Raw genomic sequence first — 72089 nt, forward strand, 5'->3', positions numbered from 1 at the left:
CCAATGATCATGAGTTGGGGGATGGGGAAGCTTCCACTTCAACAGAATAAGCCTCCGAGCTAGTAAAGTGGTAAAGGCTAGGGCCTGTTTGAGGGGGCCAGATAAGTTCAAGTTGGGAGGAATGCCAAAAATTGCGGAGAGTGGGTTAGGAGGGACAGTCTGGCCATATGCTTGATTAAGTGTGTCGAATATATCCCTCCAAAATGCACTCAGTTTCGAACAAGACCAAAACATGTGGACATGGTTGGCAGGTGATAGTCCGCATCTGCTACAGGCATCACTAATGGTTGGATAGATTTTAGATAATTTTGCGTTTGTATAATGTACTTTATAGACCACCTTGCACTGAATCAAAGCATGACGGGCACAAATTGAGGACGAGTGAATCAATTTCAAAGCAGAATCGCACTGCTGTTCTGGCAGGGTTGTCTGTAGCTCTTCCTCCCATCTCAGCTTAGTATGAGAAATAGATTTAGGAACCAAAGTATCTAGTATTTTATACAAGGCTGATATCAGTCTGATTTGATGAGGGTTCGTCTGCAGGATGATATCCAGATTTGTTTCTGGAGGCCGATTGGGAAAGTGAGGGAACTGCGTTTTTACAAAATCTCTAGCCTGAAGATAACGAAAAAAATTGGAATTAGGCAGGTCGTATTTAGACGATAGGTCAGCAAAGGACAGAAAGGTGTCCTGACTGTACAAGTCCTTAACAGTCCTAAGTCCTTTATCTTTCCAACTTCTAAAGACCGCATCAATGTTTGAAGGTGCAAAATTACAATTTTTTAATAAAGGTGTTAGCAAAGACGGTCCAAGTAGCCCGAAGTATTTTCTGAACTGTCGCCAAATAGTTACCATTTCTTTAGCTATTGGATTCTCTCCAACAAGAGTTGGAGAGAAAGGGAGTGGTGAGCTGAGTATTGATGATAATGAGTAACAGCTAGATGCAGTTTCCATTTGTACCCAGGCTGGTACAGGGGGGTCATTGTGAACCCAATGTAAGAGTTTTTGTATGTTAGCTGCCCAGTAGTAGTGTCTAAAATTGGGCAGACCAAGACCACCGTCAGTTTTAAAGGACTGAAGAATAGACTTGCGAATTCTAGCTTGTTTCCCTCCCCATATGAAATGTGACAGAATCTTTCCTAACTTGTCGAAGAATGCCTTAGTAAGAAGAATTGGGACATGTTGGAAAAGAAACAAGAATTTGGGGAGGACACTCATCTTTATCAGGTTAACTCTCCCTGTCACTGACAATGGTAGTAAAGTCCAACAGTCACAATCTTTCCTAACATTGTCTAGTAGGGATAGAAAATTCTCCCTCATCATTTTAGGTATAGAAGAGGAAATAAAAACGCCCAAATACCTAAATCCGGTTTCTGTCCACTTAAAGGGCACTATTGAGTGGGGAAGAGCTCTGGCCGGGGAGTTAAGGGGTTGCAACTCACTTTTTTGATAATTGAGCTTATATCCTGACAGTGTACCATATTGGTCCAGTATGCTAAAAAGCACCGGAAATGAGTTTAGAGGGTCAGAAATGTGCAGGAGCAAATCATCTGCATAAAGGGAGAGTTTATGGGTCACACCGAACCTTGTAATGCCTTTAAATCTATCCTCTGAATGCAGCCATATTGCAAGAGGCTCGATAGCAATGGCGAATAGAAGGGGTGAGAGAGGGCACCCTTGCCTAGTGCCCCTCTCAAGTGGAAAAGGTGAAGACAAGTTGTTGTTAGTACGAATACAGGTGGATGGCGAAGAATATAGTAGCTTGACCCAGAGAATAAAATCAACCCCTAAGCCAAACCTATCCATCACCTCATGGAGGAAGCTCCACTCGACGCGGTCGAAGGCTTTCTCCGCGTCAAGAGATACCACAACCTCTGGAGTTGAGTAGCACGATGTGTGGATAATATTTAAGAGGCGTCTTGAATTGTCATATGAGTGCCTGCCGGCCATGAACCCTGTCTGATCAGAAGCGATAATTTGTGGCAAAACACATTGTAGCCTAAGTGCGAGAATTTTAGAAAGTATTTTAAAATCAATATTTAAGAGAGAAATTGGTCTGTAACTGCTGCACAATAGAGGATCCTTGTCTTTTCTCAAGATTAAACAAATAGTTGCTTCGGACAAAGTCTTGGGTAATTGACATTTTGAAAAGGCTTCATTATACATATCTTTCAACAATGGTTTTTAGTATTTTAGAGATGAAGGGTAGATTAGAAATTGGACGGAGGTTGTTAAAGTTGTTAGGATCTCAGGAAGGTTTTTTCAGTATAGGAGTGACTGAAGCAATCTTGAATAAGGAGGGAACGATACCAGTGGTGAGTGAATGATAGCAGAGACGAGTGGGAGTAAGGAAGAGAGGCAGGATTTCACAAGTCCTGTAGGCATAGGGTCAAGATGACGCAGAACTTGATGTGGCGGAACGAGATGAGACAGGCTGGCTTGGTAGAAGCACAGCAGAGAGTGAGGTTAACTGAAAGGAGGAAATGGTCAGTTATGGGAATTTCAGCAGCAGAAAGATTCGAGGGAGCAAGACCAGAACAGCAGATCAAGTCCAAGGTGTGTCCTTTGGAGTGAGTGGGAAAGTCGATAAACTGTTTGAATTCAAAGCCCTCGAGACAGAAGGAAAAGTCTCTGCTGAGCAGAAGGTTATTATTATCACGAAGCGTCAATGTGCAGATTCAACACACAGGGGCACAAGACGTGACGTGAAAATAATTTATTTACAGTAGTGAAAAAATACAAGTGATGGTGCAAAGTGAGGAGGACTATTTACAAACATGGAAAACCTTGTAACATAACTGATCATGAACATGAACGAGGGCCTGAAATCAGTGGACCACGGGGAAAGGGTAACTCATGGCATGGGCATAATTAGACAGATGTATAGGCTGAAGGTCCAAAACTCTGTAACAGAGGGAAAAGAGAGTCACTGTGGAGCCAAGCGGAAACTCACTGTCAACAATTCCTGAGCGTACAATTCTTTGCTGCTTACTTATTTGCAGGTGGAGGTGGGACCCGGGAGGAGGGAAACGGTGTAGGTCCCAGTGGGTGCTTAGAGTTGGTGATCCGATTCCAAAGATCCCAAGTGTGTTGGCAGAGAGGCAGGCAGATGAAAGCTCACACTGGAGTCCGTGCAGAAGCGAGCGCAGTGAGGGTACTTGAGAGCGGATCCTTTGGCCGGCTGGGCACAGTTGCAGGTGACAAGTGAGTAATAGCCCAGGGAGCCTTGACTGAAAAAAACAGAGAAGACCGGAGTCAGAAAATAGCACAACGTCTAATCCCAGAGCATGAATGGAACAGAGATGCAGGGTTGCAGACGATCTGGCAAAGCGTAGTTGTCAGCGGTGCCCTCAAATACTGCCAGGATAATTCCAGGTGTGCACCCAGAGAGGAAAATGGGTCACCCGGACAGTTTTACTCTTTGGTTCAGATGTGGATACTGTATTGTTCTTTCTTTGTGATTTTTTTTTTATGTTTAAGTTGTTTATTGCTGGTTTTTAGTTTGTTTTTTGTCTGTTTAGGAGCTGACACAGTCTCAATGGAGATGGGTTTTTGGGGGGGTAGCAGGAGGAGAGAAGCTGCAGAGAGGCGTGTAAGACTGCAACTCTGCTTCCTGGTCCCAACTCTGGATAGTCATATTTTAGGGGGTTTAATAAATTTGTCCATATTTCTAGAAATGAGAGCTGCTCCATCCAAAGTGGGCTATTCGGGCCCTGAACCAGGTGTAGGACTGGACTCTCCCACACACATCACTATAAGACTGGACTCTCACACACATCACCACACGCACTCTGGTTTTCTTTATGCACACTTCCTATAATTTATAATCTTTATAATCTCTTTCTGCTATTTGCACATTTTTTTACTGTAAATTTCTAAGTTAATTTGTAAATTTTTGTAGTAACCTGTAAATTGTAAATACTGTAAAACCACTGTCATTTAATGGTCAGGCATTGCACAGCTACAAGCATTTCACCCCGTGTCATACCGTGTATGGTTGTGTGTGTGTGACAAATAAAATTAGAATTAGGATTAGAATTAGAATTTGGGTGGATGCCGTCTCTCCTAACAAGACCAGGTTTCCTCCAGAAGGTTTGCCAATTATCTATGAAGCCCACATCGTTTCTGGGACACCAGTCAGACAGCCAGCAATTTAAGGAGAACATGCGGCTAAACATGTCACTCCTGGTCTGATTGGGGAGGGGACCAGAGAAAACTACAGAGTCCCACATTGTTTTGGCAAAGTTACACACCGATTCAATATTGATTTTAGTGACCTCCGATTGGCGTAACAGGGTGTCATTACTGCCGACGTGAATTATGATTTTACTGTATTTACGTTTACCCTTAGCCAGCAGTTTTAAATTTCCCTCAATGTCGCCTGCTCTGGCCCCTGGAAGACAATTGACTATGGTTGCCGGTGTCTCTAGCTTCACATGTCTGAGAACAGAAGAGCCTGCATTCACTGGAGCTTCATTTGCAGGTGAGAGGAAGATGTGAAGACTGCCCGTGTATTTCTCAATCTCCCTTGAAAAAGCAGAGACAGGAGGAGGAGGGAGGAAGGGAGGGAACCAGCTCATCTTTCTCCACTCGCCCTACTTCTTCTTTCATCACCCTTCCCCCCATCCTTCAGTTATTTTTCTTCCCCTCATGTCTTACGCCTACGCCAACAGTATGTTGTGTCTTAGTGCATTCACTCCTCAATGTTTCTGCATGTACACAAATGCGCACATCCAAATTAGTTTTATTGAATGTAATAAATGTACAAATGAAAGAAACAAAGCCATGCAGAGTGATGCTGGGGGGGACACCGGCTCAGCTTCATCAGAGTGATATCGAGTCCCCTCCCTCAACTTGTTGTCAGTTCCCACTATGCACACAATGGAAGAGATGTCGCGCTCAGCACAACCACCGACCCCTTCCTTCCTTTTCCGGGTGTTATGCTAGTCATATTGCCTTGGTAGAGCCCTGATTCAACCAGCCTCTCCTGAGACTAACCTTTCTGCAGGAAATATGCATCAAGCTTTACTGTTTTTGAAAAGGTTTTTTGCTGTTTGCCTTTCCCCTGTTCTCAACTCTCGTGAAGTACCCACAGGTGATGTGCTTTGTAGTTATTTCTTTTTTAAAAGTCTCTTTGTTACAGGCTTGATTTGGATGCCTACACCAGCTGTGTATCAATGGTCATCCTTCATACTAACCCTGCCATTAGCTTCTCAAGCCTAATAAGTTGACAAACCATGGTGAGAAATTGTGGCATGCAGCAGGGCATGCATGAGTCATCCACAGGTGCACAAAGTATTTATGAAACGATGCCCACACAGGCTTTGATGAAAGCTGCCTACGACTGGTGGCGCCCTGTTGGTTAAGTCATGCTCTTTGAGGACACACCCCAATCAGTATCCACAAAGCTTCAGCTGCAGAACTCTTCAAACACATCCTTGAGTACTTTGAGCTGTAATGCATCATAAGTGAGAGACCCACAGCCTCAACAAACAAACAGAATTTGATACATATTTATGTCACAGAATGAGATAAATTATGATGCAACATTTGTACATTACATTAATGATTGTCAAGATAAATGTAAAATGCTGAGTTACATGAGTCAGAATGTAGTTAGCCTAGCTTAACATAACATAACACAAATTAGCAGCCGACCGTGTACTATGAAGAAAGTTCAACACAGCAGGGATTTCTTTGTGTTAGCTGGTCTGACAAAACCTAAACCTGGGATCATTTGACTCTTCTGCACAAAATAGATACTGCCTCCTTCTGTTAAGAGGAGAAGGGTTTTTTTGGAGAATGAAAAAGAATATAATGAAATTACTTTAGTTCTTGGCCAAATCAAGTAAAACATACTTGATTCATTGAATATTATAAGCAGGGTGGTAAAGCTGGTTCAGGGACAGTGGCATGGGAGGCTGGCTGACAGTTGCCTGCCATCACCTAATGATGCCTTCTTATTTGACAACATGAATATTCTGCAACAGATTGACCACCTATCTTCTTGCCCTATGGCAGCAGAGATAGCCTCCAGCCTCCCTATGACCCTTAACTGGATGAGCATCAGAAACAGTATGACACTGGGACCAAGGCATGTGGAGATATGAGCAGAGGTGTGGTTAATAGCAGGGAAACTGCCGTAAAGTCACAGTCACCGCAACAAGGGACTTTGCTGAAAAGTAAATGCAAGAGCAAGAGTAAATGTCTGAACTGCCATAAGATCATACCAGATACTGCGCGCTGGCATCCTTCATACAATGAAGCCGCCACAGCGGTTCATTCCTCTCAAACCATCTCCACTGGGTTTAGGTCAGGTGACTGTGGAGGCCAGGCCATCTGGTGCAGCACTCCATCACTCTCCTTCTTGGTCAGATAGCCCTGACACAGCCTGGAGGGTTTGGGGTCATTGTGCTGTTGAAAAATCAATGATGGGATGGCATGTTGCTGCAGGATGCTGTGGTAGCCATGATGCTTCAGTGTGGCTTCAGTTTTGAATAAATCCCCAACAGTGTCACCAGCAAAGCCCCCCCACACCATCACACCTCCTCCTCCATGCTTCACAGTGGGAACCATGCATGTAGAGACCATCAGTTTATCTTTTCTGCGTCACCCAAAGACATGGCATGTGGAAATAAAGAGATCAAATTTGAACTTATCAGACCAAAGCACAGATTTCCACTGGTCTAATGTCCACTTCTTGTTTTTCTTGGCCCAAACAAAACTCTTCTGCTTGTTGCTTTTCCTTAATCATGCAAGCTCAGTCATCCAGGTAAGGAAATCCCAAAAAGTTGATTCTGTTCATCTGGACGTAGCATTTTCAGTGGGAGAAACGTTTTGTCTTGGATGAGTGAAAGCGCTACGCCCAGATGAACAGAATCAACTGTTTGACTTTTTCTTAGTCGTGGTTTCTTAGCAGCTACCCACATAGCAAGCAGGTCTGGCCCGGTATCAGGCCAACACTGCTGGTTGACTTCTGGCATGATAAGACGTATGTCATCCAGATATGGGCCAGGCCTGGCAATGATGCCACCGTTTATGCGATGGCACTGGGCTACAGTTACCGAGCTATAGCTACAGTAGGTCACCTAGTGATCGGAAGGTTAGTGGTTCGATTCCTGGGTCCTCCAGTCTGCATGTCAAGAGAGTGAAAGTGTATGAATGTAGTTAGGAAGCACTCAGTTCAGAGAAAGTATGTGATTGGATGAATGTGGCATGTTGTATAGAGCACTTTGGGTAATCTGGGAGACTAGAAAAGTGCATGAACAGAGTTTCATCATGTTAGTTTTGCACTATTATGTTCCGGCACATGTTATTATTACATGGCATTATTAAGGTACACATTAGGCTGACATCTGGGGCCAGAGCTGAAACTGTTCTGGGCCAGCACAGGACCACCAGTGTGTCTACAACTGGCCTTGTGCTGGCCCATGTGTGGGTGGTCTCTGGCAAACCAGATCTGGGCCACCAAAGGGCCGTCATTGCGGTATGTGGCCCATGTGTAAGCACATTGTGTGGGCCAAATCCGGGCCATACCAATTTTGCTATGTGGGTATTTGACCATAAAGGCCTGATTCACACAGTCTCCTCTGAACAGCTGATGTAGAGATGTGTCTGCTACTGGAGCTCTGTGTGGCATCTATCTGGGCTCTAATCTGAGCTGCTGTGAACTTGTGATTTCTGAGGCTGGTGACTCGGATGAATTTATCCTCAGCAGCAGAGGGGACTCTTGGTCTTCCTTTCCTGAGGTGATCCTCCGTGAGCTATTTCAGGTGACTACATCATGAAGGTTATTGAGAGAAGGCCAAGGGTTTGCAGCACTGTCAAAAAAGCAAAGGGTGGCTACTTTGAGGAGATACTGAGCAAAGATATAAGACATATTTAGAGTTATTTATTATTTTTTTCTTTGCTATATAATTCAGTATATCTTACTTTATACATCTGATGTCTTCAGCATGTATCTACAATGTAGAAAGTAGTAAAAATTAAAGAAAAAACAAACTTTTGACTGGTAGTATATTGGGCAGCTTTTTACTTACTACATTTTTAAACAAATATCTCTAATTTCTACTCCTTTCATTTTCAGTTTAACGTTTAACACATTTGAGTTGAGGTATTTTATTTATGTCGCTGAAAACCTCCAATCAATCTGATTTGAGCCTAAACAGTAATACATGAAAGGCAGTCCTGTTTGTGTATTACAGTTTTTCTCGATTGCTTAAACACTATAACCAGGCCTCTAAACTAAAATTTCAAAACCATAAACGCTATTGGTCAAAAAGCTCACCCATTTCCCTGAACTATAAACACTATTCCCTGCTTTGACACATGACTCAAATTTGGTGAACTGGTACTGCAAAACTCTACACACAAATCCCTACATTTTACAGTGCTTACACCATGTAGTCATGTAGAAAGCACTAGCATGCAATAATGTTAACTTAAGTCAGCATAGCTTGAGCCCAATTAGCACACAATTAACCAGGTGGAAACACTAGGAGTCAAAATTTAGCACACACCAATCAGAACCTGCGATGGATAGATAAAAGGGCCAAAGTCAGCTCATTCAGGTTTGAAACAATGGATCCAAAGAGATGCAAAGGAAGAGGACGTGGTGGAGAAAGAGGACGTGGTGAAAGAGGAGGACGTGGTGGAGAAAGAGGACGTGGTGAAGGAGGAGGACGTGGTGGAAGAGGAGGAGGAGGTGGTGAAGGAGGTGGAGGTGGAGGTGGAGAACGACGGCGACAAGGAAGGGGAAGAGCAAGGGCACGAAGACAGTCAGTCTCGGATGAAATTCGAGCCACTTTAGTTGACCATGTCCTTGTCCATGGGATGACTATGAGGGAGGCTGGGCAACGAGTACAACCAAATTTGAGTCGCTTCACTGTTGCCTCCATCATCAGAACCTTCAGGGAGGAAAACAGGTAGGTGTACTTGCAGTAAGACTGCTTTGTACAGTAACGTTTAAGTTACTGAATTTATGTGTCTTGAGTTTCAGTATGTTTCCATTATTTTCCTGTAAAATGAATGTGTGACAGTTACAGTAATGAGTGCTTCTATTTTTGTAGGACACAGAGACGACCACCTGGTGGAGGCAGGTTAAGGCTTTTGTCGGAGGAGCAAGAGAGGGAACTTGTAAACATGGTAATTGCAAATAATGTAATCCGCCTGCAAGAGATTCAAAGGAGAGTGATTGAGGATGATCATCTTTTTCGAGGCATAAATGCCATCAGCCTCTCCACAATTGACCGCATCCTCCGAAAGAATCAATTCCGGATGAAACAGGCATACCGAGTCCCTTTCGAACGAAACTCTGACAGAGTGAAAAACCAACGTGTGGAATATGTTCAGGTATGAGTTTTGATACTGTATAAGGTATTGTGTACCATCACAGCATGGCAGTTTATGCTGCCATTTCAGCACTCTTGAACTTTGGTTCAGGGTACCGATTGACTCTACTGTGTTATGTGTTTTGCAGAGAATCTTTGAGATTGAAGGACGGCCTGTTCCCCATGAAATGATCTTTGTGGATGAGGCAGGTTTTAACCTGACCAAAAGAAGGAAAAGGGGGAGGAACATAATTGGCCATCGGGCTATTGTAAATGTCCCTGGTCAGCGTGGGGGGAATGTCACTATGTGCGCAGCCATCAGCCAACGAGGGGTACTCCACCGCCATGCCGTACTAGGACCCTATAACACTATGCTTCTCCTTGCTTTTCTTGATGGTTTAAGACAACATATGTTCCAGCTGGACTACAGGGAACCAGCACAGCCAGAGCAGCCTCACTACGTTGTTGTGTGGGATAACGTCAGCTTCCATCACGCTGCTCTGGTTCGTGACTGGTTTACCAATAACCCAAGGTTTTCTAATATCTTTCTGCCTGCATACTCCCCCTTTCTAAACCCGATAGAGGAGTTATTTTCGGCATGGCGGTGGAAAGTGTATGACCGAGAACCTTATGTCCGTGTTCACCTCCTTCAGGCCATGGAAGAGGCCTGCCTAGACATATCAGTAGATGCATGCCAGGGGTGGATCAGGCATGCAAGAGGATTTTACCCCCGCTGCCTGGCTGGGGCCAATATAGCCTGTGATGTGGATGAGATTCTCTGGCCTGACCCAGACCAAAGACAAGATGCTGTGGTGGGATAATGTTTCTGGTGTGTGTTGTACTGTATAGTACATGAATGACAATGTGCCACTGTACATACATTGGTTGCGTCTTTTGTGTTTATCATGTGACAAGGGTTTTGAAGGGGAGAACCATAAGCAACCTAATTGTTTTGGAACTATTGTTTTGAATTAATTGTACCAGTGTGCAAAACTCTGTTGTAGTGTGTGTGTTTTTGAGGGCTTGTGTTTGATGTCTGAGGGCAAAGTTCGGTTTTTCAGCAGGAGTGAATAGTTTTGGGTGTAGAGCTTCATTTTGACCTGGAAATAGGATGTTTGGGGAATTGAGTGAGATGTTATGGATTTGTGTTTACTGTTGTGCGGATATGAGGCGTAGTTTCAAGAAATGTGTTTTAGCAATCGAGAAAAACTGTAATCACTTGGGGAAGTCACATTCAAAAAGAGAGGAAAGAGGGAAAACTATGTGCCGTAGTCAGAGGTTAAAGTGTGCCAGTACCTTTTTGTTTTGTTTTTTGGCACCGTAAGGAAGAGGACTCCCTTACTAGATGTAACAGGGCAGCCTTTTGCAACTGGATTTACAGTGAGGAAGACCAACTGACCAATAACCTGCCTCAGCACCACATGGAAGCTCCTGTCAAGCATCATAGCGGCTAAGATGAACGGGCACATGGTTCAATACATGAGCGGGGCACAGAAAGGGATGGGCAAGAATACCAGAGGCGCAAAACACCAGCTGCTGGTAAACTGAGCAGTCAGCCGAGACTGCAAGACCAGACTGACCAACCTGTGCCTGGATTGATTACAAGGAGGCCTGTGACTTGATGCCCCACACCTGGAAGTACCTGTAGAGGGTCAGGCAAGTCCAGAGGAGTCAGCTGAACAGTAAGAACAAGTTCCAGGCTATCAGCACCTACGCCCTGCCCGTGATCAGGTACCCTGCTGGGATAATAAGATGGCCAAAAGAGGAGATAGGAGCCACTGATATCAAGACCAGGAAGCTCCTGACCATGCATGGAGGAGCTTCATGCATCGTCCCAGCACCCTGAGGCTGTATGCTAAGCGGAAGGAAGGAGACCGGGGACTGGTGAGTGTCAGCACCATGGTCCAGGATGAACAAACATCCACAAATACATCACGAATCTGGCCCCAACTGACAGCGTGCTCAGTGAATACCTCAGGCAGCAGAAACCCAAGAAAGAGGAGGAACCATCATAGAAGGACCGGCCCCTGCACGGTATGTACCACTGGCAGATAGAGGAAGTGGCTGATATCCAGAAATCCTACCAGTGGCTGGACAAAGCTGGACTGAAAGACAGCACAGAGGCACTAATCATGGCAGCACAGGAACAAGCTCTGAGCACAAGATCCATAGAGGCTGGGGTCTATCACACCAGGCAAGACCCCAGCTGCAGGCTGTGTAAAGATGCCCCTGAGACAATCCAGCACATAACAGCAGGGTGCAAGATGCTAGCAGGCAAGGCATACATGGAACGCCATAACCAAGTGGCCGGCATAGTGTACAGGAACATCTGTGCCGAGTATAATTGGAAGTCCCGAGGTCAAGAAACAATGTGTATATATACATATATATATATATATATGTATGATGAGGTCATTCGTTTATGTTAAGGGTCATTTAAATGAAAATGTGATTAAGTCTCAACCTAAGAGACAGAAATGAATGAATCAACACCCCCGAGTCATTCTAACTACCAGAAACCTCGAAGCACAGGCTGAGGGGGCGGTGTGGCAGCAATTTTTCACACCAGCCTATTAATCAACCAAAGACCCAGACAGACTTTTAATTCATTTGAAAGCCTGATGCTTAACCTCGTCCACCCCAGCTGTAAAACTCAGAAACCAGTCTTACTTGTTATCATCTATCGTCCACCTGGGCCTTACACAGAGTTTCTCTCTGATTTCTCAGACTTTTTATCTGATTTAGTGCTCAGCTCAGATAAAATAATTATTGTGGGTGATTTTAACATCCATGTAGATGCTAAAAATGACAGCCTCAACATGGCATTTAATCTGTTATTAGACTCAATTGGCTTCTCTCAAAATGTAAAAGAACCCACCCACCACTTTAATCACACTCTAGATCTTGTTTTAACATATGGCATAGAAACTGAACATTTAACAGTGTTTCCTGAAAACCCTCTGCTGTCTGATCATTTCCTGATAACATTTACAATAATTGATTACACAGCAGTGGAGAGTAGACTTTATCACAGTAGATGTCTTTCTGAAAGTGCTGTAAATAAGTTTAAGAATATAATCCACCCACTGTTATCATCTTCAATGCCCTGTACCAACATAGAGCAGAGCAGCTATCTGAACGCTACTCCAACAGAGGTCGATTATCTTGTTAATAATTTTACCTCCTCACTACGTACGACTCTGGATACTGTAGCTCCTGTGAAAACTAAGGCCTCAAATCAGAAGTACCTGACTCCGTGGTATAATTCTCAAACACGTAGCCTAAAGCAGATAACTCGTAAGCTGGAGAGGAAATGGCGTGTCACAAACTTAGAGGATCATCATTTAGCCTGGAGAAATAGTTTGCTGCTTTATAAGAAAGCCCTCCGCAAAGCCAGAACATCTTACTATTCGTCACTGATTGAAGAAAATAAGAACAACCCCAGGTTTCTCTTCAGCACTGTAGCCAGGCTGACAAACAGTCAGAGCTCTACTGAGCCAACCATCCCTTTAACGTTAACTAGTAATGACTTCATGAACTTCTTCACAAATAACATTTTTATCATTAGAGAAAAAATTACCAATAATCATCCCACAGATGTAATATTATCTACAGCTACTTTTAGTACCATCGATGTTAAGTTAGACTCTTTTTCTCCAATTGATCTTTCTGAGTTAACTTCAATAATTACTTCCTCCAAACCATCAACGTGTCTTTTAGACCCCATTCCTACAAAACTGCTCAAAGAAGTCCTGCCATTAATTAATGCTTCAATCTTAAATATGATCAACCTATCTCTAATAATCGGCTATGTACCACAGGCCTTCAAGGTGGCTGTAGTTAAACCTTTACTCAAAAAGCCATCTCTAGACCCAGCAGTCTTAGCTAATTATAGGCCAATCTCCAACCTTCCTTTCATATCAAACATCCTTGAAAGAGTAGTTGTCAAACAGCTAACAGATCATCTGCAGAGGAATGGCTTATTTGAAGAGTTTCAGTCAGGTTTCAGAGCTCATCACAGCACAGAAACAGCTTTAGTGAAGGTTACAAATGATCTTCTTATGGCCTCTGACAGTGGACTCATCTCTGTGCTTGTCCTGCTAGACCTCAGTGCAGCGTTCGATACTGTTGACCATAATATCCTATTAGAGCGATTAGAACATGCTGTAGGTATTACAGGTACTGCACTGCAGTGGTTTGTATCATATCTATCTAATAGACTCCAATTTGTACATGTAAATGGAGAGTCCTCTTCACACGCTAAGGTCAATTATGGTGTTCCACAGGGTTCAGTGCTAGGACCAATTCTGTTTACATTATACATGCTTCCCTTAGGCAGCATCATTAGAAGACATAGCATAAATTTTCACTGCTATGCAGATGACACCCAGCTCTATCTATCCATGAAGCCAGGTAACACACACCAATTAGTTAAACTGCAGGAATGTCTTAAAGACATAAAGACCTGGATGGCCGCTAACTTTCTGCTTCTTAATTCAGATCAAACTGAGGTTATTGTACTCGTCCCTGAAAATCTTAGAAATATGGTATCTAAGCAGATTCTTACTCTGGATGGCATTACCTTGGCCTCCAGTAATGCTGTGAGGAACCTTGGAGTCATTTTTGACCAGGACATGTCCTTCAATGCACATATTAAACAACTATGTAAGACTGCTTTCTTCCATTTGCGCAACATCTCTAAAATTAGAAATATCCTGTCTCAGAGTGATGCTGAAAAACTAGTTCATGCATTCATTACTTCCAGGCTGGACTACTGTGATTCATTATTATCAGGATGTCCTAAAAACTCCCTGAAAAGCCTTCAGTTAATCCAAAATGCTGCAGTAAGAGTCCTGACAGGGACTAGAAAGAGAGAGCAGATTTCTCCTGTTTTGGCTTCCCTTCATTGGCTTCCTGTTCAATCCAGAATTCAAAATCCTGCTCCTCACATACAAGGTCTTAAATAATCAGGCCCCATCTTATCTTAATGACCTTGTAGTACCATATCACCCTATAAGAGCACTTCGCTCTCGCACTGCAGGCCTACTTGTTGTTCCTAGAGTATTTAAAAGTAGAATGGGAGGCAGAGCCTTCAGTTTTCAGGCCCCTCTTCTGTGGAACCAGCTTCCAGTTTGGATTCGGGAGACAGACACTATCTCTACTTTCAAGATTAGGCTTCAAACTTTCCTTTTTGCTAAAGCATATAGTTAGGGCTGGACCAGGTGACCCTGAATCCTCCCTTAGTTATGCTGCAATCGACGTAGGCTGCCGGGGGATTCCCATGATGCACTGGGTGTTTCTTCTTCTCTCACTATGTGTTAACAGACCTCTCTGCACTGAATCATATCTGTTATTAATCTCTGTCTCTCTTCCACAGCATGTCTTTATCCTGTCTTCCTTCTCTCACCCCAACCAATCACAGCAGATGGCCCCGCCCCTCCCTGAGCCTGGTTCTGCCGGAGGTTTCTTCCTGTTAAAAGGGAGTTTTTCCTTCCCACTGTCGCCAAAGTGCTTGCTCATAGGGGGTCATATGATTGTTGGGTTTTTCTAAGTATCTGTTATTATAGAGTATACTGTATAATATGAAGCACCTTGAGGCGACTTTTGTTGTGATTTGGCGCTATATAAATAAAATTGAATTGAATTGAAAATGTATGTTTATTTATTTATCAGTATTCAAATCATATAAATACACATCTCAGTTATTATTATGAAACTGATTTCTCTCTTAAGGCTGGGAAACACAAGATACAGGTGACATAGTGGTGGAATGAAAAAGAACCTCTAAGTTCTTGTCAGTTGTTTTTATAATGACTTAAAATATTATAGGCATCCAGCTAGATATAAATTGGCTGTCAGTAGATCTCTATGTGTATATATTTCCATGTGCACATAGATATATAGATAAATACGACCTGACCAGTTTGCAGTATGTAAAAGCAGTCTTGTGGTGGCACTCAGCGAAACCTTTTTCACTCAAATGTTATAACCCTGTAAGACTTTGAGCAGATGCATGGATTGAACTTTTACACCCTGCTGCATGTATTGTCCAAATGTAACCCATGGCCTCTAGTTGCCTTCAGCGTTTTGAATCAATATTTCAGCGTGCTCAGCCTCCATCCACCTGGAATGCTGCCAACACCCAGTTTCACAACCCACAGTCCGTGGCTTCTGCCCACACACATTCACTGCAGCATAAATCGTCAGAGTGATTGGAGCTCTTTGTATTGTCTTGCCAGGTGGATGAATGCTACCAAGCCATGTGAAATATAGCCTGTCAGTTTTAGAAACTGTTTAAATAATTTACACCATCATAAAATGAAAAATAATATTTTGCCTTGTTCAACAGTAGTTGGTTTTGCTAACCGGCCTGAAAGGCAGGTAAGGTTCAGTAATGAAAGATTCAGTTTATGTGAAGGTTAGTGAGTTGTATTCACATAATTATGTTCTCCAGCTGCGTTTTCAATCTTTGACCTTCTGATTTAAAAATACATCCTCCAAATACATCACTGATTTTTAAATCTCTTTTGTCACTACTAACTTTGTTGTCAAATCCTGTCAGTTCTTATAATGGAAGCAGTGCTATTTACTGCAAATTAAAGAATACAGTCTCACTATGATATCATCTGTTGTTAGGTTTGAGCTAACATATGGAATTATGTTTGTGTCATGAAACATAATCCGAGCAAATCATTTTAGTTTATGGGTTTAGTTTATGCACTAAATTCAACAGTGCGCATCCTTCGAGCTCCGCCTCCAGACAGTCAAAAGTGCCTTTACACATGAAACTGTAGCAGTGCCTGCAAAGCAGACACTTATGCTTGCACAGTGGCTTCTTTATGTGCGCTCTTAAGAAGTGAAACACAGATGTTTGCATTACATATATTTTTATGGTAAAATCATAACAACTATTTATTTGTTACAGTCAAAATAATAAGGTTTCTTCCTATTACATGATCATATGAGATGGTAAGGCTACAAAGTACTCCAGATTCAAATTAATACAAACACCTCACTTCTGAGGGACTAACTAATGTTGCGCTTTCTTTAGCACATTTGCACATGTGTAGTACTAAAGAAAGAAGATCAGGGACCTTCCATCACTCAAATTTGGATTTATGTGCCTTTGGGAAAAGCAATAATTATCCATCACATTTGGCAAAATGACACATTTGTAACTGGAGATGATGAAGTTTTTTTTTTTAATGTGCTTCTTCATATAATTTGATAGAGTTTAAAAACGGGTTATTGCTACAGGAACTCATACTGAAAGCATTACGTGTATACTTAAATCAAGATGGTGACAGCCTTATTAAAAAGTTCCTGCTAAGCTGCAGCACTGTTACAGCACAACTGATAAAGGAAATTAGTCATTTTTTTAGACAGTATGTTGTTTATCTGTATTGTTCATCCTGAAAATGTCATAACTTTTTGACTAAGGTGGAACTGTTGTCTGCATGCTGTTGTTAATTATCGATGCTGATAATGCAGCATCACATTTTCAAGAACTCAAGACTTGATGTTGGCATCATCATTTAAAGATGCACAGTGCTGTAAAATCTCAGGTGGCAAATGGGTGCAGTCCTGTGTGGCTTGATCTACAGTGCCTTGTCCTAAAGACCTGCGATACACATTTGAAAGAGATAACTGGATCGGACAAAACAGCTCTCCACTAAGGTCCAGGTCCTCAGCAACAGACTACATGAGTTAAGTCATGGACCTGGAGCCGGGCTTAAGTTAAACCTTAATCGGGCAGAGTAAAAAACTCTGTGTTTGGAATCTGGACAAAACAGTGAGTAACCTCAGGAAAGGATTTAGGTTAACTGTTATGAGCTGTTTCAAGTTTCACCTGTGAACAGTTATTACCACAAACAGTTTTCTCAAAATTCTGGAACAAAAACAATTTAAAAAAGAATAACACTTCTGAAGATGTCCTTTTACTAACATGCTCTTTTTCTAATTGTTCACCCTGTGGTTCTATAAACAGGTACAGGAGTTGCTGTTTTCTGCTGTTCCCTTGTTAATGCCAACTATCACTATCTTCATGTTTGTTTTGTTGTTGAATGTTCACATTACTGTTAGCTGTTTAATGAGATATCAATAAGAAATCAATAAGATCACTGATGTAAGGATTTGTTGGTGTAACAAACAAGAAGCAGAAGGTGTGACAGAAGAATCTTTTTTCATATTTACAGTTACAGGGTGGCAGCATGACCGCAAACCTTTGCAGTTATTTAAAAAAAAAAAACCAGTTTTACTAGTTTGAAGAGATTCAGTGTGGGACCTGGATTTCAATCGGTAAACATGGTACGTACAGTAACAGTTCTGTTTTTTTTTTTAAATGAACATCCCAGTTAATGTAAAGCACCATGAATAACTGTTTAAACCTGAGATTAATAGAGCTGGGCAAATTAAACTGAGATTACTGGAGTGAATATTTAAACAGAGAAGATACAGCCCACAGTGAACATAACCTCACAACATTAATAATGAACATTTGTGTTTTGCAACTTTATCATGTCAACTTAACTGAACCTGTTGTCAGCAGATTCAACACAATGTTGTTGTTCTGATGGCTGTGTAGAGCCTCATCTTCCTGAGCTCTGAAGTCTGCTGGCGGCCCCACGCACTCCATTTAAAACTGGTGGTGATCGGGGCTTTCAGGCAGCGGCACCATGGCTGTGGAATTCTCTCCCACTGTTTTTACGCTGACTCCACTGATTCTTTTAAAAAGCAGCTGAAGACATTTTTATATAGACAAGCTTTCAACTAATTTGTTGTTTTTATGTTGTATTTTATTCTTTTACATTGTTATATGTTGTATTTTCTTTCTTTGTGATTTTTATCTGTTAAAAGCACTGTATAAATAAATTTTACTTACTTACTTCATTGTCATCATGTAAACGTGACTGTTTAACCTACACTTGCAATACAAACATATTTTGGAGCAGCGTGTGAATTAAAAGGTTTGACAACATTAAACTCACACAGGCCCCAGTTTTTCAACAAAAGACTGATAACACAACAGCAGCAGTGACAATGATGTCATCATAGTTTAATGTGGTGCAGGAGTCTGTATTTATTCAACCAGGAAGATCCCATTGAGATTAAAAACCTCTTTTTTTTAATAAGACACGTAAATACAATTAAAGGGTTTATATTTTTTTCTTAAAGAGGTTGTACACAATTAAATTTCAAAACATTGCACTTGCTAAAATTAAAACCAATGAGTAACTCATTTTGAAAGACTGGGTTTTTTCTCTTTTGAATAGTTTTACTTGATTAAAGTATTACTCATATTAATCAACTTAGATTTACTTAAAACATATATAACTGTATATTACTTTTCCACCTTAGAGAACTGAGTTTTGTGGAGCTGGTTGCTGTAACTTGGCTAAATAGGTAAATGGCTGTTATATTCACACCCTAAACCATGGCCACCCTAAGTATCTGACAGACATAATCTCACATGCTGGAGTCTCGTCTATGTGAGAGATGCCCAAACACCTCAGCAGGCAGCCATCCAGGAGGAATTCTGGTCGGATGCCTGAATCACCACAGTTGGCTCACAATGGGAACAGCTGAGTCCAGACACCCTTCAGAGACGGCTCATTTTTATCCACTCAGATCTTATTCTTTGGCCAGGGACAGCTTGAGGCCACATGCAAGGACAGGAACATAGATCAGCCAATAAAATGACAGGTTCACAGTCACAGTTTATTCCTCTCTGTCACAACACACCAGTGCAATAACACGACAGATGCTGCACTCCTCTGTTGAGAAATATGGCCTCAGATTTAGAGGCCATGGCTCTAATATTTGTTCCCTGGACGGGTTAGGGTCATGTTACTATGAACACACAGAATATTACAGTTTTCACACAAAGACAAGATCTCCTGAAAAAGTTTGGCCTAAAGTTGATGTCACCATGGTTAAATGAAACTAAAGAGGTAAACCAACTTGATCTTTGGATGCAACAAAATAGAAGCACGAATCTGGTTAGTGCAGGGATCGGCAACCTGCGGCTCCGGAGCCGCATGCGGCTCTTTAGTCCTTATACTGCGGCTCCGCATGGTTTGGGCAAATAAATTAGAAGTATTTAGCTGAAGTGTATTTTATTTATGTTAGTTCTTTTTAACTCGTAGTTCTAAATTGGAAGATTATTGTGATATTGAAATATAAATATACAATTATATTCTATTATTTTTTCATCGCTCAAAATAAGAGTCACACTCGCGGAAGCCGGTATACCCGCCTAAACGCCGTGCATTTATCGAGACTTTCAACCCCAGGTAGGCCAATTATGGATCTTCGGATCCACATTATGTCAGCAGCTGTTCTCCACCGTGAACTATGTTAAAGACAAACACCGTGCGTAAACTATGGGGCGCCGTTTGTAAACTGAAACATGCCGAAATTAACGGCAACATTTTTCCACATTTAGCTCTAAATCTTACAAAAACATGTTTTTTCGAGTCATTTTTTACAACATTTAGTAAAATTTTAAATGTTAAATCTAAATGCTAAATGTTAAATCTAAATGTTAAATGTTAAATCTAAATGTTAAATGTTAAATCTAAATATTATATCTAAATGTAAATGTTAAATGTTAAATCTAAATATGATATATAAATCTAAATGTTAAATGTTAAATCTAAATGTTAAATGTTAAATCTAAATATTATATATAAATCTAAATGTTAAATCTAAATGTTAAATGTTAAATCTAAATATTATATATAAATCTAAATGTTAAATCTAAATGTTAAATGTTAAATCTAAATGCTAAATGTTAAATCTAAATATTATATCTAAATGTAAATGTTAAATCTAAATATTATATATAAATCTAAATGTTAAATCTAAATGCTAAATGTTAAATCTAAATGCTAAATGTTAAATCTAAATATTATATATAAATCTAAATGTTAAATCTAAATATTATATATAAATCTAAATGTTAAATGTTAAATCTAAATGTTAAATGTTAAATCTAAATATTATATATAAATCTAAATGTTAAATCTAAATGTTAAATGTTAAATCTAAATGCTAAATGTTAAATCTAAATATTATATCTAAATGTAAATGTTAAATCTAAATATTATATATAAATCTAAATGTTAAATCTAAATGTTAAATGTTAAATCTAAATATTATATATAAATCTAAATGTTAAATGTTAAATCTAAATGTTACGGGAAACTAAATATTTAGCTAATATGCAAATTTATTGTACGGGTCAACGGAAATACCAAAATAAAAGCTTCAAGAAAACCTCCCGCGCTAAAGTGTGCCGGTCGTGTTCAGGTTGTGTTTCTGCGCTCCTCTCACGGTCACTTTTCACTGCCATGAGCTGCTTCACCTGTTCCCTACCAGCATGTCCAGCGATTTAGCTGAAAACATTGGAAGAGCCGTTTTGTCGGCCATCCAAGGATTCAGCGGTAGTGCACCCTCAACCTCACAAACGCCGCAGCACTTGGTAAGTTCATTGTATAGCATTTTGGATGGGTTGATAGCAGTGTTAGCAAAACTAGCAAAGCTAAATTACTTAGCTAGTCCTCAATTATTTCATTTGGTAGGCAGCAGACAGAGATCGAACATCATACAACTCTATTTATTTATTTGGTAGGTAACAGTCGTTCTTGATGTAAATGTTTCCTTAGGAATCCAGCAATGCACCTGGACCAAGTAGACCTGCCATCTCCACTGGGATACCGTACCGCTCGGTAGGCCTTCTTACACATATCATTTAGCTGACTGGTTTTTGTTTTTTCTTTAGTGTAATATGTCACCTTAAATTAAATCCTGTCAAAGTAATGATTCTGATTCTACATACATTTCATCTTCTTAGGGGTCCATCATTAGCAGTGTCACATCACCACCAACAACATTCACAAGTTTTACGTCATATTTTATTACTGTTTTTGCTGTGAAGTGTCTTTTGATTGCTCACTTTAATATTTTAAAAATATTGATAAAATATTACTCTCTAGCTAATCTGTCACAGTATAATTGCCTCAAATTACCCATCTTTTGTTATAGAATTGTGCTAATTGAGATTATCTGTGCCGTGCTCTAGGATGGTTACCAAGGAAGGCTTCAGATTTCCAAAGAGGAATTGGAAAACGTTCTTTCCCTGAAAACATCTTTTACTGAAGCTGAATCCTTTCCATCTCCAGGCCCACTCTGTATAAGTTACTGCAAGACTATAATATCTCAGTGTCAAAATTCAATGTAATCAGTGACCATGAGTTAGATCAGATAGGGTCCCAGATAAAAACTGAACATCCAAATGTTGGAGAAGTGATGCTGATGGGTCATCTGCGTTCCAAAAACATAGTGGTTCAAAGATGGCGCGTAAGAGAGTCACTGCGGAGGGTGGACTCGGCTGGTGTTCTATCCAGGAGAAGAACTGCAGTTGCTCGGCGAGTATATTCTGTGCCTCATCCAAATTTCATATGGCACATAGATGGAAATCACAAGCTGATTCGTTGGAAGTTTGTTGTTCATGGTGCAATAGATGGATACAGCAGGATGTTGATGTTTCTTCAGTGCTCCAGCAATAATCGAGCTGAGACTATGAAAGCTCTCTTTACTGCAGCTGTTGGACAATTTGGCAGACCCCTGCATATCAGGACTGATCATGGAGGAGAGAATGCTCAGATTTGGGAGGAGATGCGAGCAAGCAGGGGTGAAAGCTCTGTCTTAATGGGAAGTTCTGTGCACAACCAGAGGATTGAGCGTTTCAACCGAGACTTAAACAATAACTGTAGCCGCATTTATGCACCTATATTTTATGAATTGGAATCACTTGGTATCCTAGACTTAGAAAATGCAACAGACCTATTTTGCCTTCATTATGTGTTTCTACCACGAATCAACCGCACTTTGAAGGAATTCAAAGCTGGATATAACAATCACTCTATTTCCACTGAAGGTAATAGATCTCCCATCCAGCTTTTTGCCTGCGGAACTCACGTGTTTCATCGTCACAACCCAGAACTTTCTACAGCAGAGGTCTCCATACCCTCCTTGTCAAACTCTCAAAGTAGGTTTGTCCCATTAAATGACAGCGATTTGCAAGAGCTATATACAAGCATTCACCCTTTTGAAGAAGACAACAATAATGGTAAAACATTGTTTCGACGAACACAGCAGTATATTTTTAACAAACTTGTAAATGTGTGACCTCAACCACAGGATACCAGTGATGTTCCAAAGAGTGATGACACTTAGTATTCTTAAATGCTGTACAGCAAATGTGTTTTTTGTACTACTGCAGAAGCCCCCTCCCCTCTAGCAGTGATACCTCCTGCCACATAAGGACTCAAAGTTAATGACTGATAGTGACTCACAGGCTATTCAGAAGGCTACAACTACATTTGGTTTATGGGTAAAAACAGTTATTCAGATTGCAGTAAAGCCATCAAATTCACACTGTAACAGTGTAATACAGTATAACAGTGAAAATTATAAACATGGAACAGTTTTTAAATCAATTCACAAGATTATCTACAGTATTGTGCTAATCATTGTAAAGTTGCAATAGTCTTAATAAATGTTGCTGTTAGATGTCTAAGTAATCCTGGCTTGTTCTACAAAGCATGTTTAGTATACTCTGTGCATCAGCTGTTTTGAAATGTCCTTGTTTAAAAAAAGAAAAAGCTTAATAAAATTATTAATTGTATTACACCAGTGACTTTATTGATTTGTCGTTGAAAATACAGAGTTAGCATTTTTATAAATCTATTGAAGCTTTGAAAATTATTACATTTCAACATTAAATGCAGTCAGAAATTATTTCAACTATCTTGTATGAAGCAAAGTTACTTGAAACTACAATTAATGAACAGGATTAGAGTTAACAAACCCACCATTTTAATTTCACTTTTTTGGAACATGTTTAGATGGTGCTGAATAAAGCTCCATTCATGAGTGCTACTAAGAAGCAGTAATGAAAAGCATCATCATCAGCCATTGTTGTTTCATTCACAAAAAGCTGAAGCTCATTTGCACATGTGTGTGCAATCGGGAGATGTTTGCTTTCATCGTGAATGAATGTTATTTTAGGAGCTGGTTGAAAACCTATGGCTGCTGCTCCCGGTGGCAAAAGCCAAGATGTGACTAGGCCTCAAAGCCTTCACAAATGCCTCTTCATCCTTGGTAAGAGTCCTTTCTCCAAGTGCGTCTCTCAGCTCTTTATCTAAAAACAAAGAAAAACCCCCCGTTAACCTGGGGACACTAAAATAGTTAAAGCTTGAGCTAACAACTAAATGATGACTAATGTATTTATAAAAATACAGAGGTTCTGTCTTTGCTTTGCTTGTCAGTTGTAAGCTTTCATACATCTTTATTCCTGTTTTGTGTGTGCATGTGACATAAAAAGACAAATTAAGTTTTACTTTAGCGTCCTGAATTGTTTCATGGCCAGACTACATTATATGTGAATTTCTGCTTACTTTCGACACACTGGAGAAATTCCCGAAATTTGACCACCATCAGCTCCTCTCTAACTCTTCTGTTGCTCCCAAGGACAGAATAGCTTGGCCTGAGAACCCCAGCAATTAAACTGGCTGTCAGATCTTTGTCCTCCCCCGACAGGTCAAGCAGAACATGCAAACTGGGGTTCTCTCTCAGGAGTGATGAAATCTAGATCGTGGCGCAAGAGTTGGGAGTTCGCCTTGTAATCGGAAGGTTGCAGGTTCGAGCGCCGGCTCGGACAGTCTCGGTCGTTGTGTCCTTGGGCAAGACACTTCACCCGTTGCCTGCTGGTGGTGGTCAGAGGGCCCGGTGGCGCCAGTGTCCGGCAGCCTCGCCTCTGTCAGTGCGCCCCAGGGTGGCTGTGGCTACAACGTAGCTTGCCATCACCAGTGTGTGAATGTGTGTGTAAATGGGTGAATGACTGGATATGTAAAGCGCTTTGGGGTCCTTAGGGACTAGAAAAGTGCTATATAAATACAGGCCATTTACCATTTACCATTTAGACAGAAAAGTTTAAATAATGGTTAAATTCCAGTTTTAAATACAAAAAGTAGCTCACTCTAAATGTTTATTATAAAATAATGGCCAATTGATACAGAAAAAATATAAATCTCACTCCATAGTAGGACAAGCCATCAGTTAGTTGATCGAAACAGCTTTGCCGTTGCAGGACTGCAAGGTATAGAGCTGCATTTTTCACAAACAGATCTTTATTGGCCATGGTGACTGTGAGTGGAAGACCTTCAACTTGATATCGCCATGAGTCGCAGCAGCTGACTGCTTTCTCCAAATCATGTTGAGTTGTTGCATTTACAACCTAAATATTTAAGAAAAACACTTTAAATGTTTGTTTTTTTACCAGTGTACACAAATACTGCAGATGGTTCCTTTTAATTGGACTCGAAACGTTTTTGTTTTGGTTTATTTGGCTGTATTTCACCAATAAAATTTTTTTTAACAAAAAGGAAACAAATTGAAAATATAATACATGGAATTGCCTCTAATAACCAAAAGTGTATTTATTATATATTATAAAAGAAGACAAGAAGACTTGTGAATATAGGAAATATTACAATGTTCTTGTTATAATATTGCAATTCACCTTTTTCAGATTCTCTCTCAACTCAGGGTCACCTATATCACCCGGTGTTAGGTGTACTTGAAGAATGTCTCCTGACACAATGTAGTCTACTACATGTGGAGAGAGAAAGGCTGGTGCTTCTCCACCTTGCACTATTATCGTGGACAACATCCTGCCAATGGTTCGATATACTCCATTTTGCAAGTGTAGGATGTTAAATTTCAGTGTGCATCCATTTGGTGTAGCTGAAAAATAACACAAAAAAAAGTATATTCTGTGCAGACGCCAACTGATATCTTGAGATTTACAGACAAAAATGTATTACTTTTTTTTTTGTACTGTTTCAGACACAGAAGATAACATAACAGATTTATTATCTGTAGTCATTTATTAACTTGTTAATGTTCTGTCAAACAATGTTCAGATCAGGTGGTTGTTGCGTGTGTAACATTATAAAAATGAGTGTCGCCAACAAGCCTTTAGGCCTTGAGAGTAAGTAAGTTAGTTAGTTTGTCTATGAAATCATATTACCTTCAAAAGCACCACTGTCCTGAAAGATGGCCTTCACCAGTAAACGGAAAAACTCCCGCCTTGGCCCCCCAAGGTCAGCACATATTCCTCCTTGGCTGTAATCACCTGTGATAATCCGTAAACATTAAAATCGGACAAATTAATGATGCTCTCATCAAACAAACCTCCCAGGAATTATTACTCACTGCAGTAACAAAATCTAACTGGTCATTGAGCTTAGAACCTCATTAGGTTTTCATTCACGCCACATACCTCGTCTTCTCCGGCAGACTGGACTTTCAAAGTCACTATCAGACAGCTCTTCTGGTTCCTCCTGAGGGAAAAGAAAGCATGTTCTACATAAAATCAAATACAGTTGCACCAAATCACTGGTAACACAGAGGCACATGGCTGCACTAAAAACTGTTTACACCTGCTAAAAGTGCAATATTAATTAATACAATTAATAAAATTATGTTAAGGGAACAGACTAACTTTTTAGACAATAAATATTTCTGCACTGCAATATAAAATGTTTACCTGTGCAGGTTTTTGTATCCCTGCCATTATATAGAGGCAGGTGGAGGAACAAATCGAGCCAACTTCTTGGCCACCCCAAAGAAAACTGCTAGAAACATTTGGTTTCATTAGTCGTTTACATCCTCTAATTGTACGCAAATACTCAAAAGGGAATGTCTGGCCAGTTGACAGTGCAAATGTTCTTCTGAAGATTGCTGCTATTTCTTCTCTAAGTTGTGCTTCAGGCCAGTCAGATGTAAAGGAGATCTTCCCAATAAGGCCATCTTGTGCTAGTTTTGCTCTTGAATCTCCTCTCGGTATGAGAAACGTTGATGCTGAAGACAAGGGCAAGCACACGACATCTTTTGTATAGTGTTTGCAGGTCTTGTTTTTTCCTCACAAAATGTGAGCGCGTAGCATGAGCTTGAGGAACTGATGGAAGAGGAACCTGAAATGAATTCAAACACAGATACAGAGACACCTATGCATTACAATAGACTCAGACCATCTTACTATTGTCTACCCATTACACAGAAAACTGAACCTTTTGTATCTTGTAGATTAGCATTTGGTGATTGTTGGTCAAGTTGGTGATTCAGTCCCCAGGTGCTCTAATCTACAGCTCCCAATGGGTTTATCTGAGTATGACTGTGTGCGAATGTTGGACAGAAAAAGTGCTTGTATTAATCTGTGCCTGTGAATGGGTAAATGAGATGTGTTGTATAAAGTGCTTTGAGCACTCAATTAGAGTAGAAAAGGCCTGCAGTTAGGTCAATGTGTATTTGGACCCTAACAAGTTTTATTTTGTTGCCCGTTTACTGAAACATTTTCCAGTCATAATTATATCATGAACATGATGTGCAGACTCAGCTTTAATTTAGGGTATCCATATTAAAATGATGATGTCATTACCAATTAAGCAGATAAAAGGCCTGGAATTGATTTGAGACGTAGTGTTTGCATTTTGAAAATTTTGCTGTGAACAGACAACATGCGGTCAAAGAGAACATAACAGAAAAAAGAAAATTAAGAAATTAATATAGCCACTACAGTGACCATCAAAACAATGAAAAATATTGACGTAAAATTTATTTTTCGACACCACAGAATAAATGATAGTGTATAATATGAAATGATAGATGTTTTTATATCGTCATATCGAACAGTCCTAATACAGAGGGTTCACTGCAAGGTGCAAGCCACTCATAAGCCTCAAGAATAGAAAGGCTAGAATGGACTTAACAAAAAACAAAACAAAAAAAACATCAAGTAAAAGCCAGCAAAATTTTGGAAAAACATTCTTTGGACAGATAAAACCAAGATCAACCTCTACCAGAATGATGGCAAGAAAAAAGTATGGAGAAGGTATGGAACGACTCATGATCCAAAGCATACCACATCATCTGTAAAACATGGCAGAGGCAGTGTGATGGTTTGGGCATGCATGGCTGCCAGTGGCACTGGTAGTGTTTACTGAATATGTGACACAGGACTGAAGCAGCTGAATGTGTTCAGAGACATACTTGTCTACTTAAGTCCAGCTAAAAGTAGTCACAATGATTGGGTAGCATTTAATAATAAAGATGGAAGATGACCCAAAACATACAGTCAAAGCACCGCATGACTTTATTAAAGTAAAGAAATAGAATATTCTTGAATGGCCAAGTCAGTCACTGGATTTTAACCCAATTGAGGATACATTTCACTTGTTGAAGACTAAATTTAGGACAGAAAGGCCCACAAACAAACAGCAACTGAAAGCCAGTGCAGTAAAGGCCTGGCAGAGCCTTAGTAAGGAGGAATGCCAGCATCTGGTGGTGTCCATGACTTCAAGACTTCAGGCTGTCAATGCCAACAAAGGGTTTTGAATAAAGTAATAGAAATGATCATTTTATTTTCAGTTATTTAATTTGTCTAATTACTTTAGAGCCTCTGAAATGATAGGATTGTGTTTACAAATTACTTTTTTCCCCTCACATTTTTATGCAATCATTTCATCCAGCCCATTGAATTAAAACTTAAAGTCTTCACTTCAACTGCATTGGAGTCGTTTCATTTTTAATTCATTCTGGTAATGTACAGAAGCAACATTAGAAAATGTGTCTGTGTCAAAATATTTATGAACCTGACTGTATATCAAAACCAGTCAGCTAAATGATATGTGTAAGAAGGCCTACCGAGCGGTACGGTATCCCAGTGGAGACGGCAGGTCTACTTGGTCCAGGTGCATTGCTGGATTCCTAAGGAAACATTTACATCAAGAACGACTGTTACCTACCAAATAAATAAATAGAGTTGTATGATGTTCGATCTCTGTCTGCTGCCTACCAAATGAAATAATTGAGGACTAGCTAAGTAATTTAGCTTTGCTAGTTTTGCTAACACTGCTATCAACCCATCCAAAATGCTATACAATGAACTTACCAAGTGCTGTGGCGTTTGTGAGGTTGAGGGTGCACTACCGCTGAATCCTTGGATGGCCGACAAAACGGCTCTTCCAATGTTTTCAGCTAAATCGCTGGACATGCTGGTAGGGAACAGGTGAAGCAGCTCATGGCAGTGAAAAGTGACCGTGAGAGGAGCGCAGACACACAACCTGAACACGACCGGCACACTTTAGCGCGGGAGGTTTTCTTGAAGCTTTTATTTTGGTATTTCCGTTGACCCGTACAATAAATTTGCATATTAGCTAAATATTTAGTTTCCCGTAACATTTAGATTTAACATTTAACATTTAGATTTAACATTTAGATTTATATATAATATTTAGATTTAACATTTAACATTTAGATATATATATAATATTTAGATTTAACATTTAGATTTAACATTTAACATTTAGATATATATATAATATTTAGATTTAACATTTAGCATTTAGATTTAACATTTAACATTTAGATTTAACATTTAACATTTAGATTTAACATTTAGATTAATATATAATATTTAGATTTAACATTTAACATTTAGATATATATATAATATTTAGATTTAACATTTACATTTAGATATAATATTTACATTTAACATTTACATTTAGATATAATATTTACATTTTACATTTAGATATATATATATAATATTTACATTTAACATTTAACATTTATATTTAGATATAATATTTACATTTACATTTACATTTAGATATAATATTTACATTTAACATTTAGCATTTAGATTTAACATTTAAAATTTTACTAAATGTTGTAAAAAATGACTCGAAAAAACATGTTTTTGTAAGATTTGGAGCTAAATGTGGAAAAATGTTGCCGTTAATTTCGGCATGTTTCAGTTTACAAACGGCGCCCCATAGTAAACTGATTATAGCCCCGATTTGCGGACTCTGTGCGCAGAGGTTCAGGAGCAGAAGTCCCATTGTAAACAAATCACGGCAGACCCGATGATGTTTCCATGAACATGCTTTTCAGCATCTCTTTATTGAGCACTTTTCACACACGGTTGCTGTACGCATACAGCCGGCTGTAGCTTTTCAGCTCACAGCCCGACATACACCACCAACAACACAACAGCACAGATAGCGCAGACGTAAAGGCAGCAAGGCGTGATTGCGGGTGCCGCTCAGGTGCGTCTGCCTCCCCTGCAGCGGCGCTGCAAACCACGCCCCGCCGCACGCATTAACCAGGTAAAATACATATTTAGGCAGAATTTTGCAAATATCTATTTTTCATTTTTCAGCAGCATAGAGCTTTTTTCCAATTATTTTTTAAGAGTCAGGTCAAGGCTCCAACAGCCCAAAGGCGATATAAGGGTGGCGGCTGACAGTTTTTGTTTGCTACATGGATCATTTTAGTTCAGGTTGGTGTCTTTGCTTTTGTTATATTTCCCGACTTCAAAATGTATTGATTACATAAATATAATTTAATTTTCTCTGTAGCACTTCATGGATTTCATAAGTAACACACCTTAGTTGTTCACACAAAGCATAAAGATAAAAAACAATATATACAGTGTTATCTTCATTTTAGATGTCAAAAAGTATTTGCGGCTCCCAGTGTTTTCTTTTGCATGGAAACCGGGTCCAAGTGGCTCTTTGGGTGTAAAAGGTTGCTGACCCCTGAGTTAGTGATTACTGTGGTGAATAATTCAGGTATTGTCACCATCACTTCATAGCCGGTTTAACACATGCACTGTGGCCGTGACCATCATCACAGAGGACCAGAGGCTCACGTGTTGGACCAAGTGCGGAGATGGTTGAGTTAGCTTTACACAGTCCTTTTTATTTTTGCACCAAGCACAAAGTAACAACTTGGCACGGGAACGTGGCAAAATGTTTAGTGTGAACACGAAGTAAGGTAAAATCACAAAAGACGGAAGTGACGGATAAGGTAAGCGACTCATGTTGTAACTGATGTCAGACGCCGGAGATTTTGGCAGAAAATTAAAGCGAATGGTAGTTTAGAATTGAACAAATTCCTTTAAGCTTCAGTATTACCAAATGCACTTATCAATTGTCTTATAACTAACAACATTTGTCTAAATCATCTTCAACACCCTGGAGAACAACAGGGAGAGTTTAGAGGCTCTCCAAGATTACATTGATCAGTGCTTCCAGGATCTCGTGATGAAGGCCCAGAGTGCATCTTCCCCGGCCAAACTTGAGACGCCGTCGTCGAAAAGATGTCGCCCGGCAGATTCCCCCGGCACAACATCGCCAGCCGGCAAAGATATTGCCGACACACTGGAGTCAATCGACAAGCGATTGTCCAGTTTCGATGCAAGGCTGTCCTTGGTGGAGATTCTTCACCGGGAATTTAAATCCTTGCGAGAATCCCTGGAGTTCAGCCAGCAGCAGGTGGAAACGCTCGCCGCTGAAAATGCCACGCTAAGGGAGTCGGTGAAATGTCTCACAGACAATGTTACCCAGCTCAATAGAGAAAATAAAAAAATAAAAGAGACAATTATTGATCTACAAGCTCGTGGCATGCGTGATAATCTTGTATTTTCTAGTATTCCAGAAGCCGCTGGAGAGGACGTGGAGACCACGGTAAAAAGCTTCATCAAAACCCACCTGAAGCTGCCGGAGGACACGGTGAAGAACATCGTCTTCGATAGGGTGCATCGCCTCGGCCCCATGCGGGCTGCGGCCGGGAGACCACGTCCTATTGTGGCCAGATTTGGCCACTTCAAACAAAAGGAACAGGTGAAAAGTTGCGGCAGGGAATTAAAAGGAACGGACTTCAGCGTGAACGACCAGTTCCCCAAAGAGATCCTGGAACGACGCAGGGTCCTCTTCCCAATCCGACGCGGCTTCATCCAGAAGGGCTCCCGCGCTGTCATCGCTGTGGACCGGCTGTACGTGGACGGACAGCTCCACCGCGACCCCGACATCACTCTGTGGCTGTATTAACTTCACACCAGATAAGAATCCGCTACACCCTTTCCCCATCCACTCACACTAACTTGCATTAACATCTGTTTAACTTACTAGTATCAAATCGCATCTTAAGTGTGATATCATAGCAGAATTTACACCGTCACTCTCCGTCAATGGTTTGATTGGAATGTTTCCGGGTTTTGTTTTCTTCTCTTTTTTCTTCCTCTTTTTCCCCCTCTTGTTTTTATGCTGCTCACCCTTGTCCTTGGTTTCTTTCTTTCTTTTTTCTTTCACTGCTTCGATCACCTGCTTCCACACTCATCCACGAACAACATCCTTTATTTCGACACATACGCACAGCACGATCACGCACAGTCATGCGCTCAGCGGCAGCACATTTACATCAGTCAGACAGCGCACACAGACCTACAGGATACACACACTTAAGCCAAGCGTACTCATATTAGAAACATATGAGAAACATTGAACAAAATACACAAAACAAAACTAGAATTAAATGAGATAATTGATAAAAAAAACAAAATTCTTAGTACAAAGACTACGCTTACATAATTATGAACATAATAATAAATCCGGTCAATTTTTAGCCAACCAGCTAAAAATAAATAAAGAAAAAACAACTATATGTGCTGTTCAAGATTCATCTGGGAACACAATATATGACCCGAAACAAATAAACAACATTTTCAGGGATTTCTATAAAACGTTGTATTCACCACAAATAAACCCATCTAAAAAAGAAATTGATCAGTTTTTAGACAACATAACTCTCCCAAAATTATTAGACTCTCAAGCAATGGCACTGGATTCGCCACTGACATCAGGTGAACTCCAGGAAGCCCTGATAAGTATGCCCAATAATAAGGCTCCAGGTCCAGACGGCTTTCCTGCAGAACTCTACAAAGAATTCTGGACGATTCTAGCACCAGTTTTTTACAGAATGTTGTTGGAAATCAAAGAAAATGGCAGACTTCCATCAAATATGAATTCTGCAAACATTAATCTCCTGCTAAAACCAGGCAAAGACCCTGTATATCCCTCAAGCTATCATCCAATATCCCTTATAAATGTAGACCTTAAAATAATCTGCAAAGCTCTCTCGAAGAGATTAGAGAAAATAACCCCCCTCTTAATTCATCCTGACCAAACTGGTTTCATAAAAGGTAGGCACTCATCAACAAATACACGTAGATTACTTAATTTGATAGACTACTCATACAGTAAAAACCTTGAAACTACTATATTTTCTTTAGATGCAGAAAAAGCGTTTGACAGAGTTAACTGGAAATTTCTGTTTGCAACTTTACACAAATTTGGTTTTGGAAACTCTTTCATTAACTGGTTAAAAATATTATATAATTCCCCAACAGCTTGTGTCAGAACAAATGACCAGACATCCTCCAGCTTCTGTCTCCTGAGGGGCACCAGGCAGGGATGCCCACTCTCCCCGTCACTGTTTGCAATTTTTATTGAACCACTAGCAGCAGCAATTAGACAGAATTCAGTAATTAAGGGCATAAAATGCAAGAACGTGGAACATAAAATCAGCCTTTATGCGGATGATGTGTTACTCTTTCTCCAAAATTCACAAACCAATATCTCTGGGGTGATTGAACTGATAAACTCTTTTGCAAGAATATCAGATTACTCAATTAACTGGTCAAAATCTACAGTCCTTCCGATTAATTGCTCCTTCCATAATTCCTCTACTACTCCACTGCAATCGGGAAATATAAAATATTTAGGTATTAATGTTTCTCCCAAGCTTGCAGATCTAACTAAATTAAACCATATCCCACTTTTAAAGAAAGTAGAAGGCGATCTGGCTAGATGGAAATGTCTACCCATATCACTCATGGGAAGGGTTGCCGCTATAAAAATGATGGTATTACCAAAAATAAATTGTTTATTCTTAATGATCCCAACTAAACCGCCACAAGATTTGTTCAGATCTCTAGATTCATGTATGTCCAACTTCCTTTGGAAAAATAAGCCCCCACGTATCAGCTTAAAAACAGTACAAAAGACCAAGGATAAAGGAGGATTAGAACTACCTAACTTTCAGCACTACTTCTTAGCCAACAGGCTTCAGTTTATCTCAGGATGGCAAAAACATACCCTCTTAGATGAACCTTGGCTAGATGTAGAACAAGCACTTTGCAATAATCTAGAGATTTCAGACCTACCATTTATCAGCTCAAACATCCAACAACATGAATGCTTCAAAAGCATCAACATCAGCTCTTCTCTGACAGCATGGTGGGAGTTTCTGAAGCTGACAGAGTCTTCATTAATCCCATGCAAACGTACACCTATCTGGAACAACCCTGACATATTACAAAACAATAATATGATAAACTTTTCAGATTGGAGTGGTAAAGGAATCAAATACTTAGAACATATTAGAAGGAACAGAATTTATTTCATTTGACAGACTAGTTACACAATATGGGATCAACAAGAAAAGATTTTTAGAGTATCAACAAATTAAATCCATAGTAAAAAAGAAATTTAAACCGGGTCAAGTTGAACTACAAACACCACCAAGTGTGGTACAATTTCTTACTCTTAAAACCCCCAAATTATTTTCCAAAATATACAGAATGCTTTCTAAAACAGATGAATCAATATCACTTCCTATTGCAAAATGGGAAGCGGATTTATCAGTTAACTTAGACCAAAACTTCTGGTCTCAGATTTGCTTAAAAACCTTTCATCTAATTAGAAATCCCAGTCTTCAATTAATTCAATACAAAATACTACATAGAGTGCACTATACAGGTCATCGGATGTTCAAGATGGGCTTTACATCTACCAACAACTGCTCACACTGCCAAACCAATTCACCGGACAATTATATCCACGCTCTTTGGTTCTGTCCACCAGTTCAGAAGTTTTGGCGCGAGATATGTGAAGACTTATCAAAGTGTCTGAAATGTAACATTCCAACTTCCCCTTTAGTGTGCTTGTTGGGCAGCTTAGATTATGTCACTACGGAAAAGAATATAGCCCATATGGTTTTCACTGCCCTATGCATAGCCAAGAAAACAGTCCTCATGAACTGGAAAAATAAAAATAATCTTAATTCTAACCAATATAGAAATTACAGTGGCTTGCAAAAGTATTCGCCCCCCTTGAACTTTCCCACATTTTGTCACATTACAGCCACAAACATGAATCAATGTTATTGGAATTCCAGGTGAAAGACCAATACAAAGTGGTGTACACGTGAGAAGTGGAACGAAAATCATACATGATTCCAAACATTTTTTACAAATAAATAACTGCAAAGTGGGGTGTGCGTAATTATTCAGCCCCCTGAGTCAATACTTTGTAGAACCACCTTTTGCTGCAGTTACAGCTGCCAGTCTTTTAGGGTATGTCTCTACCAGCTTTGCACATCTACAGACTGAAATCCTTGCCCATTCTTCTTTGCAAAACAGCTCCAGCTCAGTCAGATTAGATGGACAGCGTTTGTGAACAGCAGTTTTCAGATCTTGCCACAGATTCTCGATTGGATTTAGATCTGGACTTTGACTGGGCCATTCTAACACATGGATATGTTTTGTTTTAAACCGTTCCATTGTTGCCCTGGCTTTATGTTTAGGGTCGTTGTCCTGCTGGAAGGTGAACCTCCGCCCCAGTCTCAAGTCTTTTGCAGACTCCAAGAGGTTTTCTTCCAAGATTGCCCTGTATTTGGCTCCATCCATCTTCCCATCAACTCTGTCCAGCTTCCCTGTCCCTGCTGAAGAGAAGCACCCCCAGAGCATGATGCTGCCACCACCATATTTGACAGTGGGGATGGTGTGTTCAGAGTGATGTGCAGTGGTAGTTTTCCACCACACATAGCGTTTTGCATTTTGGCCAAAAAGTTCCATTTTGGTCTCATCTGACCAGAGCACCTTCTTCCACATGTTTGCTGTGTCCCCCACATGGCTTGTGGCAAACTGCAAACGGGACTTCTTATGGTTTTCTGTTAACAATGGCTTTCTTCTTGCCACTCTTCCATAAAGGCCAACTTTGTGCAGTGCACGACTAATAGTTGTCCTATGGACAGATTCCCCCACCTGAGCTGTAGATCTCTGCAGCTCGTCCAGAGTCACCATGGGCCTCTTGGCTGCATTTCTGATCAGCGCTCTCCTTGTTCGGCCTGTGAGTTTAGGTGGACGGCCTTGTCTTGGTAGGTTTACAGTTGTGCCATACTCCTTCCATTTCTGAATGATGGCTTGAACAGTGCTCCGTGGGATGTTCAAGGCTTGGGAAATCTTTTTGTAGCCTAAGCCTGCTTTAAATTTCTCAATAACTTTATCCCTGACCTGTCTGGTGTGTTCTTTGGACTTCATGGTGTTGTTGCTCCCAATATTCTCTTAGACAACCTCTGAGGCCGTCACAGAGCAGCTGTATTTGTATTGACATTAGATTACACACAGGTGCACTCTGTTTAGTCATTAGCACTCATCAGGCAATGTCTATGGGCAACTGACTGCACTCAGACCAAAGGGGACTGAATAATTACGCACACACCACTCTGCAGTTATTTATTTTTAAAAAAGTGTTTGGAATCATGTATGATTTTCGTTCCACTTCTCACGTGTACACCACTTTGTATTGGTCTTTCACCTGGAATTCCAATAACATTGATTCATGTTTGTGGCTGTAATGTGACAAAATGTGGGAAAGTTCAAGTTCAAGCCACTGTATCTATTAGATTACATTAGTCTTGATACAGCCTCTGCCACCACATCAGATCAATTGCTCTGGGCTCCTTTGATCAGCTCTATCACCTAGTGGGGGTGGGGGGTCATAGTTTGGTCCCACCATAGCTGTTGTGATTGGTGTGGGGGTAGGGACAGGCTTGGGGCATCGGGGGGTTCCCCAGGAGCATCTTCCTTGGAGGGCTCAACCCGGGGTTGCGGTCATGTCCTATTAAGGGCTCTGTTGGCTCTTAGGTGACGGTTTCCTCGTGGCTGCGTGCAGCGGGGCTAGGGGAGGGTCTGTGCTGACAGACGTGGGTTACTGACCTGGTAGCCTGGCTGCCCCTGGGTGGGTCCGGGACGGGTGTGGGATTCTGGGGGTGCTCCGTCTCTGGGCTGGGGCCCTGGCTGGGCCTTGGGGGCTTGGGTCCTGGTTGGTGTGTTGCCGGGGTTGTGGGCGGGTGGGTGTCTGGGGGCCCAGCCCTGGCGCAGGGTGCCGCCAGTGCATCAAGCCACCTGGGGGGCTCTTCAACTGATGGGGAGGCTTGGCGGCTGCTTGTCGGGGCCTGGAGCCTGGGGCTCGCTCAGGCCACTTCGGGGATGGGGTGTCCTCGGCCTCTCGGCCTGGGGCTCGGTCACTCTGGCACAGCTGGCTGCCGGCGGAGCTCACGGGCACGTCACTGCAACCCCCCCGGCTTCTGCTCCGCGGCTGCTGAGTGACCCCTCATCTGGGGCTCTCCTCAGCTCTTTCTGGGATAGTGGCGCGGCTGCCCCTCTGTTGGTCTTCCTCGGTCTCTTGTGTTCTGGGGGCCTCTGGATGTCTGGAGTCTTGATCTCCTCCATACCTGCTTCATGCCCTGGAGGACGGGGCTATGGCTGTCACGATCCTGGGTCTTATGACCCAGTGTTTTGAGTTTTAGTTCTTTTGATCTTTATAGTGTATGTTTAAGCTTATTAGGTTTCCTATGTTCATTTGCTTATTAGTTTTCCCTTGTGTCTTCCAACCCCTGTTAAGTCTCCCTTGCCTTTCATGTGTTTCATGTCTGTGTCTTACGTTGTCAAGTTCTGGTTGTCATGTCTGCATCTCATGTTTCCTGTTTTATTTTGAAGAGATCTTGTGTTCTTGTGTTCATCGTGTTTAGTTTTACTCTTCTACTGTGAGGTCGTTATGTTCATGTGTTTCAGCTGTTCCCCCATGTGTTCCCACTTCTGTCATTAGCCTCCTGTGTGCATTTAGTCTGTGCCTTGCCATTCAGTCTTTGTCGGATCGTCTGTGTTATTCCCATGCCATGTCCTGCGTTCAGGTTTTCATATATCCTCCTCATCATTGCCATGTTTAGAGTTTTGTTTGTGTTTTTGTTTGCCAGGGTTTTCATAGTTTGTGCTTCCTTTCTAGTTTACCCAGTTTAGGTTATTGCTTAGTTTGTATTGTTTTTGCCCTTTTATTTTGTACTGTTCAGTTTGCCTTAATAAACAGCTCATCAGTTAAGTTTGAGTTTTAGAATGTCTGCACCTGGGTCCACTCTTCACACTCCACGCAGTTTGCCTCGGCAAACTGTGACAGTGGCCCCCCACACCCTCTAGCAGATCATTACATGAAGGAACCTTTTAAAAACAAGCGCGTTCATGCTCACAGGTGTACACACGGGTGCTCACACACACAAACTACACCCTTTTTGGCTCCTACCTCAAAGCACACTGTGCGCTGTCGATCCAACGTGCTGCACAATAATGTTTAATATTTAGTATTTACTGTCATATTCCCATAGATCATCGTGATGATGTTTATTATGTTGCTCTTTTTTTTTTCTTCTGCTTGTTTTCTTTTTTCTTTCTCAACAGCTGATCCAGATGATACGTATTTTTTGTCTGCTTATTCTGTTGTTTTTTGCCCTTTGTCCCCGTCCCTCTTCTCCGCTGTTTTTCTTTCCCTTTCTTTCTCCCTTTTCTTTTCCCCAGTCAAGTCTGTCCCGTATTTAACAAGTGAAAATAAAATAAAATAAACCATTACGGCAAGGCTGGGATGGTCCATTTGGTAAAGTAAATCCGTTGGGCATCTTTCTTCGCCTTTAGACAATAATTCTGATGGCAAAAGAGCCAAACGGGACAGGCAAAAAAAAAATAAAAATAGAGTGAACATGAAGTACAATTATGCTTGGTGTGAGGTTCATGCCTAGGAAAACTAGCGTAGAAGTCTAAGACAGGTTGCACTGAGGAGAGAGGACAACAAGAGAACTCCTCCAGGTGTACATGGATTTAACAGAGGGGTATGGCTTACTTTGCAGGTGGAGTCAGTGGTGCTCTGAGGGGAGAAAATGAAGTTCTGGGTGAGCCGAGTGGAGAGATGATGGCTGACTTAAGTTCCAATTGGTCCTGTGCAAGAAGGCAGGCAGGTGTAAGATTGGAAACTTTGCAGGTGATGGAGCATGAACAGCAGTGAGTGTGGCGAGTGTTGGAATAGCAAGCTGAGCTGAAGAGTGGAGCTGTGATGTGACCAGAGAACTGAAGCACAAGAGAACGAGGTGAGACATGAGAGCCTGTTACCAACACAGCATAGCTGATGAACTGGTGGTGAAGAGACGGCAACGCAAACATCTGCAGCACATTGCTCCAGATTAGCTCCAGGTGAGGTGGTGATAGCTCCACCCTGGGGCAGGCACAGGAGAACATGGACTCATCTGGACTGTGACGGTCATAGATTGTGGAAATGTAAACGTCTGCGTAACTCTGATTTCTGGTTGTGGTAGTGTTCTCCAATCTCATTGGGCAGTGAGTGTGATGTGGGCTACAGTTTATCTTAAAAGTTTATTGACTCCTCGACGCACCAAAACCAAGGAACCAAAATTACCCCACAAAATGCCGAAAGAAATAACTTCAATATTATAAAGAAAATTATAAAGAGAGATAAGTGATAATAAAGTAATTAAATAGATAATAAAACTCAAATGTGTAAAATCATAAAATAATTTAGCAAAACCTAGTATGCAAAATCTGCATTTTGAACACCCTGCAGACGTTCAAAGGAGGCATTACTTAGACAGGTAAAGAACGAGTTACAATAGTCTAAACGAGATGAAACAAAAGCATGCCTAATCATTTCAAGTTCGGAACGTGACACAATACGACTCAGCTTAGCAATATTTCTTAACTGGTAGAAACAGGAGTGAACCAGAGATTTAACATGAATATCCAAGGACAGAGCTGAGTCAAATGTAACACCAAGATCCTAATAGAAGATTTAACAAAAGAGGCAAGGGGGCCTAAATTCTTTACTACCAAAGCACTGTGTCCAGCACTTTCTATCTGCTGCTATTTCAGTAGTGAAAATGCTTCTGAAATGCAACTTAGACAGAGGGATTCTCCAGTCAGTTCATTTTAATGAATTATACAGATTTATAGCAGTTGTTTCCTAAAAACAGTGAAAACATGAAATAAGCTTTCGAACCCTTTAATTGACACTGTTGTGGTGCAGTGTTGTCTGCGGCTCCGTTGCAGAGGAGGGGTGGTACAGTGGGTTTGGGGACAGTGCCACCTCATCATGCCTCAGTGTTTAATAGCTGTCAGGGAGCAGAGAAGAAGACAGACCTGTGTGTGTGCTAAAAAACACCTGAAACGTTCATTTGCTCTGACTGTGTGTGTTGTGCCTACAGCCAGAGCTGTAAATACTAATATGGTGATTATTTAAACATATCCAGTATTCACGAATGTGACTTAGTTTAAATCAGAAACCTATACTTGAAACGTTGCTTTTCAGTGGTGGAATATGATTAAGTACATGTACTTCATATTCTGCTTCAGAAAGCTACAACTTAGAGGTTGTGTGCTTTTTTTTTGCTTCCATTTCATGCTTCTGTCGCACTATATTAGACGTTTTATTTATATGCATGTAATGTTGTAAATGACACCTGTAAATAAGTTACCCAGCTGTGTACATGAATATAAGTAAAATTACTGATTTATAGTTAGTTAATCAATTTTTACTATGTCTTGTTTGTTTGTTTTTTATTGTTTGTTTCTAGAAAAAAGAGAAGAACTAGATCAGGGGTGGCCAACCAATCAGAGACCAAGAGCCACTTTTTTTTACTGTGTTACCACAAAGAGCCACATCATACGCATGGGCACACATCAACATCACCCATCCTTTCCTCCCTCTCTCTCTCACACACACACGCACAAAAAATACACACATCTCGGCTCAGCCAGATTTATTGTAAATGTCACACACCAACATGATAATGACAGAAATGGACTCCTACAGTACTAAAACCACAGGCCAGTCATTTTCAACAATGAACATTGTGTGCACTGTCTCACGCACACAAACTCTCAGTTCAACCAAGTCCACAAACAAAAATATAATAATCTACAATAGCATTTTACTTTTACAATGCATGTTGTTTAGTGGGACTTCTGGCATTCCTTGCCTTGAACAATCCTCTTCAAATCTGGCTTGTATTCCGTTTTTGCCACTCGAAGCAATTCTTTCACATGAGTGTCAGTCAGAACAGATCGATGCTTTGATTTCACATGTTTTAGGGTAGAAAACACAGACTCGCAGACGTATGTTGACCCAAACATTGACAGTATCTTAAGCGCAGAGACAGACATTGGGGTATTTTTCCATTGCCACACTTTTCCAGAACTCAATGGTCCCTTCCCTTAAAGCAGGTTTCAATTGGTCCTCCTCACAAAGATCGATCATCTCCAACTCAGCCGCAGCTTCATCTGTGACTAGCGGGGCTTTCAAACAGGGAGGAGGTGGATCGTCTGGCTGAGTGGTGCGACACAAACAACCTGCTGCTTAACACCGAGAAGACCAAGGAGCTCATCGTGGACTACAGGAGGAATGCTGACCCACATCCACCCATCCACATTAAGGGGATGGCTGTGGAGCGTGTGAGCAGCTTCAAGTTCCTGGGAGTCCACATCTCCGAGGATCTCATCTGGACGACCAACTGCTCCAAGCTGGTCAAGAAGGCTCACCAGCGCCTCTTCTTCTTGAGGACTCTGAGGAAGAACCACCTGTCCTCAGACATCCTGGTGAACTTCTATCGCTGCACCATCGAGAGCATCCTGACCAACTGTATAACAGTCTGGTACGGGAACTGCTCTGCCTCGGACCGGAAGGCGTTGCAGAGGGTCGTGAAAACTGCCCAGCGCATCGCCGGAGCACCACTTCCTGTCATAAAGGACATCTACAGGAAGCGGTGTCTGAAAAGGGCTGGGAAAATCATCAAAGACCCCAGTCACCCATCACATGGACTCTTCACCCTCCTGCCCTCTGGGAGGCGCTACAGGAGCCTCCGGACTAAGACCACCAGGTACCGGAACAGCTTCTTCCCCACAGCTGTCAGACTCCTGAACTCTGCCTCCTGACATCTGACCCACGTTAAACTCATGGACTGAACATACACACACCCACAACCACTAGCACTTTATCACTATCACAATTATCCTAACTGCACTACTGTATAGTTCTGTGTAGATAATCATTCTGTACATACGATAATTTTTAATCCCACAACTGTTTATAACTTGCATAGTTCACATTTCTGTATAACTGTATATCTCAGATTTCTGTATAGTTTTTATTTCATATTTATATCCTGTCATAGCCTGTACATAGCTTGTACTCACTACAGCCTGTACATACTTATAGTTATAGAATATTCATAACATACTTTACACTGTGTACATTATAACATACCATAATAGACCCATTTCTGTAATATACTTACACATCTCTATTATTGCTAATTTATATTGTAATATATCTATATCACGGCTAAAGCACTTTCTGGATGGATGCAAACTGCATTTCGTTGCCCTGTACCTGTGACATGTGCAATGACAATAAAGTTGAATTCTATTCTATTCTATTCTATTCTAAACAGCCGGTCTCTGCATTAAATGGGTCAACGAGGAACGTAATCTGTGGCCTTTTCAATTGTAGATCATGGAACCGGGTCACAAAGCTTTCGTGCAAGTTTTCAATCAGCGTTGCATATCTGGCTCTTTGCTTACTCAGGGCGGCGCTGGCGACTTGCCCGCTGGCTTTTAGCAGAGTGGGAAAATGTGTTAAATCTCCCTTTTGAATATGTGTCTTGAACAGCTTCAGTTTGTTGACAAACGCAAACACACTTTGCACCAGGTCAGGCAGCATTTTTAACTTACCCTGCAGGGTCAGGTTCAGTCTGTCCAAGTGACACAACATGTCGACCAAAAAGGCCAGATCCATAATCCACTTGAGGTCCGAGAGCTCGGGATAGTCCTTCCCTTCCATTAACAGTTTCACAGCATCCAAAAGCTCAAAGAAGCGAGAGAGTACCTGGCCTTTTGACAGCCACCTCACAGTGCAGTGCAGCGGCAGGTCACCTGGAAGCCCTTGGTCCAGCTCAGCAATGAGATTCTTGAATTACCTGTGGTTAAGCACATGTGTGCGGATATAATTGACGATTTCCATCACAGGCTTCATGACGTTATCTAAATTCAGTGATTTAGACACGAGTTGCTCCATGTGGATGATGCAGTGGACATTCCAAAAGTCAGGAATAGTTTGGTCAGCTTTGCACAGCCCCACAAGCCCGTTCACAGATCCCATCATGGCTGGCGCTCCATCCGTGGCTATTGCAGTTAATTTCGTTATGGGCAGATTTGCTTTTTCAAATGCAGCCATCATGGTTTCTTTCACATCTATCCCACGGGTTCTGTCTTTTAATGGCACAATATCCAGGAGTTCTTCTTTGATCACACAATCGTTTGACACAGACGTGCAAATATTGCCAACTGAGGCTTGTCTTGTATATCACAACTCTCATCCAATGCGACACTAAAATACTCACATGCTTGAAGGTCAGAGTGCAACTGTGATTCAATAGCCGTGTTAATGTCCGATATTCTGTGTTCAACAGTGTGGCGGGACAGTTGGACGTCTGATACCATGCGTTTTAGTTTGTCGTTTTCAGGAGACAAGATTTCAACAACGTCACTGAGGCATTTTTTAACAAACTCCCCTTCATTGTATGGCTTTTTAGCCCGTGCAATGTTCCAAGCCAGCTGATAGGATGCGAGCGTTATGGTCTCTGACCGCTTCGTAAATTTTTGGAAAAACTGTATCTGCTTTTCTGCCTGACTTTTCAAAGTGGCCAACTCGTGCTTGTGAAGTTCAGTCCCTTTTGGAAATTCCTGGTTGATGTTAGCATGGAGTGAGCTGAAGTGGCGCTGAAGATTTGAAGCTTTGAAATGCGCTAATGACATCTGACATATAAGGCAGAATGGCTTGCCATTGCGTTCAACAAAAAAATATAAACTCTCCCACTCTGTTAAAAACGTCCTGTGTTCATCTTCATATTTTCTTTTTGCTGTGCATTTTTTCCCTGCCATTTTGAGGGCGAACTTGCTCCTACTGGGAAACTTTGTGGTATTTTCATCTCACACACATGCGCATTTGATGAAAATACCATATTGAACTCAAGCGAAGCGAACGCGCACATTTTAAAACAACAACACTAAAAAACACAAAACACAAACACAAACTTTGATATGAACGTAAGAGCCGCATGAAACCAGGCAAAGAGCCGCATGCGGCTCGAGAGCCGCGGGTTGGCCACCCTGAACTAGATCGAGAGTGTGCAACCTAGTATATACTATATATAGTATAGTATAGTATACTATATATAGTATACTATACTATACTATATATAGTATATATGGAGGGCTCTAGAGTGCGACCAATTTGGTGCAACTAAAAAAAAACTGTTCGGTAACAAAAAAAAAAAAAAAATCTCTGCAACTCTCGGTGTGGTCAACAACAGACACACATTATGCCCCTATCGTGGACTAAACCAATCAGAGATAGTCAGGGCGGGACCTCTCTGATTGGCTGTGGTCAATTTCAAATGCAGGTGGATAGAGAGAGGTGAGTAGCTTGAATAAAGCGATATCGATTCATTAAATCCTGAATCGACTTTTAAATATAACTGTGTTTTGCCAGAAACGCCAAAATCTCAGATTAAAGCTCACAAAACTATTTCAACAACCACCAAACAGCAAATGAGAGCAGCTACACGGATTTCACACAGAGACGTAAACACAGAGCGGACCCGACGCATCAGAATCAGCTTTGTCTTTCTTGGCTTTCTCATTTAAAATTATTATGAACACCAGCTACAACAGTGGCAGTATACTTGTTTTCTTGATCAGCAGAGCAGTGTCCAGTATCAAGTACTTATTTTCTATATGAAAATAAAAGTTGTAATGCAGTTAAATCAGCCCAGTGTTCTATTTTTCTTACTTTGCACAATGTTTACATCAGTAAATTTGGTGGTCATAGCTGCTAGCTGCCTGGGTAACAGTGTCATGGGTCTGTAGCTCTGTCCGCTTAGGGAACAGATTTAGTTTTAAAATAAGTTACAGGTGTTTCCCGCCTTACTGAAGGGCTTATGTTTCACTAAAAACTATGTGATATGCATATCCACATAACTATGGATTATTATAGTTACAATATTAAAAAAACCCCACACTGTGTGTGTGTGTGTGTGCGCGTGTTTCATCAGTATAGTTTTTTTGTTACATTCTTACCCTACCATGACCATCCCTTTCTTTTGCCCTACTAATATTCCAGTTTCAGTTTATTTCCCACAGTTTTTTAAATCTGTTTCCTTATGGTTCCAAGCTTTCTCACCAATCTTTGCATTTTATTATTATCCCATAACACTTGTTCAATCAGCTACCATCTCTCCTGTGGACCTTTTAATGTGTAAGGCTGCGTTCACACCGAACGCGATAGAGGCGAGCGAAAACGCCCTAAACGCCCCTAATTTGACGCGTGCACATCCGCACCTCAACACGTGTCCAAGAAAAACCCATCGCGCCTCAAAATTGCATCTTTCCACGCGCGTGGACCGGAAATGTGGGAGGAAGTTGTGCCAGATGTGTTGTGCTGCAGATGTCCTCTAAATAAACACATTATCTTGTTAGCGGAAAGGTATTTGTACATCAGTGGGAAAATAGCGGGACAGTAGGCGGGCTTGCTAGCTTTTGCGCGGCTTTATCGGGTCAGTCTGAAAATTAAAAAGGAGAATGAATGAACTTACCAGGTTGCCCGATCTCCTCACTTCTGTGCCTCCAAGCTCGGTCCTTTTTATTCCTGTCTCGGTAGAAGTAGCAGCTGGCATCATACAGCTCTGGGTGATTAGCCATGGCAGTGATGAGTTTTTCCTCCATACTGAATGAAGAATGAAGGGCTTTGGTTTGATCTACCCCTGTGACCTGGTTACAGCCACGTCACCGGCCTCCTGATTGGTTGTCGGGGCGCGATTTGACGTCGGAGTTCATATTTTCCAACTCCAGCGGTTGGCGCGGTACGGGCGTGTGCACAAAATGCAACACACAATCTGACACGCGTGGTTTTCTTCGCGAGTCAAACGCGCCCCACGCGGTACACTGATGCGCGTTTCACGGGTTTTGGCATTTTCGCGACGCAAATCTGCTTCCGCATGTTCGCCAGATGCGCAATCGCGTGTCATCGCGCTCTTTCCATTGACTTTACATGTACACCTGACGCTCTGGCCGCCTCTATCGCGTTCGGTGTGTGCGCACCGTAAGTCTCAGATCAACACAGCCCTGGCCTCCAGCACTATCAGCAGCAACATTGTACCCATCAGGTAAAACAGGCCACGTCAGAAGATATGACATCCAGTAAGATGGGGAGGGGGGAAAAGGCCAAAAGATATAAAAGTTAGGTGAAGAAGAGATACAGGGTTCTTCCCTTTTGTCTTCTGAGATGAACAGTTCAGTTTCAGATGGCAGAGGGACCAACCTTTGCCCAAAACTGTGAACCTGCAAATTGGTTTTGTATATTTTTGGCTTCTTGGCTGCTTATTTCTGCCATGTTAAATGGCTAATTCAAAAAGATTTCAGTTTACATCATACTTCCACTGAATGCCCAGGGGATACTGTTTTCCTGTTGAGTGATGCTCACAACACAGGGATAAATGCATCTTCAGATCAGGTTGTGCTCATCATCTCTCCAACCTCTTTTCTACAATTATCACCAGCAAGCAGCAGAGAGAACACCCTGTTTGAAATCTGTACTCCCCAAATTCGACCAACACGTTAAGTGTCCTACCAGGGAGGACTGGACACTGGACCATAGTCTACAGCAAAATCAAGCAGACCTACAAAGCGACAACCCTCCCTACCTGGGACAATCTAACCACCTCTCTCTGCTCCTCATCCCTGCCTATACCTGTTTCAGGAAACAAACTCCTCTGAGCACCTGGGCCATTAAAACATGGCCAAATGATCCTACAGGACTGTTTTGATCTGACAGCAGGTCCTGGAGACCAGCCCGCTGTGCTCAAAGCCTGCGCTCACAAGGTTCTTCCACCTCTCCCTGACCGATGCCACCATTCCTAGGCCTCCTCCATCATGCCAAAAAGCCTGGAATAGACAGCCTCAGGGACCACAGACTTACAGCCCTCATGTCTGCAGTCATGAAGTGTTTTGAGTGGTAGGTTCTAAGCACATTAGAGACAGTTACCTCTGGGCTTTCTGGACTGTTAACAAACACCACACCACACCCCACCCCTCCCCACCCACCCACCCACCAATCTGAGCCATGGTCTGAGTAACCCTCATCACTCAGGCCACTCACACATGGACTCTACCAAGTCCATTGCACTACTTCCAAGCACTTTGCAACCTGTCCTTCTAATGCGTGCCTTTCTATTCTGCCTTCTTCCTGCTTGTATATAGCTCTCATGTTTGTTATTTATTCCTGCTGTCTTATTTGTATTTTATACCTGCACAGTTGCTGTGGAGCACCCACAATTTTCTTGCACATGTACAATGACAATAAAGGGCTATTCTATTCTATTTTATTCTATTCTATTCTATTCTATTCTACAAAAGATCAGAACAAAATCAGCATTAGCTCAGAGTAGGCTAATTAGAAAGTATAATTCAGGTTATTAGAATATTATATGGTGATGTTTTTTATTATTATTTGCTTTTGCTTTTGGAGGTGCTGATCCTCATTCCCGCTGCTTCACACTCGGCTGCGAACCGTTCCAGTGCGAGCTGGAGGCCATACCCGATGAAGCCAACAGAACCACATCATCTGCGAAAAGCAGAGATGAGATTCTGAGGCCACCAAAGTGAAAGCCCTCCGCCACTTGGCTGAGCCTAGAAATCCTGTCCATAAAAATTATGAACAGAATCTGTGACAAAGGGCAGCCCTGGCGGAGCCCATCACCCACTGGGAACGAGTCCGACTTATTGCCGGCAATGCGAACCAACCTCATGCAACGGTTGTATAAGGACTGAATGGCCCATAGCAATGGGCCAGACACCCCATACTCCCATAGCACCTCCCACAGGACACCCCGAGGGACACGATCGAATGCCTTCTCCAAGTCCACAAATCACATGTAGACTGGTTGGGCAAACTCCCATGCACCCTCAAGTATCCTTGAGAGGATAAAGAGCTGGTCCAGTGTTCTGCGACCAGGACGAAAACCGCATTGTTCCTCCTGTATCTGAGGTTCGACTAGCGGACGAACTCTCCTTTCCAGCACCCTTGCATAGACTTTCCCAGGGAGGCTGAGGAGTGTGATCCCCCTGTAGTTGGAACACACCCTCCAGTCCCCCTTCTTAAAATTGGGGACCACCACCCTGGTCTGCCAGTCCAGGGGTACTGCCCCTGATCTCCACGCAACATTGTAGAGGTGTGTCAGCCAGGACAGCCCTACAACATCCAGAGCCTGCAGGAACTCGGGGCGGACCTCATCTACACCAGGGGCTCTGCCACCAAGGTGTTGTTTAACTGCCTCAGTGACCTCACCCCCGGAAATTGGCAGGTCATTCCCCTTATCCCCAGACTCTGCTTGCTCCTTGGAAGACGTGTCAGTGGGATTAAGGAGCTCCTCAAAGTAGTCCTTCCACCGCCCAACAATTTTCTCAGTCGAAGTCAGTAGTGCTCCACCCGCACTATACACAGTGCAGGTAGAGCACCGCTTTCCCCTCCTGAGATGCGGTTTGCCAGAATCTCTTCGAGGCAGTCCGAAAGTCTTTTTCCATGGCCTCTCCGAACTCCTCCCACACCCGAGTTTTTGCTTCAGCCACTGCCCGAGCCGCATTCCGCTTGGCCTGTCGATACCTGTCGGCTGCCTCCGAAGTCCCACAGGCTAACCAAGCCCGATAGGACTCCTTCTTCAGCCTGGTGGCTCCCTTCACCTCTGGTGTTCACCATTTGGTTCGGGGTTTACCACCACGACAGGCACCAACCACCGTGCGGCCGCAGCTCAATGCAGCAGCTTCGGCAATGGAGATGCTGAACATGGTCCATTCAGACTCAATGTCCCCAGTATCCCTCGGAATGCTATTGAAGCTCTGCCGGAGGTGTGCATTAAAAATCTCCCGGACTGGGGCCTCTGCTAGGCGTTCCCAGGACACCCTCACTACGCGTTTAGGTGCGTCCTCCCCCGCCACCTGATCCAACTCACCACCAGGTGGTGATCAGTTGACAGCTCAGCCCCTCTCTTTACCCTTTACCCTCTAAATCTGAGGCCATGATTCTCAGCCTGAAAAGGGTGGATGCTGCTGCCCCCTCGACCCGGATAAAGCGGAAGAAGATGGATGGATGGATGGATGATTTTGCTTTTGTTTTGGTCCTGCTAAAGTGCTTTCATAGAAATTATCACAATTAAAGTTTAAAATGGTGGGATTCATTCTTTAACCTTTAGTAAATAGTGAAGAAAAAAATCTGAGTATTCATCTTAATGAATGTATATAGCTCCTACAGGTTGCTCCAGCCCTTTAAAAATAAAAGGCCCTTGAGGCCTAATGTCCAGGCCCCTAAAATGATCCAGTTAATTGACAAGTGCACCAATCGAGAAGGGAGCTGCCGTCAACAGGTGGGAATTTTACCTGCAAGGCTACTCAAGTTTTTGCTCATCTTATCAGTGGAAGCAGGAAAGACACCCGGCCTTCATGGTATGTAGTGCAGGGCGAGTCACCTCACCCACATTGGCTCCATCTGAACTCTGCCTATAGCCACCTTCTCCAGCTCATCAGGGGGATACCGAGACGCTCCAAAGCCAGCTGAGAGATACAATCTCCCCAGAAGGTTTTGGGTCTGCGCCAGGGCCTCCTCTGGGTAGGACATGGTTGGAATACAATACCTAGGAGGCATCCAGAAGCCTCCTACTACCATCCTAGCACCAGCCCAAGCAGCAGCTCTACTCTGAGTTGCTCTTGAATGGACTGGACTGACAGCTTCGTTTTCATGCTTAGCTCTCTCTTCACCACAACAGTCATAACACAGAGGAATAAATTTAATTGCATTAGATGTTTTTGTGTGTTCAGATCTATATTGGAGATGTGGAGAGGAACTCTCATCTCATTAATTTAAAATCTTCAATCAGCCTCATCTCACATGTGAATCATCAGCAGCAATCACCAGCTCAGACTTCCAGTCTCTCCCAGATTGTCTGCTACCTCCTGGTGGTAAATTGCCTTCCATGTTTTGCTTATGCTTCGCTACTCCTTGTGTTAATGCTAATCTCCTTGTGCCTCTGTTTCCCTCACTCTAGGATCAGTTTTAGTGACGGTGGTGGATTCTGTTATCATGGACCTTACTGCAAACTTACCTTCCTGGTCTCCTGCTCATGCCTAGCCCTGGAGCTTAGAAATGTTGAGTCAACTTTAAATAGTAACTTGAACCATCCGTCCATTCTCTTTCACTTACCCGTATCAAGGTTGTTGGGTGGGTCAGTTACCATAGGGGGAGGTGTAGGGTAAACCCTGGACAGGTGAGATGGCTAACACACTCCCATTCACACCTATGTGCAATTTGGTACTACATTATTTAAAACCACTACAAGAATAATCATTTGTAGACATCAAACAGATGTATCAGTGACCCAACTCTCTTTGCTATGAAACTCAAAGCCAGCTTAGTTAGCTTACTTCATTTCTAACAGAAAATAATGTGTTTGAGTTATTTTAGCCAATATGTAAGTGGTGCAGGCAAACCCTTTTTACATATTATACTAAACCACTTTTTCCTGCATGTGTCGACCTGCTGCCAGCTCAAAAAGATCAAACCTCTGGCCCAGGCTTAGCTGTCCCACTCCCATCTCCCCATAGCGAGATGGGAGTGGTAAAAGACAATCATTTTTCAAAGACTGTTAACACCGTTAAATTAAAGTCTGTAAGCCATGTACCTAAGTCAAAGACTGTCAGTTCAGGTTCTGTCAATTCAAAGACCGATAGTTCCAAAGACTGCCCACCAAGGTGGAAGAAGTTCAAAGCCAATTTCTGATGAGTCAGATTTTCAGAGCCTGTTCCTCTGCCTCTCTGTGGTCCTGTTCCCAGGGCGCTGTGCTCCAGCCATCCCCTCTACCTGTATCAGTTTCCCAGGTAAGGAGGCCTGGGGCCTGGTTGGTCCTTGCTCCGGTTTCCAGGCCAGGTGAGACTCTGCTAGTCTCTGCACTTGTACCAGCTCGTCAGGTGGGAACAGCAGCTGCCTAGCTGTTGCCCGTCCCGGGTTCCAGGGTGAGGGCGGCCATGAACCAGCTCTCTCCTGCATCTGTACCTACTCTTCGGGTGGGAGTGACTGATGTCCGGTCTGCCCCGGTCCCTGAGGTGAGGCCAGCCAGGACACAGCTGACCTCCGCACCCGTACCTACTTCTCGGTGGGAGCGGCTAGTGTGTGGCAGGTGCCTGCACCCGTTCCTGTCTCAGTTGGAGGTGAGGCTGTCCAGCAGTTTCCCTCACTTTAATCACCAATTCAACCACCATTACCACCACCATTGCAACAACCATTACAACCTCTACTTCAGTCACCAGCTCTGTTACCTGCTCAGCCACCGGTTCAGCCAGAGGTCTCTGCACCTGCTGGTCCTGTGTTGCCTCAGCCAGGGATCTCCACACCTACCGTCTGTTCCCACTGGGGGCCTTTGTGAACTGCTCCAGCACTCTGCGGCTTCCATGCAGCCATCTGTTTCCACTGGTGGCTCTGGAAAGTCCATCCAGCTGTTCACAGCTTTGATGCTGTCTTCTGTCTCTGCTGAAGGCTCTGGAGAGTCTGTCCAGCCATCAGCTCCACCAGCTAGTCAACCGTCAGATCAACTGCTGGCGGCGACAACGCCACCATCGGAACAACCGTCTGCGGCAGCCATGCCACGTCAATTCCACCACCTGCAACAGCCACGGTGCTGGTGCCCACGCCCTTGTCTGTTCCTGTGCTATCTGGTCCTGCGCTGTCACGTCCATGCCCAGTACGGCTTGCTCGTCCACATACAGCACCACACCGTCACAGGCCACTTTCCAGGCTTTTGGCTGAGGATCTTGGCCATCATGGGTGGCTTCCTGAACTGTTTCTACGCCACCGCTGCTTTCCACGCAGTCAACCTCTGGATTTGCTTCGCCCACACCACTGCCGCTTTGCACATGGCCGGCCTCCAGAACTGCTCCATCACCACCGCTGGCTCCGCAGTCGGCCTCCAGAACTATGTCTGCACCGCCGCTTTCCAAGCAGCCAGCCTCCTGAACTGTGTCTGTGCCGTCGGCCTCTGGATCGGCCCCCTGAAATGTTTGTAAACTGTTCCCTGAGCTCCAGTGTCTTTTGGGAACATGCTGTTTTGGACTATTTCATGAGCTGTGCTCCTGGTGGAGGTTTTTTTTTTTTTTTTTTGGCTGTTTGGACGTATTCAATTTAGATTAAATCGGTTTATTTTTTGTTGATGATCTGATGATGATCAAACGATCAGGCCTGCGTTGTTGCTTCTAGAGAAAAACTAAACTATCAACAAAAACTGTGGCCCAACAATTACGCCATTAACTCTAGCTAACTAACTAGCTTTGGAGATTTGTTTCACCTCTTATTTCCAGTGTTTAAATCATTCAAAAATATTGTTAGTGTTCAATTGAAATGTCAGTGTTGTGCAAATTAATAATGCCACAAATTTGGTTTTCAAAGGCAACAAACGGACAAAGTACACTGAAAATTACACTTGGTGTAAGCGTACCCACAATAACCAAGACCTGTTAAACTAGTACATCCACTCAGATTTGACTAACATTCATTTTGGTTGGGTGCTGCTCAGACAAGGACCACGTGCATGTGCATACACTCATAAGAATACACATACATAAATGCTGTTATCTATGAGTCAACTGTAACTTTGCAAAGATAAACAATTGCTACTTATCTTTGTTGTGACCTAACATGGTATAGTTACACAGTAAAAAGATCACTCAAAGTGAAATATGTAATCATATCCTGTTATGTTTTTAAAGGCAGTGTGTGTAAACCAGCATATTAAACAGATTAAATATGCTGATTTCATTTCCTCTGTGACATTACATCATATTTCTTTCTTCTTCTTCTTTGTGCAACTCTCTGACTGTAAACCTGTAAACTCTAGACTTACTGTGAGACTGAGTTTCCAGTCATTGAGTAAATGGCTGTATAATTAGAGTGAGAGAAGGATTTATCACATAGTCCCTGTGCAGGCTGTGACAGCAGGCTACTGTGGGCCACAGAGTGGCACAGGCCCTTTGATGAGCAGTTGGAGGGTGGGGACCAGCAAACCGTGTGGCAGTGTGGGAGGATCAGTGATTCTTGATGAGGTAGTCAATTGCTTTTGCTACTGAGAAAAAGAACTGAGTCACAGGAATAAACTCACATCTGACTGGAGACGGACAAAAGAGAAATATAATGACTAAACTGTAGAATGAAAGTCCAAAATATCTGCTGAACTAAAACATTTGTGAAATTGTACAGATGTTGTAACGTTAATATTATTAGGTTTTTGGGACACGATGAGAATATAACATTTGTATATAAACATTCTGACTTGAAATTAGAATCCATGAGTTATTTTGCATCAAAAACATTATAATTCAAATATAATACATATAATCATCCAAATAATTGTAACGCATCTGTACTTACACCAAGCTTTAATGGTTGGGAATCTGGGCTGCTGACCCTGGGCAGTATACTAATCATCTATAATCTCAGGTCAACTACAATGTTCAGGCCCAGAATCACACAGTTTCAGTTTGTAAACAGGTCCACATGTCTCATCAGATCTCAGATTCTTAAAAGAGATTGGCAGTTGATGCTCCAACCAAGGGTGTTAGACTTCCCAGCACACAATTAACACCACCCCTGCTTAAGAACAGAAAATAGATTTATTAAAAAGATAAAGGATGATAGCACAACAACAAATAATTGCACAACATATGAGACATTATAGAAGTACAGTACTCTGCCTTACAGAAACCTGGTTGGAGCAGGATGATTATGTTAGTTTAAATGAATCAATACCCCCAAGTCATTCTAGCACAGGCCGAGGGGGCGGTGTGGCATCAAATTTTCACACCAGCCTATTAAGCAACCAAAGACCAAGACAGACTTTTAATTCATTTGAAAGCCTGATGTTTAGCCTCGTCCACCCCAGCTGTAAAACTCAGAAACCAGTCTTATTCATTATATCATCTAAAATGAATCTAATGAACTAATCTAATCTAATTCAATCTAAAATTAGATTAAAATTATTGTTTTAGCCTTTATTGGATATACTGTAGATTGCTTTGATAGACAGGAGAGAGAGAGAGAGAGGGAGAGAGCGCCTACTGCTCCATATGGGCGCCTGCTCACCTTCTGAGTACTGAAATTCAGTTTCATGTAAATATACTGTTCCACATTAATCCAGATAAGTGCTCTGAATCCTTTCTAGATGGTCCCCAAGTGGTAAGATTTGGTTCTAGATTTGGTCAAATGCAGCAGTGAGATACAACAATCTAAATCAGTCTGTTGTCTGAAGCTATATGGTCTGTGCATTGTCTGTAGCTTTCACCTATGCTGTTTCAGTGATATGCCATATTGCAAAAATGTAATCATAGCAAAGATAAATCATGTACATCACATTTACAGCAATGAAAAAAGGATTAATAATTAACAGTGTGGTAAAGAAAGGAATGCAAAAGCCTTATAGGTTAATTGATTGTTTAAATTAGCAAGAATTAGCAAACATTAGAAGATTAGCTGGGTTACATGCTGGTTAGCACTGTTGTCTCACTACAGTCAGTTCAAATCCACCATCTGGCCGAGGACTGATTGTGTGGAGAACATTTTGCATGTTGTGCCCCATCTCTCCAGATACTCCAGCTTCCTCCCACAATCAAAGACATTCAGTTAGAGGGTTTTGGTTATATGTTGATTCTAAATTGCCGATAGCTGTAAATTGTTGTCTGTCTCTTTGGATTAGCTCTTTGACAGACTGCCGACCGGTCCAGGGTGTACCTGCCTTTTGACCTATGACAGCTGGGATAGGCTCCAGGCATTAAACTTTTATTTTAGCTCATCATGTGCTTGCATGCATCCTGTATTTCAAATGTGCAGGTTTATTGAGCAAAAAGACAACCTATTCTTCTGTATGCTCTGGATGTCTTGGGCCCGGATCTCCTCCATGCCTGCTTCATGTCCTGGTGGGGCAGGACTCCCCACACCCACTATTAGACAATTACAGTTCTGAATGCATATCATGTATTATTAGTACTGTATGCTGCTCAGTGGCATTCAACATGTATTATTTATTGTTACTTATGCTTATGTTGGTTGATGCTGTGGTTTCCCTGCTGTGTCATATTCTTTTTGCTTGTTTTTTTCAACAGGTGGTAAAACAGATTTTCAGTGTCTTCTCTCTCTGTCCCTCTTCTTCTGTTAACTCTTTTCCCAGCTTCTCTTTCCTTCTTCAGTCTCTTTCCCATCTTGGGGTCCTGTCCGTTCTGCTTGTAATAACTAATAAAGTAATAAACTATGACAATCAAGTGTACCAGTATAGCAAAGGGTCCACTCTGGAAAATAAATCTGCTGGGAGTTTTTCTTGGCCTTCAGACAATATTTCTGATTGCTCCAGTGCCAGACAGAGCAGGCAAAAAAGGGAAATAAAGGTAAAATAATTTAACATCCAAAATAAAATCAGGATGTTTGCAGAAGCTCTGTTAAAAATCCATTGCACTCTTTAACAGCACTTGCAAAAATATTTTTAAAAAAGCGGTTTTCATAGTGGGGCTAATAATTCTGTCCTCAGGTAATGTAATATATGATTCTATATAACTAATTCATCTCTGTGTGATAAATTCTTTACAGCTAAAACAACATTGAAACCCCTGGTCTTCTCAATTGTCAGTGAGTTTAGTAGACTGGAAACCTACCCATGCTGAGATAAGCAACGTGGTGCTTGATTGGTAAAAAACTATGAGTAGTTTCCGTCTAGAATGCACTGTGTCAAAGTAGTTCCCTGTAAATATAATTCATATTTACATGATTCATGTCTGTCTGAAGCTCCTGTGAGTAATACAGCTTTTGAGCATAGTACAGACCTTGTTTCATACTTAATGACCATCTGAATAATAAGTTATTCCACTGTGCTGATTTGCAGACACTGTATTACAAGCATTAAGTAAGCTCTTTTAGGATCAGTAACAAGTCATATTGCTTACTGGCTAATTGGCTGGATAACTGAGATTCAGGTGCAGTCAGGTGTTAGTGAGTGATTTTAGCAACATGTAATATTGAAACATTCTTCAGTTTATGAAATCAGCTCTTAATAAGAATCACAACAAGATCCTTCCAGTTTTGTACCAACAAAGTGTTGTGATGATCATGAAGATATCCTAAGAAGCAAAACTGCATGGCACATTTACTTGGAAATAAATCTTTTTAAAGTATTTCTTAGGTTTTTATTGTATTTTGTTTTAATTTCAGAATCAGAATCATCAGAGTCAGAATACTTAATCCCTTAGGAAATTCTGTCGTTTTCATTCATTGCATTTCATTTCTCATTATGCTCTCCTCTCCTCTCTCCTCTCAGACTTCGCCCGACACATTGACTGCTCTTCGGGAGCAGAGGGAGCAGACCAACCTCTCCTGGTCCTAGCATGGATATGCAAAACGTGTACAAACGTGCTGCGTCCAGGCTAAATATTCCGTGGCAAAACGAAGTAACTGAGACCACCAAATGATGTTACGAGGGGAAGAAATTGTCCCAGTCTGTCGGTCTGTCGCTGAGCCCCACAGTATTTGTTCGCTGGACAGGAGCGGAATTACCGCCGCTGAGGCAGCGGGGCTATTGAGGCTATTGAGGCGAGGCTTCCACACAGACTTCTGTTGTTGTAAAGCAGGGGTGTCGGACTCCAGGCCTCGAGGGCCGGTGTCCTGCAGGTTTTAGATCTCACCCTGGGTCAACACACCTGAATAAAATGATTAGCTCATTACCAGGCCTCTGCAGAACTTCAAGACATGTTGAGGAGGTCATTTAGCCATTTAAATCAGCTGTGTTGGATCAAGGACACATCTAAAACCTGCAGGACACCGGCCCTCGAGGCCTGGAGTTCGACACATGTGTTGTAAAGCATCTGGCTGACCTGGGCTTCATAATAAACACAGAGAAGTGTGTTGTCTCGACATATAACATTCCTCAGGTTATCTCTGGACTCGATCTCATTTGCTTGTCAGAGGAGAGAGTGAAAACGTTCAGAGCTTGCCTCTGTCTTTTTCGCCCACACAAAGGAGTTTCCTTCAGATTATGCCTTTGGCTACTGGGTCTGATGGCCCCGGCCATCCTGGTGGTCCAGCTTGACTGATTGTTTATGAGGCATTTTCAGCGCTGGGTGGCTTCTCTCAGGCTGAGCGCTGTTCGCCATGGTGCATGGATGATATTGGTAAGTGGGGAATGTGCGCTGGTGCTGGTGTGCCTAAGGTGGTGTGCCTATTGTCCTGTCAGCATTCCCCTTTCTCTGCTGAAGAAGAGCAAAGGCTGCATACACTGTGTCCTGTTTGAATTTTGCATGCATATTTGGACAGGACTAAGGATTTTCTGGAATCTGACCAGCTTTTTCTTTCATGGGCATTCATTTATAAGGGTAGGGATATCAGTTAGCAACGGCTCTCACATTGGATTATGTCTTGGTTACACAAGTATGGGGTGGCAGGCACCAGATGGCCTGCAGGCTCACTCTACATGTGGTCTGGCAGCGTCCTGGGCCCTTTTGAGAGGGGTGTTAATCCAGGACGTCTGTGCAGCATTAAGCAAGTCTTCACCCCTCACCTTTGTCTGGTTTTACAGGCTGAATGTGTCCATGTCAAGTGTTGCCCAAGGATTGCTAGGCACTGGGTCCTCACTTGGATAGGTAAGCTGCTGGCTATTGCTGTGATTGCTTGAGATAAGCTTGTCTGGCAATACGGCAGTCTCCATTTCCCATAGTGAGACTATGCTACTCTGAGAACCGTGGTTATGCAGGTAACCTAAAGTTACTTACAGTTGCTTCAATATAATAAGAACAGTAACAGTCTGAACAAAATTAGACAATACAAGATATTACAAAGTTACAAAATATAAGAACAATCTCTAATGTATACAAATAGCTGAATTAGAAATATGCAGAATATTACAGAGATTAAATATTGACATTTTACCTGCAAACTGTAAAATTTTGTTATTTGTTATTTTCAGTGTAGAGGATGTGCAAAGGGTTTAACTTTTGCAGTACATCAGACGGAGGAGTTTTACAGGGAGATGGCCACAGCCAGAAATGATTTCCTGTGTCATTCAGTGGGCAATCTCTCATTGAACGTGCTCCTGTGACTGGTCAGCACGCCATGGAGTGGTTGGGAGGTATTATCCAACATTGCCCTTATCTTGGACAACATCCACCTCTCTGACACCACCTTAAGGGAGTCCAGCTCCACCCCCACAACATTACTAGATTTTAAAAGACATCAGCTGCCTCAGAAGATAGAGACAACTCTGCTGCACTCTCTTCCAATTCTTTGGTCTTTGTCACATGGTGAGAACAGAATCATCATCTGCAGCTCAGCGTGACAAAGTCAACAGAAAACTTCTGAAAGTGACAGGAAACAAACTAGTACTCTAAATAATAAGTAAAAGACAAAAAAGGACAAAAAAGTATGGAGTAAAAAGCTTGAGCAACTGAAACAGGCTGCATGCTTTTACAGTTTCTTTAAAATTATTTACATTTCTTTCATTTAACACCATTTAAATTTCTAAATATTTAATAAAAGATGAATAAAGAGAGCCTTACTCTCCCAGAGATCTCTCCTGTTAGAAGGAAGTTCTTTTTGCCATTTCCAAGCATAGGTAAACATCTGATTGTTGGAGTTTAATATTTCAGCATGTACAATATTAAAGACTACAGTGAGATGACTTGATTAATGATGATTAATGTTGTGAACTATTTTTTAATATAAAATATGTAACTTTTAAAATTCTGTATTGATTTTTTTTTTATTATGTGATTTACATCCCATTATGAGGACATCTTTAATTATAAATAGTTTTAAATAGTGTTAGTATTAGTAAATACTGTTAAACAAGTGCTGTTAAATAGCAGATTCAGAATTACCTTTTGATACTGAAATATACAGAAACTCTTAAAGCTGCTGATTATTAATGAAAACGAGGAGGAGGAGCCTGAGTTTTCAAGATGTCATACTTTTAGTTCAGGTGATTTCTACATTGAAATATGTACCAGAATCAATCATCAGCACCGATTAAATATTAATGATTAATAATATAATTTTAGCTCTAGTTTTCATTTCTACCTTTAGCATGCTTTGGTATATTCCAGTTAGAGACCTGTTTGTGTCTGAGAATTTCCAGTTCCAGTTTTTTAAAGGGTGGCATATGGGGCCAGTAACATTTTGGGCAACAGAAAAACACTTAAAAAAAAAAAAACTCTGGAAAAGCAGTGGACTCATCTCTGTGCTTGTCCTGCAAGACCTCAGTGCAGCGTTTGATACTGTTGACCATAATATCCTATTACACAGATTACAGATTACAATTTGTTCATGGTAATGGGGAGTCTTCTTCATCCACAAAAGACTTAAGGACTTCCACAGCTTTCTTTGCTGAGACCAATTCTGTTTACATTATACATGCTTCCCCCAGGCAGTATCATCAGAAGTTAGAGCACAGGCTACATTTTCATTAGTTAAACTGCAGGAATGTCTTAAAGACATAAAGACCTGGATGGCCGCTAACTTTCTGCTTCTTAATTCAGATCAAACTGAGGTTATTGTACTTGGCCCTGAAAATCTTAGAAACATGGTATCTAAGCAGATTCTTACTCTGGATGGCATTACCTTGGCCTCCAGTAATGCTGTGAGGAACCTTGGAGTCATTTTTGACCAGGACATGTCCTTCAACGCACATATTAAACAAATATGTAAGACTGCTTTCTTCCATTTGTGCAACATCTCTAAAGTTAGAAATATCCTGTCTCAGAGTGACATGAAATTTTTAATGAATTTATTATTTCTGGATTATTGTAATTCATTATTATCAGGTTATCTTAAAAACTCCCTGAAAAGCCTTCAGATCCAAACTGATGAACTCAGTCTCTGCTGGTCCATTATCGTGATCTTCCTCACCTTATTTCCAATCATTCCTAGCTCCTCTGTAAGTTTGACCTGAATGCTGACCCCCTCCCTCCCCCCTCCCTTCCTTGCAATCACTAACAGAAACAAAACTGAAAGTTAAAACAAGACTCTGGGTCTGCGCAATGTAAATGTCGCTGACCTTTTACTCATTCAAGATCTTGGAAGGTTAAGAGGCTTTAGTGTTAGCATAGCTGCAGGCTACAGTAGCTGGTTTGTACTTGGAAGGTCACTTATGCTAACTTATAGATTGACTGGCTAAGCAACACAGGCTACTATATTTTTCAGTGTCAGGACTTCTTTTTCTTTTTAAAATGCCCCTTGCATTTAAACCCATATCTACCCACAGCAGTACAGATGTGCAGTATCTGCGACAGAGAGAGAGACTCCACTGTCACAGTCTGTTTAAGGGTCTAAATGCAGAGGGAGGGTTGGGGTGATCATATTGCACATGATTAATGCAGGGCCCTTGTCTGTTGGAAGCAGGGATGAAGGAGACTTTATGCCTCAGGACATCAATAGACCCAGTTTCCAATTTGTCTCTGCATGCTTGGCCGGAGGAGTTGTGGGTGTTTGGAACTTTTGCAAACCTGCTGCAGTGTCTCAATAATGAGATGAAAGGAGCTGACCTCGAAGAGTTCAAACACTAAGTTTTCCTTTATGTTAACTTGCCATCATTGCTTTTCTTCATCTTTTTTCTCTGTCACCTTCTTCTGGTAGGTCATCTGACATTTCCAACTTCTCCTCAGCGCTGCCCTTCCCTTCTTTCACATCAGATTTGACTAAAAAGTTGTGTTGTTTTATTCCATTTCTGTGTTGCTTTCTGTCATAGATCAGTTTGATGTCAACTCGAGCATAACTCATAAGGTTTCCTTACAGAAAGGCAACTTTGTAAATTTAAGTACGCAGATAATAGCATTTTGGTTTTGGATAATAATGTAGTGTATTAACTTAGTAGTTTTAGATTTACAATTTGAGATATCTTCGCTCTCACACTGCAGGCCTACTTGTTGTTCCTAGAGTATTTAAAAGTAGAATGGGAGGCAGAGCCTTCAGTTTTCAGGCCCCTCTTCTGTGGAACCAGCTTCCAGTTTGGATTCAGGAGACAGACAATTCAATTCAATTCAATTTTATTTATATAGCGCCAAATCACAACAAAAGTCGCCTCAAGGCGCTTTATATTGTACAGTAGATAGCACAATAATAAATACAGAGAAAAACCCAACAATCATATGACCCCCTATGAGCAAGCACTTTGGCGACAGTGGGAAGGAAAAACTCCCTTTTAACAGGAAGAAACCTCCGGCAGAACCAGGCTCAGGGAGGGGCGGCCATCTGCTGCGACCGGTTGGGGTGAAAGAAGGAAAACAGGATGAAAGACATGCTGTGGAAGAGAGACAGAGATTAATAACAGATATGATTCGATGCAGAGAGGTCTATTAGCACATAGTGAGTGAGAAAGGTGACTGGAAGGGAAAAACTCAATGCATCATGGGAATCCCCGGCAGCCTACGTCTATTGCAGCATAACTAAGGGAGGATTCAGGGTCACCTGGTCCAGCCCTAACTATATGCTTTAGCAAAAAGGAAAGTTTTAAGCCTAATCTTGAAAGTAGAGATAGTGTCTGTCTCCCGAATCCAAACTGGAAGTTGGTTCCACAGAAGAGGGGCCTGAAAACTGAAGGCTCTGCCTCCCATTCTACTTTTAAATACTCTAGGAACAACAAGTAGGCCTGCAGTGCAAGAGCGAAGTGCTCTAATAGGGTGATATGGTACTACAAGGTCATTAAGATAAGATGGGGCCTGATTATTTAAGACCTTGTATGTGAGGAGCAGGATTTTGAATTCAATTCTGGATTTAACAGGAAGCCAATGAAGGGAAGCCAAAACAGGAGAAATATGCTCTCTCTTTCTAGTCCCTGTCAGTACTCTTGCTGCAGCATTTTGGATTAGCTGAAGGCTTTTCAGCGAGTTTTTAGGACATCCTGATAATAGTGAATTACAGTAGTCCAGCCTGGAAGTAATAAATGCATGAACTAGTTTTTCAGCATCACTCTGAGACAGGATATTTCTAATTTTAGAGATGTTGCGCAAATGGAAGAAAGCAGTCTTACATATTTGTTTAATATGTGCGTTGAAGGACATGTCCTGGTCAAAAATGACTCCAAGGTTTCTCACAGTGTTACTGGAGGCCAAGGTAATGCCATCCAGAGTAAGAATCTGCTTAGATACCATATTTCTAAGATTTTCAGGGCCGAGTACAATAACCTCAGTTTTATCTGAATTAAGAAGCAGAAAGTTAGCGGCCATCCAGGTCTTTATGTCTTTAAGACATTCCTGCAGTTTAACTAATCGGTGTGTGTTACCTGGCTTCATGGATAGATAGAGCTGCGTGTCATCTGCATAGCAGTGAAAATTTATGCTATGTCTTCTAATGATGTTGCCTAGGGGAAGCATGTATAATGTAAATAGAATTGGTCCTAGCACTGAACCCTGTGGAACACCATAATTGACCTTAGTGTCTGAAGAGGACTCTCCATTTACATGTACAAATTGGAGTCTATTAGATAGATATGATACAAACCACTGCAGTGCAGTACCTGTAATACCTACAGCATGTTCTAATCGCTCTAATAGGATATTATGGTCAACAGTATCGAATGCAGCACTGAGGTCTAGCAGGACAAGCACAGAGATGAGTCCACTGTCAGAGGCCATAAGAAGATCATTTGTAACCTTCACTAAAGCTGTTTCTGTGCTGTGCTGAGCTCTGAAACCTGACTGAAACGCTTCAAATAAGCCATTCCTCTGCAGATGATCAGTTAGCTGTTTGACAACTACTCTTTCAAGGATTTTTGATATGAAAGGAAGGTTGGAGATTGGCCTATAATTAGCTAAGACAGCTGGGTCTAGAGATGGCTTTTTGAGTAAAGGTTTAACTACAGCCACCTTGAAGGCCTGTGGTACATAGCCGATTATTAGAGATAGGTTGATCATATTTAAGATTGAAGCATTAATTAATGGCAGGACTTCTTTGAGCAGTTTTGTAGGAATGGGGTCTAAAAGACACGTTGATGGTTTGGAGGAAGTAATTATTGAAGTTAACTCAGAAAGATCAATTGGAGAAAAAGAGTCTAACTTAACATTGATGGTACTAAGAGTAGCTGTAGATGATATTACATCTGTGGGATGATTATTGGTAATTTTTTCTCTAATGATAAAAATTTTATTTGTGAAGAAGTTCATGAAGTCATTACTAGTTAACGTTAAAGGGATGGTTGGCTCAGTAGACCTCTGACTTTTTGTCAGCCTGGCTACAGTGCTGAAGAGAAACCTGGGGTTGTTCTTATTTTCTTCAATCAGTGACGAATAGTAAGATGTTCTGGCTTTGCGGAGGGCTTTCTTATAAAGCAGCAAACTATTTCTCCAGGCTAAATGATGATCCTCTAAATTTGTGACACGCCATTTCCTCTCCAGCTTACGAGTTATCTGCTTTAGGCTACGTGTTTGAGAATTATACCACGGAGTCAGGGACTTTGGATTTGAGGCCTTAGTTTTCACAGGAGCTACAGTATCCAGAGTCGTACGTAGTGAGGAGGTAAAATTATTAACAAGATAATCGACCTCTGTTGGAGTAGCGTTCAGATAGCTGCTCTGCTCTATGTTGGTACAGGGCATTGAAGATGATAACAGTGGGTGGATTATATTCTTAAACTTAGTTACAGCACTTTCAGAAAGACATCTACTGTGATAAAGTCTACTCTCCACTGCTGTGTAATCAATTATTGTAAATGTAAATGTTATCAGGAAATGATCAGACAGCAGAGGGTTTTCAGGAAACACTGTTAAATGTTCAGTTTCTATGCCATATGTTAAAACAAGATCTAGAGTGTGATTAAAGTGGTGGGTGGGTTCTTTTACATTTTGAGAGAAGCCAATTGAGTCTAATAACAGATTAAATGCCATGTTGAGGCTGTCATTTTTAGCATCTACATGGATGTTAAAATCACCCACAATAATTATTTTATCTGAGCTGAGCACTAAATCAGATAAAAAGTCTGAGAAATCAGAGAGAAACTCTGTGTAAGGCCCAGGTGGACGATAGATGATAACAAGTAAGACTGGTTTCTGAGTTTTACAGCTGGGGTGGACAAGGTTAAGCATCAGGCTTTCAAATGAATTAAAAGTCTGTCTTGGTCTTTCGTTAATTAATAGGCTGGTGTGAAAAATTGCTGCCACACCGCCCCTCGGCCTGTGCTTCGAGATTTCTGGTAGTTAGAATGACTCGGGGGTGTTGATTCATTTAAACTAACATACTCATCCGGCTGCAACCAGGTTTCTGTAAGGCAGAGTAAATCGATTTGTTGATCAATTATTAAGTCATGTACTAACAGAGACTTGGAGGAGAGAGACCTAATATTTAATAATCCACATTTCACTGTTTTACTTTTTGGTTCAGATGTGGATACTGTATTGTTCTTTCTTTGTGATTTTTTATGTTTAAGTTGTTTATTGCTGGTTTTTGGTTTGTTTTTTGTCTTTTTGGGAGCTGACACAGTCTCAATGGAGATGGGTTTTTGGGGGGGTAGCAGGAGGAGAGAAGCTGCAGAGAGGCGTGTAAGACTGCAACTCTGCTTCCTGGTCCCAACTCTGGATAGTCATATTTTGGGGGGTTTAATAAATTTGTCCATATTTCTAGAAATGAGAGCTGCTCCATCCAAAGTGGGATGGATGCCGTCTCTCCTAACAAGACCAGGTTTCCTCCAGAAGGTTTGCCAATTATCTATGAAGCCCACATCGTTTCTGGGACACCACTCAGACAGCCAGCAATTTAAGGAGAACATGCGGCTAAACATGTCACTCCTGGTCTGATTGGGGAGGGGACCAGAGAAAACTACAGAGTCCGACATTGTTTTGGCAAAGTTACACACCGATTCAATATTGATTTTAGTGACCTCCGATTGGCGTAACCGGGTGTCATTACTGCCGACGTGAATTATGATTTTACTGTATTTACGTTTACCCTTAGCCAGCAGTTTTAAATTTCCTTCAATGTCGCCTGCTCTGGCCCCTGGAAGACAATTGACTATGGTTGCCGGTGTCTCTAGCTTCACATGTCTGAGAACAGAATCACCAATTACCAGAGTTTGACCCCCGGCGGGTGTGTCGCCGAGTGGGGAAAAACGGTTAGACACATGAACAGGTTGGTGGTGTACCTGGGGCTTCAGTTTAAGACTATGCTTCCTCCTCACCGTCACCCAGCCGCCCTCTTTCCCCAGCTGCTTGGGGTCTGCCGGGGAACAGCTAGCGGGCCTACGCTATCTTCGGCTGCACCAGCTACAGGGCCTGGCTAGCTACGGGTGAATGAAGGGTGCGAAGCCGAGTCTCCAATTCAGTAATCCTGGCCTCCAGAGCTGCAAATATGCTACATTTATTACAGGTATCATTACTGCTAAAGGAGGCCGAGGAGTAACTAAACATCTGACACAATGAGCAGGAAAGTGCAGGAGGGACAGGTGAAGTAGCCATGGTGCTAACGAGTCGGCTACGAGCTAAGCTAAGCTAGCGAAACAGTAAAGAGACAGTGAGTGAATACTTTGGCTATAAATTAGGTAGTGAGTACACAGAAAGGGTGATTCAGATGAAGCACGTTAAGATTATACTATGAAAAAGGGAATTAAATTGCTAAGCAGAAAAGCTACTCAGAAACACCACTGTGTTTGAGCAGGAACAGGAAGTGATACTCTACCACAAAGCGAGCGAACACCAAGTGACAGCGCCACCAAGAGTCAGATCCCAAACAGACAGCAACAACAAACAGTGAGCTTGCTGTAGAGACACTATCTCTACTTTCAAGATTAGGCTTCAAACTTTCCTTTTTGCTAAAGCATATAGTTAGGGCTGGACCAGGTGACCCTGAATCCTCCCTTAGTTATGCTGCAATAGGTGTAGGCTGCCAGGGATTCCCATGATGCACTGGGTGTTTCTTCTTCACTCACTATGTGTTAATAGACCTCTCTGCATCGAATCATCCTTGTTATTAATCTCTGTCTCTCTTCCACAGCATATCTTTATCCTGTTTTCCTTCTCTCACCCCAACCGGTCACAGCAGATGGCCCCGCCCCTCCCTGAGCCTGCTTCTGCCGGAGGTTTCTTCCTGTTAAAAGGGAGTTTTTCCTTCCCACTGTCGCCAAAGTGCTTGCTCATAGGGGGTCATATGATTGTTGGGTTTTTCTCTGTATGTATTATTCAATTTTTTGTATTCAATTTTATTTATACAGCGCCAAATCACAACAACAGTCACCTCAAGGCGCTTTATATTGTAAGGTAGACCGTACAGTAATACATACAGAGAAAAATCCAACAATCACATGACCCCCTATGAGCAAGCACTTTGGCGACAGTGGGAAGGAAAAACTCCCTTTTCTACATGAGGAGAGATTTGGAGAGGGACCACATTACTTGTTATGAATCATGTAATCTCATTCATAGCCACAGTTTTTTGACAAGCCCAGTCAAACCAAAGTTCTTGACCATGATATCACCAATTTTCTAAATAAATATATTTCTACAGGTGCAACTGACATGAAATTCTCACCAGATATCAGTAACAACCAATGTTGGAAAGTTTACTTTTAAAATGTATTCCACTACAGATTACAGAATACATGCCCCAAAATGTATTCTGTAACGTATTCCATTATGTTACTCAATGAGAGTAACGTATTCTGAATACTTTGGATTACTTAATATATTTTCAAGCTTTTTACAACTACATGAATGTACTATTGCTGTGTGATTTATTACTATTACTGAAGGTTACTCGCCATACCAACACCAGCTAGATGTTTAAATCTTAATATAAATGAGTAACAGTAGGTGGACATTAGGTAAGGCTGCACTTTGCAACGATCTCGTATAGAAAACTATTCCGCGCGTATATAAAACAGGTCCGCGGCTCCGAACCGTAGTAAAGGGACCTCTGGCTAATACGTCGGGTTCGTGTCGGGCTTGTAGCCGAAAACTAGCTTTACTTTGTTGTCTGGGTCAACTTTGCTAGTGAGAGACAGAGAGAGGCGTTGAAAGGCTGCTCCAACTGAACTTATTGTTTCAGAGGAAAACACGAACACAGTGTACAGTTGAGTCTTAATAGCTTACTTACAGCTGGGCTCATCAGGCTCTCTGTTTAGCTACAGTGGTTATTATTATATTTACATGCTTCCAGCTCCCGTTTCTGCTCGGTGACAGCTCGGACTTTTCCTTTTTCTCCCTCCCTCGCTCACAGACACATAACGGGTATGGCAGTCCATTCTCCCTGCAGCACGGACTACACTGCCCATGATGCTACATTCTTTAGGGCGACGCCTGTAACACTCTGCCTATTGCCTTCATATTAAATCATTTTTGGAATAATAATTTAAAAAAATATTTCCTCACATCATTATGCAGGCTGCAAGTAGAGGTGACATGGGCCACGAGATTTAGACACAGACACATTAGAGCCTCTTAATGTGTTTTGTTTGGGTTTCCACCGGCGCGGAAACAAAAAATAGAGAGGGCATAGCCTAACATATGAAACAGGAAAAGACCGCCGTGTAATCCCTTTATTTCAACAAAGTAACTGTATTCTGAATACCACCCTTTTAAATGGTAACTGTAACGGAATACAGTTACTCATATTTTGTATTTTAAATACGTAATGCCGGTACATGTACTCCATTACTCTCCAACACTGGTAACAACCCATCCAATCCACATATGCAAAGAAATAAGATCATAGATCCATAAATTAAGTTCTGTGTAATAATGGGACCCTTATATGAGCTCTGAACTTTAGTTATGTCCATAGATTTTCAGTTGGATACAGGTCATGTTTGTGATTATCGTTATGCTGAAACGTCCACCCTGATAGATTTCAGCTGATGTCATGACTTCCCATGCCTTTTTGCATTTCTTTTTCTTTTTGTGTTCAATACTTTTCCCTGTCGTTTCTCATCATTATACATTATACAACTTAATTAATTGACAGCTATGGTTTGATTTCTTTCCTTATGTGGATCAGAGGGGCTGTTTCATGTCAATAGCAGTTTTAGAAATATATTTACTTGTAAAATTGGTGACATTTCAATACTTATTTTACTGCATATGTTGGTGACCACAAGCCCATTTCAGAGGATGGGTAATGGGCTTGTGATAAAATTAATATAAAATCGAACACAATGAGTTCAAATGATATAGGGGTGGATTAGTGCCTATGCAATTGGCAGCTTGCACATTTAAAAAGGCATGATTGGTGCTGAAAGGTATATACAGGTTTTGGAACAACATTAGCTCTCATCCAGATTAAATCTTTTTACAGCAATGCCTTACATATTTAAGCAAGACAAATCTAAACTCAATCTATTACAGTAGTGTTTCTCTACCTGAGCACTTAAAGTGCTTTATCCAACACACTTCTTTCACTTATTCATACAGACACTTTTTCTGTGCTTAAGTGCTTTTCTATTCACATACATTCACCATCCAATGGATCCACTGGAGACCAATTGAGGGTCAGTATATTGCCCATATTGGCTTACAGACTGCCAGACGATGACCTGCTTTACCTCCTAAACTACAGTGCTGATATGTCACGGAACCTTGTTTATTTGCTAATGCTAGCAAATGCTAGACGGTAACTGATCTCAGAGCAGTGAAAGCTGAGAAAGCAGAAGTTTGGATTTTTATAGTAAACTGATGGGATGTCAGTGTAAGGTTTTATCCACAATTCACAAGTCACCAGAAAAAATCTGCTGGCCTCTTACATTGCCCTGGTCCAGTCATTGTTAATGGAAGATGGACACAAACGTGTAACAGAGAGCTACAGTCTCCAATGAGCATGAAATAAGTGCAGCGACAATACCAACTGTGGCCACAAGATGGCAGTAAGGTAAAGTATGGCTGAAGAGTGGGCCATAATTACTCCTGGGATGTGTGCAAATCTGTTGATCAACAACAAAGAATCTTATCACCGTGCTTGCTAAAAGTGAGTTCTCCACAAAATATTACATCTTTTTTAATGATCAAATACTATTTCAATCAATGACATGCAAATGAATTCATAGTTTTATGTAATGAGTTTTTCGTGATTTTTGATTCCTCCTCATCTCACCTCTAGCCGTTGTTCCCTTGGGAGGAACCAAGGGGTGCGTCAGCTATCAGCCTGTAATCAGCTTACAGTGGAGCTTGTCAGACACGAGGATAGCAGACATGAAGCTGGTGTCCAGAACCCAAATCCCTGATTACTATGACATCATTAAGTAGCTGATTGCGATGAAAACCAGAGGCCAGGTGAGTCCATCTCAGATGTGGAATTGCTGTTCTTCTACTGTCTTCAGTATAATCCTTGTCACAGTGATGAGGCAACGGTCATCATCGACTACAACAGTTCTCTCATGCTTAGCAGACTTGGCCTATTAGAGCATGACTCTGCCCAGCAGACGTCATCAAAGTTCCCTCGAGGTGCCGGCGGCAGACTCAGGGCTGCTGTTTGGGTCTCCCCCGACAGCAGAGGCCGTGCACTAGCTAGTGACATGCCTCTACCGTTGTTCAGAATGTCTCCAAACCCCAACTAGCCGCTCCAAGTCCTCTTTCGGCTGCTCTGCCTGGTCCCACAGCATAGTCAGCTGCTCGTCCTGGGACGCCGCTTGCTGTCTGGACATGGCCACCATCTTGGCCAACATTTGCGCCAGCAATTGAAGCAGCTTTGCGAACGGCCTGTGGGGCGGACATCCTGAAAGGGTTTCGCCACCACTGTGAAACAGACAGACCCACAAAGTATTTGATTGGGACGTGTTGAAGCTTTATTTGAACACAAGCAATCCCTTTCTTTTGGTTTGGCACCGTTTTTGTAGCGAGAAGCCAGCTCTCTCCGTAGCTTCCTCCACCACACCCTCTCCCCACGCCAGTCTCCTCAGTCACTATAAAGGGGAGAGAGTCATTAGTTCCATTATCCTCACCTGTCCCATCCGACGTCCCGGCACTGCCCCGTGAGCTTACTGCACGACCCCTGCTCTGCATTAGAGCCAGAGGAGGCATACCGAATAGCAAATGACAAAAGGTGTAAAGGTGTGACCTTCACTGTGGGGATTGACTCCTTGTACTTAACCTCAATGAAAGAGGTTGTCCTGGAAAACTTAGGCCCTACTGGGAACAGATCGTGAATGTGCAGATAGGGGACAAGCCTGTCTATAGAGTAAACCCAGAGAGAGGAGGTGGTCCCATTTGTACACTTCCCTGCAACCTCCTACTACAGGTGAATGACCTGCCAATCGAGACTTCACAGAGCCCGGCTGAAGAGAGACTAAAACCACTGAAGGAATTAAGGAAGTCGTCAACACAGTGTGTGAATGTGTGCGTGAATGGGTGGATGACTGAATGTAGTGGAAAGCACTTTGGGGACCTTAGGGACCAAGTAAAGCACTATACAAATCCAGGCCATTTACCATGAGGGCGAGGAAGAGGTGTCTCATTACCGGCTGGGGGTCTCAGTGGACAACCTGCATGTGGGGAGTAACTCACCAAGGGGACGTGCCCCTGAGCTACAATAGAAACTTCTACACACCGGAGTTCAGCTAACAGAGCAAGGAAGTGAAAATGTTGCATGTGAAGAAGAGCTTATATCCTTGAAAGGTGATGTACCTCATACAGTCTGTTTTATGGGTTGTTTATTTTTGTGTAAGATACATTATTTCATTGTATTGTATAACTACTTGTCCTTCTTCCGAGACAGCATATGACGCATAGGCTCCTCACTAAACTGGAAGCTGCTTTAAACCAACAACCCCTAAATGGGACCTCTTGGTCTTCTGCTTTCTGATTGGATGACCTCCTCTTCTGTTCCCTCTGCCTCCAACCCCTTATCCCCCTTTAGCTATAAGTATGAGTTTTGCACATTCCTCTCAAGGGTTGCAAAAGTGAATGTTTGTAGAACGTGTGTATTTGTGACTGGAGAGGGTGCAGTTGAGCCCTCACTGATTTGAGAGGTTGTAATCGCAGAGTTGTGTTTGTAAATATTAAAAAAAATCAGAGTAAAATTTGACACTACCAGTAAAAATTTTAGACACACCTTCTCATTTAATGGTTTTTCTTTATTTTTACTAATTTCTACATTGAAGATACATACTGAAGACATTAAATATATGACGGAAGATATTATTTAGCAAAGAAAAAAGTGATAAATAACTCTAAATATCTTTTATATTAGATTACTGATTCCTCAAAGTAGCCACCCTTTGCTTTGTTGACAGCGCTACAAACCCTCTGCCTTCTCTCATTGAGCTTCATGATGTCGTCACCTGAAATGGTTTCACTTCACAGCCTTGTCAGGGTTCATTTGTCATTTGATCAGTTAATAAATCATATTCATAATAAAAGAATGAGAAAGCCTGTCATGTCAGACAATACCTCAGCAAGAAACAGTGTGATGTTAAAGGTCAACTGTGTGTTTTCATATCTATCTATCTATCTATCTATCTATCTATCTATCTATCTATCTATCTATGTGTGTATATGTGTGTGTAAACTTCAACATTATATATATGTAAGATTGTATATAGACACTTTGAGTATACATGCAGGTCAATGGCTTTAGAAAAGCCCGGGGCCTGGCTCACACAGTGCAACATTTTATATAGAGAACAAACTGTAATCACTGGTCTCTTGGGTGAATGGGCTTAAACAGAGAAAGACAAAAGGAAACACCTAGTTGGAAAAAGAGGCTTGAAAATGACTATGCTGGCTGACTTAATGGTAAGTTAAATGCATCACTCTCAGGGTCAGTCCAAACTTGGCTTGTCATAAAAGCCTCTCTCAGATACATCCTCTTGGAAGGTATCAAAGGACTTCTGTGGTGGAGATCCAACTTGACAGTGATCAAATGGAAATAATGAACCTTCACCTTCCTGCAGTCCTTGAGCATTTGGCATAGCTACTTGATGAATACTATAGTACACTGATTTGAACAAAGATTTGTTTTTACATGAAAGGTGATGATAGGCTTGAAGAGTGCTTGTCTTACATAATATATTTCAATAAACACCACAAGGCCTTGCCTACAGCCTGAGTATTTCTCCATAGTCCTGTGCACTATATAAAAAAAAACATAATTATTGCTGATAGTACCTTACAACTGAGCAGATGTTCATGCAGTACAAACAGCTATTCAAATTCTCCAGCACTATAGCACTGCGTAGCTTATTTAGAGCTGCTAAAACCACAAAGTACCATCAATAAGTGAATATGATCTGGATTTATAATTAGCAATATTAGTTTTATACATTTATAAATGAAATTTTACATCACTGGCGTCACACAAAAACCTTAGGGTCTCTAGGTTCAACTTGAGCTGGAGTAAGTGCCAGTTTCACTGGAAATCATTACAGGGATGCAAGAATTGGCGTAGCATGTGAGTATCGGCTAGTTTTTATTTGGTGGCTTGCTGATGCAATTTGGACCAGTGGGAGATGAGCTATAGAGCACTGAGAGATGAACGTGAAAAGTGAAATACAATAATCAAAGTGGGAGAATATTAAGGTGTAGATTAGAAGTTCCAGATGATTGAATGACAGTAAAAGTTTAATTTGATTCAAATTGGACCA

At 41.8% G+C, this 72089-nt stretch overlaps 3 protein-coding genes across 4 annotated transcripts; 2 read left to right on the forward strand and 1 right to left on the reverse strand.

Moving 5' to 3' along the window:
- The first annotated feature begins 8203 nt into the window (after positions 1 to 8203).
- On the forward strand, positions 8204 to 10545 carry LOC109196061 (uncharacterized). The gene is made up of 3 exons (XM_019349247.2): positions 8204 to 8924; positions 9069 to 9351; positions 9479 to 10545. The coding sequence occupies exons 1-3, from the start codon at positions 8581 to 8583 to the stop codon at positions 10148 to 10150; spliced, it is 1299 nt and encodes a 432-aa protein (XP_019204792.1). The 5' UTR covers positions 8204 to 8580; the 3' UTR covers positions 10151 to 10545.
- Positions 10546 to 23112: 12567 nt separating this feature from the next.
- LOC102077132 (uncharacterized) lies at positions 23113 to 28699 on the reverse strand. Of its 2 annotated transcripts, XM_019349337.2 has the most exons (9): positions 28348 to 28699; positions 28101 to 28163; positions 25945 to 26371; positions 25678 to 25738; positions 25426 to 25530; positions 24916 to 25139; positions 24430 to 24630; positions 23792 to 23981; positions 23113 to 23535 (listed from the first exon to the last, which is right to left on the reverse strand). In XM_019349337.2, exons 3-9 carry the CDS (start codon positions 26050 to 26052, stop codon positions 23399 to 23401), a joined length of 1026 nt encoding a protein of 341 aa, XP_019204882.2. In that variant the 5' UTR covers positions 26053 to 26371; positions 28101 to 28163; positions 28348 to 28699; the 3' UTR covers positions 23113 to 23398. The 2 variants fall into 2 exon arrangements, with proteins under 2 accessions (XP_019204882.2, XP_025757094.1); XM_025901309.1 differs by lacking the exon at positions 28348 to 28699 and having other exon boundaries at positions 28101 to 28322.
- Positions 28700 to 30064: 1365 nt separating this feature from the next.
- LOC112843288 (uncharacterized) lies at positions 30065 to 50453 on the forward strand. Its single transcript, XM_025901709.1, has 3 exons — positions 30065 to 31009; positions 31040 to 31094; positions 50356 to 50453. The coding sequence occupies exons 1-3, from the start codon at positions 30509 to 30511 to the stop codon at positions 50451 to 50453; spliced, it is 654 nt and encodes a 217-aa protein (XP_025757494.1). The 5' UTR covers positions 30065 to 30508.
- Positions 50454 to 72089: the final 21636 nt, after the last annotated feature.

The sequence above is a fragment of the Oreochromis niloticus genome, linkage group LG20 (assembly GCF_001858045.2).
Source record: "Oreochromis niloticus isolate F11D_XX linkage group LG20, O_niloticus_UMD_NMBU, whole genome shotgun sequence".
Classification (NCBI taxonomy): Eukaryota; Metazoa; Chordata; class Actinopteri; order Cichliformes; family Cichlidae; genus Oreochromis; species Oreochromis niloticus.

What these genes read in the sequence shown, in the direction of transcription:
- LOC109196061 (XM_019349247.2), top strand. Translation starts at nt 8,581, where the DNA reads ATGGATCCAAAGAGATGCAAAGGAAGAGGACGTGGTGGAGAAAGAGGA. An exon ending in ACCTTCAGGGAGGAAAACAG is followed by an intron (nt 8,925 to 9,068) that starts GTAGGTGTACTT and finishes CTATTTTTGTAG; the next exon opens with GACACAGAGACGACCACCTG. An exon ending in AACGTGTGGAATATGTTCAG is followed by an intron (nt 9,352 to 9,478) that starts GTATGAGTTTTG and finishes TGTGTTTTGCAG; the next exon opens with AGAATCTTTGAGATTGAAGG.
- LOC102077132 (XM_019349337.2), bottom strand. Translation starts at nt 26,052, where the DNA reads ATGAAACCAAATGTTTCTAGCAGTTTTCTTTGGGGTGGCCAAGAAGTT. An exon ending in TGAGAGAGAATCTGAAAAAG is followed by an intron (nt 24,631 to 24,915) that starts GTGAATTGCAAT and finishes TTAAATATTTAG; the next exon opens with GTTGTAAATGCAACAACTCA. An exon ending in ATTTCTCCAGTGTGTCGAAA is followed by an intron (nt 23,536 to 23,791) that starts GTAAGCAGAAAT and finishes CTTTGTTTTTAG; the next exon opens with ATAAAGAGCTGAGAGACGCA.
- LOC112843288 (XM_025901709.1), top strand. Translation starts at nt 30,509, where the DNA reads ATGAAGGCCCAGAGTGCATCTTCCCCGGCCAAACTTGAGACGCCGTCG. An exon ending in TCTTCGATAGGGTGCATCGC is followed by an intron (nt 31,010 to 31,039) that starts CTCGGCCCCATG and finishes GCGGCCGGGAGA; the next exon opens with CCACGTCCTATTGTGGCCAG. An exon ending in ACAAAAGGAACAGGTGAAAA is followed by an intron (nt 31,095 to 50,355) that starts GTTGCGGCAGGG and finishes TCCTGTTCCCAG; the next exon opens with GGCGCTGTGCTCCAGCCATC.